General features: G+C 60.3%; 4 protein-coding genes across 4 annotated transcripts in view; 2 read left to right on the top strand and 2 right to left on the bottom strand.

Moving 5' to 3' along the window:
- The window catches only part of SCAMP4 (secretory carrier membrane protein 4), a 20,564-nt gene extending 20,332 nt beyond the window's left edge, over positions 1-232 (bottom strand). Inside the window, exon 1 of the mRNA XM_041467138.1 lies at positions 142-232. The gene's annotated coding sequence lies outside the window, so the exon portion shown is untranslated. The remainder of the gene's footprint in view (positions 1-141) is intronic.
- Positions 233-2,858: 2,626 nt separating this feature from the next.
- On the bottom strand, positions 2,859-19,016 carry LOC121353362 (nuclear receptor ROR-beta-like). The gene is made up of 10 exons (XM_041467137.1): positions 18,827-19,016; positions 11,337-11,422; positions 11,106-11,247; positions 10,311-10,724; positions 9,734-9,855; positions 9,079-9,211; positions 7,932-8,039; positions 7,494-7,604; positions 6,850-6,962; positions 2,859-6,299 (listed from the first exon to the last, which is right to left on the bottom strand). The coding sequence occupies exons 1-10, from the start codon at positions 18,831-18,833 to the stop codon at positions 6,138-6,140; spliced, it is 1,398 nt and encodes a 465-aa protein (XP_041323071.1). The 5' UTR covers positions 18,834-19,016; the 3' UTR covers positions 2,859-6,137.
- Positions 19,017-36,191: 17,175 nt separating this feature from the next.
- Positions 36,192-45,507, top strand: LOC121353361 (AN1-type zinc finger protein 5-like). The gene is made up of 6 exons (XM_041467136.1): positions 36,192-36,606; positions 37,657-37,830; positions 38,849-38,942; positions 39,737-39,855; positions 41,271-41,381; positions 43,085-45,507. The coding sequence occupies exons 2-6, from the start codon at positions 37,680-37,682 to the stop codon at positions 43,231-43,233; spliced, it is 624 nt and encodes a 207-aa protein (XP_041323070.1). The 5' UTR covers positions 36,192-36,606; positions 37,657-37,679; the 3' UTR covers positions 43,234-45,507.
- Positions 45,508-47,875: 2,368 nt separating this feature from the next.
- On the top strand, positions 47,876-54,729 carry ABHD17A (abhydrolase domain containing 17A, depalmitoylase). Its single transcript, XM_041467147.1, has 5 exons — positions 47,876-47,961; positions 49,659-50,157; positions 51,760-51,954; positions 52,769-52,948; positions 53,789-54,729. Exons 2-5 carry the CDS (start codon positions 49,853-49,855, stop codon positions 54,012-54,014), a joined length of 906 nt encoding a protein of 301 aa, XP_041323081.1. The 5' UTR covers positions 47,876-47,961; positions 49,659-49,852; the 3' UTR covers positions 54,015-54,729.
- Positions 54,730-60,653: the final 5,924 nt, after the last annotated feature.

Genomic DNA, 60,653 nt, shown 5'->3' on the forward strand with positions numbered 1-60,653 from the left:
CCCCCCGACCCTCAGCTCCCTCTCCCGGCCCCCGGCTCCCCCCAGACGCGCTTCTCCTCCCCGACCCCCCTCTCCCCCATCCCTCAGCCCGTGTCGCCCCCGGCCCGCCCGCTGCCCCCGGCCCGATCCCCCCGCGCCCACCTCAGCGAGCGCCCGGTCCCGCTCCCCCCGGGTCGCCGCGGGGCGTGCCGGGAAACAGAGTCCCGCCAGTCACCGCCGCCGCTGCGCGCTCCGCGCTGTAAACTACAATTCCCAGAGTGCCTCGCGGCGCGCACCCACCGCTATCATGTGAGGGACTGGGCGGAGGGGAGGGGCGGTGGCGCGGGACGGCAGCCGGGAGGGACAGAATTGTCTGAGGTACCGGGACCGCGCCCGCCCGGGGGAGCTGCTGAGGGGGCCGGGACATGGCCGGGAGAGCGGGGACGTTCACCGGGCAGAGAGAGGGCTGCAGGGGAGCTCAGAGCCCCTGCAGAGCCTGGAGGGGCTCCAGGAGAGCTGCAGAGGGACTGGGGCCAAGGCCTGGAGGGACAGGACCCAGGGAATGGCTGCCACTGCCAGAGGGCAGGGCTGGATGGGATCTTGGGCAGGAATTGTTCCCTGTGAGGGTGGGCAGGCCCTGGCACAGGGTGCCCAGAGCAGCTGTGGCTGCCCCTGGATCCCTGGCAGTGCCCAAGGCCAGGCTGGGCAGAGCTTGGAGCAGCCTGGGACAGTGGGAGGTGTCCCTGCCGTGGCAGGGGTGGCACTGGGTGGGCTTTGGGGTCCCTTCCCACCCGAACCATTTTGTGATTCTGGTACAGCTCGGTCCTGAGAGCACAGAAGAAATTAAAGTTTTTCCAATCCAAAATCTTGAAGGATTCATTTTCAGTCTCACTCTCTGCAAAAATTTAAAATCACTCTTTCCAACATTATTAGTTGTTTGTGGGGGTTTTTTACTTTACTTTTTTTTTTTTTAACTTTTTTTACTTCATAAAACAGACTTTATTTTTGTTCCTGTATGTTTTGTGCAATATACATCTATGTACCCACAGAACACACCTCAGTAAAAAGGTTGTCACCCATACATTATGTTACTTTATAGTTAATGTAATGAAAATTTCCAACAACAGTTTTGTCCTTAAATTAGTATTTCTTCCTCCCCCTGCCCTCCCTTCTTAAGCTGCCTGGTCTAAAAGAGGAATTTTATTTTGTTTCTTTAATTTTTTTTTCTGGTCCCTTCCAGCCTGAGCACTTCTGGAGCTCCTTAAGTCCTTATTTTCACCACATTAGACTCCTTAATATAGCAGGGATCCCTCTGCAAGGTCCCAGCTCTGCAAATCCTATTAATTCGGGTGTATCAAACCCCAGCTGGCCTTTCAAAGCCATTTCCAAGCGCTGGGGCCGTGCTTTCTGTCCCTGCCAGCTCCAGCAGTGTCAGGCTCATCCCTCCTTGCTGAGAATGCTGAGACCTCTGTGAAAACCTGCCCGGAACTCTCCCCAAAGCACGCCGAGCTGCCCTGGAATCCCTCCGGATCCTCGCCACGCAGGGCAGATTTTGGGTGTGAACCAGCAGAGGTCACTCGGCCCCAGTAAATCCAGTGCTGCAGGACCAGTGAAACAGGGAGCGCTACTGGGGCGGCCACCCCAAACTCCTGTCCCTGTCCCGTGGGATCCTGTCCCTCCTGAGCCCGGGCTGCAGAATTCCCAGCTTCTCCCCTGCAGCCATTTTCCCTGAACATTTTATTTTTGTTATTTTTTTTTGTTTGTTTGTTTTTTGTTTAAAGAGCAGCTCTTCACACGTGATTTTTAAATGGATTTGCCACGCTTTAACTTATTATTTTATTTTATTTTATTTTCCCGAAATACACCAAAGAAACAGGATTTTATTTTTTTTTGGGGGGGTGGGGTGGAATTTTTAAAAATAACAAAAAACATAATAAAAATAATTTTAAAATAATATGAAAACAAATATTTTTTAAAATGAAAGCCAAAATGTCAGTGTGCAGCAAGCCAAGGGTCTGGAGCTCCCACATGGGACACAGCAGTTCCCTGGACACCCCAGGAACCCCAAAGTGGGTGATGGCCTTTCCCAACATCTCCACAAGCGGTGCCCTGCTTTGCCCAGGGTTTATCCCGCAATATCTGAACCCCAGATGGGTGGGAAGGAGGAGGAGGAGGAGGAGCTGTGTTGTCCCCTGGGATGGCCGAGGGCAGCAGTGGGAGCTGGCATTGTCTGACCCTGCTGCTCCAAGGATCCCTTTTTGTTGTTTCCCTGTGCCCCACAGCTCCTGGGCAGCCCAGCTGTGTGCAGGGGACACAGCCGTGACCTGCAGGGGACACAGCCCCGACCTGGGAATGGACACCCAGGTGAGGCTCACAGGGGAAGCAGAAGGAAACGAGGATGTGGCTTCACACCCAGTGATCCCTTTGACCTGTGTGCACCCCGAGCAGAGATTCGGACAGTGGGAGGTGTCCCTGCCATGGCAGGGGTGGCACTGGGTGGGCTTTGAGGTCCCTTCCAACCCAAATAATTCTGGGATTCTGATACAGCTCAGTCTTTAACCCATGGAAGAAATTAAAGCTTTTCCATCACTTTGAGGGATTCACTTCCACTCTCATTCTTTGCTAAAATATAAAATCATTATTTCCAACATTATATATATATGTATTTTTTTTTACCTTGTGAAACAGACTTTATTTTTCTTCCTGTAAATTTTGTGCAATATACATCTATGTACCCACAGAACACACCTCAGTAAAAAGGTTGTCATCCATACATTATATTACTTTTTATTTAATGTTATGAAAAATTCCAACAACAGTTTTTGTCCTTAAATAAACGTTTCTCCCTCCCCTGCCCTCCCTTCCTAAGCTGACTGGTCTGAAAGAGGAAATTTTATTTAGTTATTTTCTTTTCTTTAAAAAAATAGAAATTACAATCTTACAAGACAGAACATTCAATGAGAACAGAAGCATTTTCCTAAATCTAAAAAGTAAAACATTTCCATAAAACCTGTTGGTATCTACAGGTAGGTGTGTGTGGAGGGGTGGTCAATGGAAATAAAAGGTTTTCCATTTCTTCCTTTCATTCATAGAGATAAAAAATAACATAAAGCCGACTGAAACTTTATATATTTTTCTCTTTTCCACCAACATTCACAAGAATATATATTATATATATTTTTGATCCATCTTTATACACAGTGTGAGGGTTCTGTGGGTGGAAATGGACACTCAGCTAAACTGCCAGAGCAGACAAACAAACACTAAATTAATCTGGTCTGGAAAGGAGCCATGGCTGCCCAGGGCTGTTGGAAAGGAACATCCCGTGCTGGGATGGGAACGTCTCCAGAGCACCAGAGCCACGGGGGGCTCGGGGCTCCCGGGCCCCCTCCCCCCTGGCCACAGGGGAGAGGGAAATCTCCCTTTTTCGGGCATTTCTGCCCAGGCTTTGTCGTTCGCCCTTTCCCTGCGAGCTCCAAGCTCTGGGTGGCCCAGCAGGGGTGAGGAACCTTGGCACAGCCCTGGCAAGCCCCAGGCAGGGGCTGCCATCCCTTGCCATCCCTTTCCACCCCTTGCCATCCCTTTCCACGCGTGGCACCCGTCCCAGGCCAGGAATCACTGAATCGACACCCAATCACTTTATCCCCTCCCAAAAAATCATCTAATCAAGTCGGTTCCTCTAAAGAGAACTGAAAAGTGCAGGTTCCTGCAGTTTGGCAGGTCGAGTTACACGTGTTTAATACTTCCAGTCTTCCCTAGGTTCCCACGGGGGGGCTCTTATTGCTCAGAATAATCCAGAATCTCTCCCCATGGGCTGGACGCTGTGATGTTCCCAAATTAAGGTGCTTTCCTGGGTTCTTTGCCGGATGAAATGAAGTCGGTGGCGTTGACCATTGGTGTGTGTTGGGTTGTCTGACAAATACTGAGGGCAAAAAGAAGGGTGTGTGCTTTTTTTTTTTTTTTAATTTCTGTTTTTCCCCAAACGTTCCCAAACCCCCACGGGCTGTTCCCTCCGAGCGCAGTCACCTTCTGGGGCCGCTTTTCCCGGGAAGTGAACGGTGCTGTCGGAAATGATGCTTCCAAAAAAAAAAAAAAAGGCACAACCCTCTGGACGTAAAAGGCAGCACTGACTTCTCTCTTCTGTCCAAGCTTTGGAGAGGGCAGGAGAGGAGCCGGGCACATCCCCACGCCGTGGACGCTGCGCTGGACAGCGACGCATTGGCACTGGACGTGGCGTGGGGCCGTGGGAGGGCCGGCAGCCTTTTCCCAGAGACCTGGCTCCAGCGGAGAGGGGACCGAGGCTGGCAGGCTCCAATCTACTCCCAGAAGCAGTTGGGATGTGGTCAGCAAAGCCAGGGAGCTCAGGGCTGCGCGTGGCAGCTGCCGGGGAGGAACGCGGTCCCAAATTCCCTCTGCCTTGGAGCGGAGCAGAAATCCCATCAGCTTCCTGGGGAGTCTTCCCTCGTCAAGGTTAGTCCATGGTCTTCCCTAGGAGGTCTTTTTACAAAAGCAGGAATATCCTTCATGTTGCTAGAAAAGCTGCTTGTTTAGTTTGAAGGGTGCAGTTATGGATCCAAAGGTTTTGGCTCCTGCTCGGGGATGGTCCGAGCTGCCCGAGGATGGGGTTGGGTGCACAAGGAATCAGCACAAAGCAGGAAAGGGGTTTGGGATTTTAGCCCTTTGTCAGCAGAAACTGGGGCTGCCTCGGAGCAGATTTTTCCCTTGTAGGTTTTTGGCATTTGCTGCAATGGGAGCAGGAGCAGGGATGGAAAAATCCATCTGCAGAGCCACAGAGTCTCTCAAGCATCCCCTGCTGCCGTGGCCTGGAACAGCATCATCCCACCAATCCTTCCTTCATCGCCTTTTGAGCCTCCCAAGAGGAGCAGCAGGTCCCTAACACCACATTCCTTCCAACCAGCCTTACTCCTTGAAGGGAATAAGGACCTTTCACTTCCCCTTGGCTCCAACAGGCAGTTTCTCCCCCTAAAAAGCTCCTAAATCCTGCTAACTCAAGAGCAACTCCCAAAATAACAGTTCTAGGGAGCTCCTTGAGGGGAAAGCCTGGGTCCAACTCAACCTGCAGCCACATCTGGGCTCCTGTGTGTGGTGTGGGAAAGGGGAACCTGGGAATGGGACCAGCTGTGGGCTGGGTGGAGAAAAGGTCACAAACCCTGCTCTGGGTGCTGAACCATGGGGCAGTTTGAATGGGATTGATAAGAGAACTACACACAACAGCAGCACCCAGAGAGCCACCACTGCTGCGGCCACCACGGGGACAGGGACAGCCATGGGCCCCTCCAGTGGCCACGGGTGCCTCTGGGGTGGGATGGCCAGGATTTGGGCTCTGGCTGAAGTCCCACAGGCCTGCAAAAGCTTTTGGGATGCACAGAGGTGGCACGAGGCAGACGAACCTGCTGAACCAGCTCCACAAAGTCAGGTGGTCACCCAGCTGGACAAGGAACTGGCTGGGAATTTGGGAAAATGCTGTGATGCAGGGCATGGAGACCCTGCACAATTTTTGCCCTGCTACACTGGGCATCTTTTCCCTCAAACCAGCTTCCCCCACAGGAAAATCCTGTGCTGAATCCCCCACCAGCCACAGGCAGACCTTTCTTGGCCAAGCTCCCGGGGTTCCGCTGCACCCGTGGGAGATGAAATAAAGCAAAGGCTCTGTCCTTTCCCTCTCCTCAGCTGCAGCCCCAACCCGACCCGGCCGAGTCAGCATCGCCCCTTCTTTATCCCATGCCTGATGTTCGGGTTAAAAAACCACAATAAAATAAAAATAATAATTAAAAAACAAAGAAATAAAAATGGGAGGTGGAGAGTGCAGCCGGGACAGCGGGAAGGGCACTCCCTCCTCCCGTGTCACCGGGAGCAGCCGGTCCCTCACCACTGCCAGGAGCATCTCCTCTCCCAAGCAGAGATTTCACATTCATTTCACTGGTATGGCAAAGTCCATTTGCTTTTTCCTTCAAGGTGCTTTACATTCAAGAGCTATTGCAATCCACAGCGAGGAGACGGGGCCAGGGAGGCGCCGCAGCCCCCCTCGGGGTTCTCTTGCCTTTGATTATTTGATTTAAATAAATTGCCCCAAACCTCTGAAGTGCAGTTTGTCTCCAAATTTTGGGGAACTCGAAGGGGGCCGCTGGCTCCTGGCCTTAGCTCTCCCGGGGGTCGCTGTACTGAAGCTCCGAGTTGAAAACCTCCTTATAGAGGGGGGGGAAGTTCATGGCAGTCTCCGGGTGCAGGAGACGGAAAAATTCCAGCTTGTCCAAGTGCAGGTTGCAAATGGTCTTCATCAAGGGCAGCTTGGAAACCATCTGCAGGGAGAGAAGGAGCTGGTGACCACGGGGATGCTGGCTGTGGTGGCCCTGATGCTGCTGTTCCCCCTCTCCTGGGGACAAGCAGGGGGGTTTGGGGATCACTTGGTGTCCCCTGCGCTGCTGTTCCCCCTTCCCTGGGCACAGGGGGTGGGTTTGGGGATCACTGGCTTTGCCTGACACTGGGGCATCAGCAGAGTGCCCAGACTGCCACCAGCCTGGCAGCAACCTGGCCTCACCCCCAAACCCACATCTTTCCACGGGGGTCTCCTCCTAACCCCAGCTCTGTACAGGTCAAAACATTCCCAAAATGGCTCCTTTTACCTAAAAAAACCCACTTCCTGATGTACTGCCAGGTTCAGCAGCACAGTGCTGCCTCTGCCTGCACCACAATGGGGATTCACAGCCCTTGGAAGTAAAAATTCTCCTTCTCTGACAGGTTTGGGGTCTCTCTCTCCAAAATGCCCGTGTGGTTCGTGAGCTCTGGCACAGCCCTGTCCCCCAGCTCAGACACCCCCTGCAGCCCTGCCCGGGTTTCCTGTGCCACTACCTTCGAGAGCTTGTCCTCAGCGGAGTGTTTCTTCTGGATCTCGTGCTGCAGGGCCACGTAGATCTTGTCCTGGAGCTTTTGCACCTTCTTGGACTCGGTCAGCCATGGGCGGTCTGCGGGAGAGGAAGGACAGAGTCACCCCTTGCTGGATTAAGTTCTTTTCTGACTTACAGATGGGGCAACAGAGAGGCGTTTTAAGAACTTTTATTTTATTTTTAGTCCTATGTAAGGGTGAGACAATATATATGTTCTAATTCTATCACAATTAGAAGCTAACTATTAGAATGCTGTAACTATTAGAGGCTAATCCAGTTCCCACAACCACAGGACCAGTCACCACAGGGGCAGAGCCACCACAGGGTCTCTCCTAAGCACAGGGCAGTTGCCCCTGGCTTTTTTAGCCCTCCCTGCTCTCCAGGATGGTTTTGGGGTTACTTGGCTCCTCTCTCTGCTCCCCACCCCACCCTGGGTGACACTGTTCCTCTTCCCACCAAGGAAATTTGACAGATGCATTTTGTCCACCTTTAGATGCATTTTCCCCCCAAGTTCCTTTCCCAGGAATAACTGAAATCATCCACCAAGGAAGGTTTTTATGGGGTCAGCTCTCCCCACAGGACACCCCCAGACGTGGGGCCCCCCAGTACCTGGGGAGAGCAGGACAGCAGCAGTGAAGAGGGCGAGCTCCTCGTCCGACAGCTGCAGGCGGCACAGGGTCCTCCCCAGCTCGAAGACAGCACCGATGAGGTCGTCACAGCCTGAGCAGGGGACAGCAGGGACACGTCACTGTCACTGTCACCGCTCTGCCCACCCACCAGCAGAGCCCAGTGGCACCTGGGGCTTGGAAAGGTTTTGGGAGAGGAGATGGATGGAGGGGGGTCCTGGGCACTCACCTGGCAAATTCCAGCCTTGACTGGGTTCCAGACAGGGACAGGGACAGGGAGGGAGAGGGAAAACAGAGGATAGGGGAGGAGGAGGAGGAGAAAGTGGGAGAAAGAGGGAGGAGAAGAAGGGAGGAGAAGGGAGGAGAAGAGAGGAGAAGGGAGGAGAAGGGAGGAGAAGGGAGGGCCAGCTCAAGCCCTTACCGAGAGATTTGAACACCTGCATCCCACCGAACTTGCCCTCGAAGAGGATGGTGTTGTTCAAGGGGTTGAAGGCGCGGATCATGCGGATCAGGAGCACCTCGAGGCAACCTGATGTAGGCAGAGAGAGCGCAGACGAGGGCAGGGCAGGGCAGGGTGGGGAAGGTCAGGGGGGTTTCCATCACCCCAGGACCAAATGTAAGAAAGAGGAAAGCCCCCAGTGCACGTTTGAGGTCCAGATTGTTCATTCCCGAGAGAAGAATGGGTATTTCAACAAATCCAGTTTGGGTTTTTGGGATTGGTTGGGTTTTTTTAGGTGTCCAATTGTGACCACAATATTTCACCAAAGGGAAATATTATCCAGTCATTCGCAGCCAGGCACAAAGAGACCGAGGTCGTGGTGGAGCACCGAGAGAGAGGAAAGGGTGAAAACAAAATAAATAAAAAGAAAATGGAAGGAAGAAATGAAAGAATGAGTTAAACTCCAGCGCGTCAGGCACAGCCAGCTCTGGCTTTGGGGTACAGCATCCCGCTGGGACGTTGGCACGTGTCCCCAGGGCTGGGTGCTAATCTCAGCTCCCCAGCTCTGACAGATTAGAAACTATGAGGTTTTCCCAGTGTTTTGGGGATTTTGCACATTCAGCTCCCTGGCCTGGGCACGGCATTGCCAGCTTGGGCAGATGGAAGGGTGGGGGACGTGGGTGTGTGCTGCCATCATCCTCCTCTTCCCAGTCTCTTGCTGGGAGAAGAGGCCAATCCTTCTCTCTCAATCCTCCCTGCTCCTGTTTGAGTTTGGCACCCCTTCTCCCAGAGGAAAACCTTCTGTTCTCATTTCCATCCCAGTTTCTGGGTGACATTTGGATGAAGCCTCTGCCCAAGGCAGCCACTCCCCACGTGCCCCCCTTCACCATCACCCTTAGACGTGACCTTCAGCTCCTTCCAGCCCAGCACCTGCTCCCCCAGCACTGGGAGAACTGGGGCAGCCGGGAGGGGACCCCACAAGGAAAGCACCAGCCAAGAGAAAAGATGGGATTTGCCTCTGGCCCCACGGCTGCCGCTCAGGAGAGGTGTTGGGGGTGGGAGGGGGACAGTGGGGACACGAAGGGGGGTGTCAGGGATGCAAGGGGGGCGGTGGGGCTCCCCCCCTTACCGGCTTTCAGGAGGATGATCTGGTCGTTCTGGCAGAGCTCCATGAAGCCGTCGATGCGCTTGGCGAACTCCACCACGTACTGGATGGCGTTGGAGATCTGCAGCGAGCACTGCTGCCACATGGCCTCGCAGCTCTGTGCCACAGCGGGGACACTCAGGCTGTGCTGGCACCCCAGCACCCCAGCTCTGTCACCCCCAGGGCAGGGACAAAACCCCAGTGCTGTGCCATCCACAGGGGACACAGGGGACACTCAGGCTGTGCTGGCACCCCAGCACCCCAGCTCTGTCACCCCCAGGGCAGGGATGAGTCCCCAGTGCTGTGCCATCCACAGTGGACACTCAGGGTGTATTGGCACCCCAGCACCCCAGCTCTGTGACCCCCAGGGCAGGGATGAGACCCCAATGCTGTGCCACCCGCAGGGGACACTCTCAAAGAGTCTGGCACCCCAGCACCCCAGCTCTGTGACCCCCAGGGCAGGGATGAGTCCCCAGTGCTGTGCCATCCATGGGGGATGGTGGCATTAGGACACCTGGGGTGTGAGCTTTGACAGCAAATTCCCAATCTGGGCAGCTCCCAAAGCACTGACAGACCTTCCTCACCCAGCATAGCCCAGGGGACACTGGCTGTGCCAGGGGGCTGTGCCAGTGGCACTCACCTTGCTCTGCAGGGCACGGACCTCCTCAGGGGAGTAGAGGCTCCACGCCAGGCGCTTGAGCTCCTCCGTTGTGTACTGGCACGTCTCCAGGTGCGACTTCACCACGTTCTGGGCCACCCGGTCTGCAGGGTGGGGACAGCAGGCAGTGAGACCTGGGGACCCCAACCCTGTCCTCACCAATGGGGCTGGAGGGGTGATGGGGCTCTCACACTGTGTCACGGGGGTGTGAGGACAGATGGGGCAGCAGGAGCTGAGCCTGAAGCAAGCAGGGATGTGCCACATGACCTTGGGTGTGCTGAGCTCCATCAGGGAGCCTTGGGGCTGCTCCAAGAGCTGAGGCTGGGCTCATCTTTGAGTCCCAGAATCCCAGAATGGTTTGGGTTGGAAGGTTAAATTCCATCCATTTATTCATCTTAAATCTCATTCCAACCCCCTGCCATGGGCAGAGACACCCTCCCCTAGAGCAGGTGTGTGTCCCCAGAGCTGGGGGTGTCCTGCAAGGTGCTGGGGTGACCTCAGGCACCATCCTCGGGGCCACACACCCCCCATGCTTGCCCTGCACTGCACCGGTGCTCACCGATCTCCAGGACAGAGATGTCAGGGGGCAGCTGGGCCCCCTCCAGCGCCCCGTGTGCCAGCAGCGCCGGCTCCAGCATCAGCTCGTAGATGGACTCCTGCTTGATGAGCGTGGCATCAGCCACGTCCAGGCTGGACTGGTCAGGCGAGGGCTGCGCCGAGGCCAGCAGGTCCAGGTTGTAGTAGGTGCTGCTGCCGTCGGGGGTCAGGGGGAAGTCGAAGAGGAGCCCGTCGGACAGCGTGGAGATGTCGTCCAGGTCCGAGAGGCCGCTGCTGACGCTCGTGGTGTAGACGCGGCTCAGGGGCTCGGGCTCGTCCTTGGTGCCGCCGCTCTGCTCCTGGCTCTGCTGGTGCTTCTGCACCTCGGCGTAGAGGCTGTCCCGCTGCTTCTTGGACATGCGGCCGAACTTCACCGCTGCCCCAGGGGAGAGGCGGTGTCAGGGCAGCTTCGCCCCCTGGGCAAAGCCACGACAGCCCAACGCCCTGGCTCCCGGGGGAGAGCCCGGTCTGGGGGTCTCTGAGCCCCCAGCGGGGCTGGCACCCCACTGGATGCACCCCCCCCCCCCCCCCCCCCCCCAACCCCGGGCATCCCCCCCCCCCCCCCCGTCCCAGACCAACCCTGGGTCAAACCAAACAGAACCAGTTTCGATTTTCCCGCGGAAAACACAAAAGCATTTCTTGCTCCCCAAACCCTCCTCGCACCATGCTGGCCCTGGGGGGAGCAGCTTCATCCTGAGTGCCTGACTCGCTCCGAGGAGGAGCAGGTGGCCCCTGGGGACCCCGGGGCACCACTCACCGTCGCGGGACATGCCCAGTGCCAGGCATTTCTGCAGGCGGCAGTGCTGGCAGCGGTTGCGGTTGGTGCGGTCGATCAGGCAGTTCCTCTGCCGGGAGCAGGAGTAGCTGGCATTGTTCTGCTGGCTCCTCCGAAAGAAACCCTGCCCGGGATGGGACGGGAGGAGTTGGGAAAGCGCCCGGCTGGAAGCAGGGCCGCCCCCCCTACCGCAGCCGGCCTCCCCGGGCTCACCTTGCAGCCTTCGCAGGTGATGACACCGTAGTGGATCCCTGAGGATTTGTCTCCGCAGATCTTGCACGGGATCACCTCGATTTGGGCTGCGGTGGGTGGGGAAAGAGGGGAAACCGCGGGCGTTAATGATGGTCACTGCTGAGAGGGAGGAGGGAGGTGGCCCCCGGCCACGACAGCCGTGGGCTGGCTCAGCGCTTGGGGAAACTGAGGCACGAGAGCTGGACCCAGCGACAGCTCAGCCCTTCCCACAGATGCCACAAGGATTCTTGCACCTCAGAGAGGTCCCTAAAAGGTTCACACAGGGCATGGGGTATCCCCATTCCCCAGCAGCAAGAGCCAGGGTAGGAAAGCCCTTGGATCTGGGAGAGCACAGAACGTTTCTGCCCCAGCCTGCCCAGGACCCTGTTTTGGAATCACTCCCCTTATTTTTCAACTGATGTGTGCACCAGGACAGGGACAGCCTCGGCCCAGGGACCATCCGCATCCCTGCAGCTGCAGATGCTCTGCTGCTGGATGTCTGGCCCAAGCAGAGGGTCTGGGCCCCCCCGCACCCCCCCAGCAGCTCCTTTGAAACCCAGGACCGATATAGCCATCCCCAGCTCAAGGTCCCGGCCCCCTCCCCCCCACAAATCCGCTTCCCTCCCCGCTTCTGCTTCGCTGGCACTGAGCTGCTAATAGGCTTCGTCCTCCTCATTTTCCAGCTGCCCCAGATCTGGGCTGGCTCTGCCCTCCCGACCCACGCGGGGGGGATGCACGGCACCTCCGGGGCTCGTACGTGCCTCCCGGCATCTCTGCACCCTCTAATCCCCGCCCCAGCCCCCGCAGCCCCGGCCGGGCTCAGCCTGGCGGCGCTCTCGAGGGTGCTGGGCAGCCACCGCCGCGCCAAAATAACCCCCACGGCCAGATTATGGTTATTTCCAATCCCCTGGGCCTGTGCAAATCCCTGCTTGGGTAATTCCCTTCTGCCTCTCCTCTCCCCTGGGAGCCATCGGCGGCTCTGGTGGAGAGATGTGTTCTGCAGGGCCACCTCTGTGAGTGACAATCCCAGTGCTCGGCCAGTGCCACCTGTGCCCCAGCACCTGGCGGGGTCCTGGCGTCCCTTGCTGCTTGTGGGAGGCTGGGATGGGGCACTGAAGCCTCACTGGGCAGAGGGGCAGCCGAGGTGCCATCGGTCCCCCAGGGATGCCATTGATCCCCCAGGGATGCTCAGTCCCCCAGGATGGCCTTGGTCCCTCCTAGGGATGCTCTCTGTCCCTCAGGGGAGCCATTGGTACACCCAGGGATGCTCAATATCCCAGGGATGCTATTGGTACCCCCAGGGATGCTCAGTATCCCAGGGATGCTATTGGTACCCCCAGGGATGCTATTGGTACCCCCCCCCGGCGATGCCACCACAGTATCCCCTGGGGCAGGTTTGCTCTCGGCAGCTCTGGGGAAGGACTCACTCCCAATCCAGGTGTAAGTGGAGGAACAGATCCCTCCTGAATCCTTTGGCTCACTGATTAACCTAATGCCCCACATGCACCAGGTGGTTTTGGGGCTTACCCCTCCTCCCCCAGACTGCTGAGCTGGGCTTCTCCCAGGGCTGTGTCTTGTCCCCCGACTCGAGGGAGTCGCATCCCATCCCTGCCCCTCCCCACATCCTCTGCCTACGCCTCTGCCGTGGTTCTGAGCCTGGGAGAGCAGAGCTGGTTTCCCCGCGGTGGGCAGGGCAGGGATGTCCAGGGCATCCTCACATCCCCCGCAGCTGCACCAACACCGCAGCCCCAGCACCACCCCTTTCGCAGGGGCATGGAGGCACCAGGAGGGCCACGCGTGGCCACCCCCAAATCACCACCCAGCTCCGATGACCAAGACACCCCCAATTCCCTGGATCCCTCTGCCATCTTCCCCCACGCTGCCGGACCGCAGGGACCGCTCCCCTCCCCACCACCGTGCCCCGAGCCCTGTCCCGGGATGGCACCGAGGTGGTGGCATGGCGGGGGGCACAGGGAAGGGGTGCCACCCCCGGCAGGAAGCGGCGTCGGCTCGTTATGCAACGTTAATTGCAGCCGCCGGCAGCGCGGGTGATGCATCGCGCCCGCCGCGCCCTCACGCCCGCGGCCGATACTCCGGTACCCGGAATTACCGGCACCGGCAAACACCGGGGCTGAGCGCGGCCCGGGACCGCCGGCAGCCCCCGGCAGAGCCCAGCGACGCCAGCCCAAAAACCCCAACGATCCCAAAGGCTTCGTGTAATGCCGGGGGCCAAATCCCGCCTGCCCAGAGCCCCCGGGCTGGAGCTGAGGGTGATGGAGATGGTGCTGTCCTGGCCAAGGACAAGCCCTGACCACCCGCCGTGTGCCCGCAGCCTTTTGGGGCTCTAATTATCATCCTGCTAATTAGCCGGCCGTGCCCGCCACTGGCACCTGACCCGCTCTAAGACGCTCGCCCCAAATAACTGACGTGGAGATACGGCCGTAACCTGGCGATGGCAATTACAGCCCGGCACGGTTAATTGCTGCTCTGATTGTAAACCCGGCTGAATCACCGAGTCGGCTCCATCAGTGTCCCCTCGTGCCGCAGCCATGGACCCCCGAGGCGGCCCGACCACCCCCCCATCTCCCCTGCGACCCCCACACACACTCCTGGGGCAAATCCCCAGGATTTGGGGTACAGGAAGGAATGTGGGTGGGGGTGCAGTGGCCACAGCAGCTCTGACATCCCCCAAATCTCACTGAGATCAGGGAAAACATATCAGTAGACCCCAAATCCCGGATATTCCTCCACCACCACCACCACCCACCCCCGTGCCTCAGTTTCCCCACCAGAGAATTGAGCATCTCCTCCAACCGTGCCACCACCGGCCACACTGCGAACAGGGAGGGACATTTGGGGGGGGTGAACCTTTTCCCCTCTGGGGGAGGCAGCAAGGAACCTCCACCCCGGGGCCGATGGGGCTAAAACAGAGATCAGGATAAAAGAAACAACGAAAGGGTTAAAAAAAATAAGTAATAATGATCTCCAGCCGGCAATTAAAATGTCCCGGCGGTGGTATTTGCTCTCCTCCCACTGTAAACACTTCTTGCCCAACTCCCGGCCCGCTGCCACCGGCCGGCCCTTATGTAAGTGGCCCTGTGGCACGGTGCGGCCACGGGCCCCGGCCGTGGCGGGGCGATGGCCCCCGGAGCGGCGGCTGCGCTGCCCCGCGCTCGGAGCCATCCTGTCCCACTGACACACTTTCTGCCCGTGGCCACGCGCGCTTGTGTAACCACGGCCGTTAACCCTTCCGGGCCCGCGGCCGCTCCCGGGCCGGGCTGGTGCTCAGGGCGGCACCCCGACCTCCCGCCACCGGGAGCGGGGATTTTGGGGTGATACGTCCAGCTGGGGGCACCCATCTGTCACCCTGAGCTGCAGCTCCAGGTGAGGGATACAGGTGTGTCCCTGCACAGCGCCCAGGTCGCCTGTCACCCCCCAGACCTGGCTGTGTGTGTCCCCTCCAGCCCAGCACCGCTCACCCCAGCCCGTGCTGGAGGCTCCGGTGGTTTCGGCAGAGCCAGAACCGCCCTCCCCGGAGCAGGAATCGGCCGGCACACCCTCCCCTCCATCGCCTCCGCCCCAAGGGCGGGCATCTCTTGCACCCCAAAACAAAACAAGGCAGGACGCAGCCACGGGGGGGCCGGACCCTTCCTCTGTGGCGCAGGGAGGATGGTGGCCCCATCCTCCTCCTCCTCCTCCTGTCCCTCCCCTCGGCCGTATGATCTCACTGCTTTGAGGGAATCACCCCAAAACCCTCAGCACCCCATTAACCTTGGGGTGTGCTGTGACCCCACTGCTGCTGGAGAATTTTTGGAGCTGTTTCCCCCTCCCCATCAGCATAACTGGGTGCCCCTGGCTGGGGGGTGAGGACTCCTGGGAGGGGTTTGTTTTGGGATGCACTGGCAGATCCCTGCAAGTCCCCCAGGGTGAGCCTGCACAGCCGTCATCCCACAGGGACAGAATATGGCCACCCCTTCCTCCCCTGGGGGCCACATGAGGCCATGGTGTCCCTGCTGGAGGTAGTGGGGCAGCACCCCAGCTCTGAGTATTTCAGAGGTGGCTCCGTGCCTCTGGGGCCATCCCTGCCCCAAATACCCCCCGGTGCTTCCCCAGTGCCCTGGCTCATTACCCAGTGAATCTGCTGGGAGAGCAGCTCCGTGCCCCATTGCTCTGCCAGGCTCCATCGATGCTGCAGGATGGGCACCCCTGGTAATTGGCAGCAGCCCTGCAGCCCCCCGGATCCCCCAGCCCCAGCCAGGGCACCGGGGTGCTCCAGTGCTTCACCTCCACCACCTCTCCCCTTCCAGGGGGACTCAGCATCCCCCTGGTGCAGCCAGAGCAGGGAGAGGGGGATGAGTCCAGGCTGCACAGGGACCCACAGGGACACGCAGGGACCCACAGGGATTTGCAGGGACCTAAAATATCACCCCATTTCCCATTCCTGCCCTAAAACCCAGCTCTTCACCTTTATCCCCTGCAGCAACCTCCAGCCCCAGGAGTGACTGCGCTTCCCCACAGCCACCATCCACAGTTTTGCTGTTGGGGCAGGAATAAACAAGGAAATAAAGGGAGTTATCACCCCTTTATATCTGCTGTTGGCTTTGCTATTAAACAGCCTCCAGTGCTGCAGTGCCTCGGGCTCTCCCAGCACCCCGGCACTTCAGCCGTGGCTGCCAAAAAATCCCATCCCCATCCATGCCCCCGGGGAACGCCAAACAAGCCAGGCCCATGCTGGGTGTTCTCAGCCCCGGCTCCAGGCACAGGGACACCGAGGCCAAGTGGGCAGTAGGGAAAATTTAGATGACACAATCATGGCCCGTGCCGGGCTGGGATTCTGGAGGGGGAACTGCTTTCCTAAGTGATTAGCAAAGATTTCCTGGAAACTTTGGGCCAGAACAGCGCTCAGTTGTTCTCACCCTGCCCTGGGGCAACCCCTGGCCACCTTCCTTTGCAGGCACGCGAACGGAGGTTTTGCATTCTCCCCAGTCCCCAGCAAAGCGCTGTTTTTCCCTGTCCCGTGGTGCAGTGCCCCCAACAGGGAAGTCGCAGCGCCGGGTGGGCGATGTGGCTCCCCCGGGGCCGCCGGGCTCCTGCCCGGGCCGCTCCGGTTCAGCAGCTCCGGTTCAGCAGCTCCCGTGCCACGCAGCACCGTGCCAAGGCCAGCCCCGCCGGCGCAGGACGCAGCCCTTTGCACTTTGCCTGCTGCAGAAGGGTGGCAAAGGTGAGGCAGCGGGGAGGGGGACCTGCAGCCCGGGGTGGGGACAAACCGGGCTGCGGTGGGAGAACCCCTCCGGCACTGCTGCTAAACCGGGGGGAATTATCTCCCTGGGGCTAAAAAAAGGCAGGAGAGCAGCTCTGCTCACCACATCCGATAAACCGGGCTGATTTAGACATTAGCAGCTCTTTAAATAGCCGCCGCGAGTTCAAAGTTAAACGTGACAGGCAGCAGGGACAGGGACGTTGGGCTGGGGACAGGGACCGCCGGCCCCCACCGCTGCTCTCCCCTCCTGGTGCTGACTCTCCCTGGGGTTATCAGCGTGGGGGATCCCAAATCCCGTCTGGACTTCTCAGGACCCTATAAAGCCAGCGGACAGCTTTCTCCTCCAGGCTGGTTTTTTGGGGAGCGGCAGGCACTGCCATCCCCGCGCTCCGGTACCGGGGCCGGGCGCGGCCGTCGTGCGGGAGGGCCGGTGGGTGCCGGCCGCCCTCGGCCGCGCCAGCGTGTGCACGCCGCCGAAACGGGCAGGGAAGCTCCTCCTCCGCACTCTCTGATTTTTCCAATGACAGATCTAGGTCACTAGGACAAGTCGCAAAGGCTGCCGAGCCACCGCACGCTCCTCGCCACGCTGCTTGCAAAACAAGTGAGCAGGAGGGCTGGAAATCGTATAGGATTATACAAGGCAAAGCCTCTTCCCCGGCCCCGGCGCAGCCGCGGCGCAGGGAAGGACAGGAGCGAGGAGCTGCTGTGGCCCCCGGGGAAATGGGGCAGAGCGGTGGCGGTTTTGGGAAGGAAAATGGAGATTGAATCAATTTGGCGTCGCCATGCGGCATTTGGGCTTCGAGAGGGATGAGGACGCGGGACTGCGGGAAAAACGCCCGACTGGGGGGAACTGTGGGATATCAGGAGGGCTCGGCCCCAAATTAGGGTCAACACCAGCAATTCATGCGGGGAAAGGAAAAATATTTTTTAAAAAGGAAAAGTTCGCCCAGTTGCTAATTAAACCGGTGCTGGCTGTGCAAGTGCTACGTAAGAGCCAGGCGTGATCGCAATTAGGCAGGCGTTAATGCTTCCCTCCGTCCTAATAAAGGTGAAAACCCAGGATGTCGAGGGGCAGGAAGGGGATGTGGGGGGCTCGCCTCGCCCTCCTCACCCACCCGGCCCCACTGTTACACAAGAGTGCGGCGAGGGCAGAGCTGCAGCACCCGCGGTGCGGGGAGGAAACAGGATTTGAGGAGCTCGGGATGAACGTCTTGGTACCCACACCCCAAAATGAGCCTAAAGACCTGCACCCCCAAAACACTCCTACGGAGGGGCACGAGGGAGTCCTGGCAAGGCAAAGGGCTCAGGGAAGGCAGGGCATGATGGAAAAATGATTTAAAGGAGGATGAAAATCCCAGCCCAGCACGCTGGGAACAGAGCTGAGTCTGGCCACCACTGCGTCACCATCACCAGGCCCCGCTGGATTGTCCTGCTGGAGCCTTCCTCCCTCCATCCTCCTCCTCCCCACCGCCTGCTAGGCAAAGCAGAGGGGTGAAAAGTAGGAATTGCCTTTGGTAATGGGTTAAACCAAGCAGGTGCTGGCACAACTCACCCCTGCCCTGGAAAAGGGGCACCCAAAATTGCACCTGATCCCTTGCCCGTTCCTGCAGAAGCCTCCCAAACTGCCCCCCACACCGTGAGGAAGGGAAAAAGGGGGGAAAAACTACAATAAATCCAGCCCTGGTGGGAGCAACATATTGAAGAGGAGATTAAGGGGTTTAGTGCGGGAAAAAGCTTAAGAGTGCGTCTAAGCCGGCGTCGGAAAGCAAAGCAAAATAAACAAGAATTTTATTCCTAACGAAGGGGGAGCTGGAGGAGGCAGAGCGGCCCCGGCGGGGCTGGTGCGGGTTCCCCCCTTATTTCCCTCGGCGGGGCTTGTGCGGGTCCCCCCTTGTCCCGTTCCAGCGAGGCTGATGCGGGTCCCCCCGTGTCCCCAGTGGGGCTGCTGCGGGGTCCTTCCCATCCCTTCCGCGGGGCTCATACGGCTCCCCTCGCGCCCCTCCAGCAAAGTTGATGAGGGTCCCCCCTTGTCACTGTCCGGGCTGACACCGAGTCCCCCCGTCCCCCACCGGCGGGGTTCCCCCGTGTCCCCGTCCGGGCTGGCGTCGGGTCCTCCCCGTCCCCCTCCGCCAGGCTGGCGCGGGTCTCCCCGATCCACACCGGGACCAAGTTCTGCCGCTGCCCCCCGCAGCCCCCAGCCTCCCGGACCCACCTCGCATCGTGTCCGCCGCGGTCAGGGCGCCGGGGGGCGCATGGGGCGGCGCGGGGGTCCGGAGCGGCGCGGGGCGCGGCGGGGAGCGGCGGCACCGGGAGGCACCGGGCGGCACCGGGAAGCACCGGGCGGCACCGGGCGGCTCTGGCACCTGCCCCTCCGCCGCGCCGTGACCCACTTCTGCCCGAGCATGCGGCCGTTCACATGACGAGCCCGCCCCGCCCCCCCCAATCGGTTTCACTTCCAGCCCCACCTCCTGCCCTTCGTCCTCCTCCTCCTCCTGCTCCATCCCTATCCCCGCCGCTCCGCCGCCCGGTGCTCGGCGCTGCGCGGGCGCTGCCGACGCCTGCCCGGGACCGGGGTCTGCGCGACCCCCGCCCGGCCGTGGCGGCTCGGAGCTGCCCCCGGGGCTGCCCGCCCCCGGGAGGGACGTGCCGGTGCCCGTCCTGCCCCGGCTCGCCCAGGCACGGGGCCGGCTGCGTGTCCCGCTGAATCACTGCTGCCTTGCTTCACTTCGCTCCCGTGCAGCCCCGCTGTCCCCGCCAGGGACCCCGCTCGGCGCGGGGACCACAAAAAAACCCCCGGCAGGACACGACAGGACAGGACAGGGCGGGGGACCTCTGCAGAAGGGGCAGCCCCTGGCACCGGGGGGGTGTGGGGAGCACGGGGACCCCCGTGCGGCTGCCCAGTGTGCCCATGCCAGGGTGCAGATGCTGAGGTCTGGGGGCACATCCCACCTAGGAGCCCTGCGGGTCGGGAATGGCACAGTGGAAGTAGTGGGAAGCTTTGAAGGTGGCAGGGAGGCATTCCCACCCCGTCCTTCATGCTGAGATAGGCACAGGTGGTTTTGGGGCCCGGGGTTGTACCCTGGATAAGGGACACTGCCTAAGACATGCAAAGAGATGGTGGCTCTGGACCACACAAGGCAGCCTCGCCGTGCACAGCCCAAGGTGTTGGCACGGGACAAAGTCCCCTGGCTGGGGTTTGTGGTGCACCAGGTCACCAGAGTCCTCCCTGGTGCCACATCACAAGGGTGGAGGCACTTGGTCCTGGCAATGCTGGGCCAGTGCTCAGGTGCCAGGGTCAGTGCTCAGCAGTGCCCTGAGATGCCTGGGGACAGTGGCACTGGCCTGGAGACCTGATGTGTGTGGAGAAGGCATCTGCCATAGGCATGAGAACTGCTCCCACTGCAGACACGGATCTGGCATCCACCATGGCCAGGGACCTGGCATCACCACAGGCATGGATGTAGCATCTGCCACCAGCATGAGTGTGGCATCTGCCATGAGCATGGCATCCAGTCATGGTCACAAACATGGCACAGCCACATCAGCCATGGACGTGGACAGAACATCCACCAGAGGCACAGATGCAGCCACCATCACCATCATTGCACATGGCAACACTGCCTCCTCCCTGGATGGCCTCCTGCCCTCGCAGCTGGGCCCTGAGGGGACACCTCAGCCTCTCAGCGCTCAATCAAACAATTTTAATGGCAGCTGAAGGGGGAAATTTCAGCCCACATCCATCCCAAACGCTGGGCTGAGCCGGGGCTGCAGAGCTGCCAATGGGCCGCTGGCAGAGGGGCTCCCCTGATGTTCCTGGAGCTGTCCCCCTGCTCGGGCACAGGCAGGTGGCAGTGGCCGAGGGACGCTGGGGCTGAGCCGTGGTGGCACTCTGTGTGCTCCCACCCCTGCGCCGAGAACCGCCCGGCTCTGCTCCGGCGCGGGAGCGGCTGCGGCGGGGAGGGGGCCGGGGCCGGGGGCGGAGGGGCCGAGCGCGCTCCAGTGCTGCTGTCTGACATGATTTTGCTGATGGCGATTGGGAACGGGTTCGCTGCTCTCGCAGGCCGGATTCGCTCCTTCCTCCCGGCTTTCCTGCCTGCTCCGCATGGATGGGCACGCAGACGGGACGAGGGGCGACGTCTCGCCTCGCTCTTCGCAGGCTCTGCTTCCAGCGCGGCTCCTGCGAGCGCGGCCCCGGATGGAGGCAGAGCTCCCACCCCGGCGCGCATCCCGAGCGGCCCCGGCCGGGGGCAGCCCCCGCGCGGCGAGGCCGCTGCCGTCCCCCGGGGTCACGGGAGCTGCCCGAAGCAGGTCACCCTCATTAGCCCCATTTCAGATGGGGAAACTGAGAGCGGGAGCAGCGCAGTGACTCCTCGTGGCACGCAGGGTCCGGCCCCGGGGACTCGCCCCTCCCAAAAGGCGGTCGCCGATTGCGGCTGTTGGGACAGTCGCGGCTGAATCGCGCCAGAGCGAGAGCGAAAATACACCCCGAGTGCTCAGCGCAACCCAAAAGTATGAGGTTACATAAGCGGCACCACACCTGCCGTGAGCAACGCGGGACCCACGCAGCCATCCACGCACCCGCTCCCGCCGCCGGCCCTTTAACCCTTCGTGTGCTGCGTCTGCTCTGGCACCGACAGGTTCGGGAACGGCCCGGGGAAAGGCCCAGGGGAGAAGGAGATGCTGCAGGGTTACCTGAGCATGTGCTGGGTGCTGCAGATCTGGGATTCAGCCCCACGGTTTTAGGGCAACAAGGGTGGAGGTGGAGAGGCTCTACCAGAGCAGGATCCCTTTTCCTCATGATAGGGTCTCACCCCATGGACCTGGCTGGGTTTAAATTGGGGTCCTGGTCCCAGGAAAGCCAGAGGGAGGTGGATGCAGCTCACTGCTGGCTGAGCCCCTGGAGTAACATTTGTTCTTATGAGAGAAGTGGCCTTGACCAGGGCTGTTTCAGCTGTGGCAGCAGTGGAGGTCACAGTAGGTCCCCTAAACCCCCTCTCCCCCTCCCCACGCAGTGACAGGAGCTGGTGCAGCTCCTTTCAGCTGCTTGGTGCAGAGACCCTCACCCCAGCATCTCCTGGTGCTGCTCCTGGTGATGGGAACAGTGGGGCTGGAGGGCCAGAGCTGCCTTTGGTTCCTGCGTGGTGCCAGGCCCAGACTCTGTGCCAGGAGCTGCACCCACCGGGACAATGCTGGGGGACAGGTCCAGCGGGGCTGGATTCAGCCCAGCCCAGGTGGCACCAGTGGCAAAGGAAGGAAATGGCCATCAGGAGGGGATAAGGACCCAAAACCTGACACTTGCAGCACTTCTCCTCCTGCCCCAGCCTCGCTGCCAAATCTTTGTGATCAGGGCCAGGGCAGACGGTGGGGCCATGCCAACCTGTGGCAGCACTGAAGTGGCCACCGCTGGCACGGCTGTGCCACCAGGATCAGCCCAGCCGGCCCCCGGCTGGCCCGGAGGTGAGCAGGAATTCCGGATGACACCATCGCGCCTTAATCACTGTTTGCTCTCCCTCGGGCCCCGCCCAGCGAGAGGGGAACCTTCTGCCAGCATCGCCCGTCCCACACCCAGAACCCCTCACCCAGAGCCCCTCACCCAGCTCGGGGACCACCGCCAGGGCTGGGCCAGCAGCCCCGAGCTGGGCGAGCCCCGGCTGGGCCAGCCAGAACCCGCGGTGTCCCTGCCGTGGGCTCCCTGCCAGGGGCACTGCCAGGCGCCTGCCGTGACTCAGTTTCCCATCTGGAATGGCTGACCTGCCCGGCAGGGAGTGGGTCACGGGGTGAACCCACTGACAGGGGCCACAGCACTGGTGTCCCCACATGTCATCCTCAGGTGGGGGATGTGCCCCACGACAGCCCCCAGCCCCAACACTGGGCAGAGTCCTGTCCCCCAGTGCCTGGGCTGGATGGGGGTCCTGTCCCTCAATCCCTGGAATGGATGGGGGTCCTGTCCCCCAGCCCCAGGGCTGGATAAGAGTCCTGTCCCCCAGCCCCATGGCTGGATGAGGGTCCTGTCCCTCAATCCCATGGCTGGATGAGAGTCCTGTCCCTCAATCCCATGGCTGGATGAGAGTCCTGTCCCCCAGCCCCAGGGCAGGATGAGGGTCCTGTCCCTCAATCCCTGAGCTGGATGAGGGCCCAGCCATGTCCCCCATATCAGGCTGGGGGCAGGGGCAGCAGCGGGGGCCGGGAGAGCTGCAGGAGAACTGCAGCACTTGCAGCCCCTGAGTGTCCCCCAGCTGTGGGGGTGATGCAAGGGGGCACCCCCTGCTCTGGGGCTGGGTCCCACTGCTTTGTCCTCTCCACGGTGCCAGTGCCAGCCTTCCTCCCCACCCTGCTGCTGAAGTGCCTCAGTGGTGCAGGATGAGGGTCCCTCAGCTGTGCCAAAGCAAACAGGGCAGTGCCCTCAGACCACGGGGACGAGATGTGGCTTTGCCAGCTGTGCCAGTCCTGGCAGCCAGTGGGATCAGGCATGGTGCTGGGCACGTGGCCCCGCTGCAGTGCTGTGAGTCACTGCACCTCGCTGCTGCTTATGCAAAGGCTGGCACGGGCACGGCCTGTGGTGTGGGGCTCTGGGGCCATGGGGTAATGGGGCCATGGAAAATGGCTGTGGTGTGGGGCCATGGGGTCACGGGGTGGTGGTGTGGGGCTGTGGGGCCGTGGGGCTGTGGGTGCAGGGTGGGTGTCGTTCAGACACACTGTGAGTGCAAAGCAGAGCATAGCGAGGGGGGAAACTGAGGCAGCAGTGGGGCGCACCCCTGAGTCCTGCAGTCCGTGCAGGGCTGTCCCTGTCACCGCCCGAGGCCGGGAGCAGGGGGCAGCAGGGCCAGGTGTAACCGGAGCCCCTGGGCTGGCCTGACTCGCTCACGGCTCACGTAACGCCTGCCCAGTGCTTATGCAATAGCTGCTGCCATGTGGCTCTAAGGGACACCAAACGCCGGGCAATTACCCGGCCCCTAATCAGCAGCGACGCAGGATAACGAGGCTAATTGGAGCCATCGCCAGCAGAGCTGCCGGGGGAGGAACATTCAGTCTCCCCCCGCACCCCGAGGGGTGTCCCAAGCAATTAGTGACTGCTGAGCCTTCGTTAGGGGCTGGGGGGATGGAGAACTATGGCCAGGCTGGATCCCACTGTGCTCTGGGCAGAGGCTGTGGTGTCCACTGGAGTGGAGCATGGCATCTCCATCCCTTCCTGCATCCCCACCCTTGCCTGCATCCCTGTCCCTGCCTGCATCCCCACCCCTGTTTGCATCCCTGTCCCTGTTTCCATCCCCATCCTGCATGCCCATCCCTTCCTACATCCCCATCCCTGTCTGCATCCATGTCCTTACCTTCATCCCCATCCGTCTACTTCTCCTTCCTTCTGCACCCCATATCTTTCTCCATCCCTGTCCCTGTCTCCATCCCTGTCTCCATCCCCGTCCCTGTCTCCATCTTGCCCTCCTGTGGCTCACTGATGCTCCAAGTAGGTCACTGGGCCGTGGTGTTGGGTGACTGTGGGTGGCTGCAGCACCCACCCTGGGGGGCTTTGCTCCCTTTGCCCCTGGGTGCCCTGGCCCCAGGCCCAGCCCACCCCCTGCTCACCCCCCTGGGCTCTGTGGTCCCCAGGGAGGGGGCAAAGGCAGCACCTCCCTGGCCCAGGCTGCAGAGCCCTGACTCACCTCACTGCACAAATGATGCCCAAACTGGCACTTGAAGGACGGTCCTGCCCCCCCAACGCTGTCCCCTCCCTCCCTGGAGCCCCAGGGGCTCAGCCCAGCAGCGTGGGGTGCAGGGGCTCCCCGGGCAGCTCCCCCTGGCACTCGCCCCCGGCTCAGGCGGCGCAGCCTCAGCTTGGCACCGTCCCGGCACCGCGCGGCGCTGCCGAATCTCCAGCGTAATAATTAGGAGATAAACAGGAAAGAGGAAAGGGGCAGATTTCATATTCCGCCCCGATCCCTCCGGGACAGATAAAAGCGGAGTGGGGGGACTCAAGGGGGCTTTTTTCCCACTTGTTTCTGCTGAATCAAACATTTTTCCTCCTGCTTAGAAGATTTCCTGACTCCCCCCGTTCCCCCCGCTCCCGCCTTAATGAGGTTTTGCTGTAAAAGTCTCCGAGCCTCAACCATGGCCTTGAGTTAATCTCCAGGCACCTTCAAAGCTGGGTTGTTCCTGGCCCCCCCCCAGCCCCTCCTTCACCTCCATCTTTTTGAACTTCCCAGCCACAAAATTGCTGAGTTTCATGTGATGCTGCTTCTCCCGCACCCGGCGGCGAGCACGGGGGTCCTGGGGCAGATGGGGGCACTTGGCAGTGACACGGTCCCTAGGGCTGGGGCAGGGATGTGGGATGGTCCCTCCAGGTGGAAAAGCCACCTGCCTTTGAGGGGAATCTCCAGTCTGGGGTGAAAAGGGTATATTTGGAGATTTTATTTTGCCCCCATATTGGAATACTGTGGAAATACTGGAAAAGACAGCACGTGGCTCAAGGCCACCAAGATGGTGGCCCTGTCTTTATCACCAATAGTGAGGCTCTGGGGGCTGGTGGCACTGGGGCATCACCCTGTGGGGCAGGCAGGGGATGTGGCACGATGTGGTGGCAGGTGCCAGGAGCATTCCCCCTCCAGGGCTCCGCTGGGGATGGCTGTGGGACCCCGGGCTGGGGCTGGCAGCAGGAAATTGGTGCTGGTCAAGGCCTGGTCCTGGCTGCCCACTCAGGGCTCTGCCACAGGAAGCAGTTGCTCCCTGGGGAAGGGGCTTGGAAGCTACACAGCCCTTGGTGGCATCCCTGCTACCAGGACAGACCCTGGTCCTCAGAGCACCCATCCATCCCTACTGGGGGGCTCTGTGCACCCCACCCTGCCTATCACCTGTGTGGGTGCCCAGCCCTGAGCACAGCGGGTCCAAAACCCTGGCAATGGGAGAAGCAGGAGTGAAGCTGACAGCACCTGGGCTGCTTGAGTGTGGGGTGCTGCCCTGTCCCACCCGTGCTGAGCCATCGGGCACTGCCAGGCTCCCTCCTCCTGCCCCCGGTGCCCTGGGCTGCCTGTGGTGCCCGTACCTGGGCGTCCTGTTCCAGAGCCGATCTGGAGGCTTGAGTGCAAGTTAATCCCAGCAATCCCTTAATTCCAGGGACCGAAATAGGAAAGATCAGTAGGTCAGTGGGAAAAGCTCTTGGCCAAAGTTAACATGTTAATGCAGAGAGAAGGTGAGGTAAAGAGCAGGGAAGAGGAAAGTGCCCAGAAATCTGCTGCTGGCCCTCCCCGTGCCCGGGCTCTGGTCACTCTACATCCCGCTGCTTTGGGGATGCCAAGCACCCCTGGCCCAGGAGGGCTGGGCAGCTCCCATCTGGTGCAATTTTGGGAAGGAAGGAGGGTTTTTCCCTTCCCACCAAACAGCCCAAGCCCAGCAGTCCATCCTGGGGGCGATCCCGGTGCATTCAGCCCCGCTCTGCCGAGGCCGGGGCCGCGCGTTAGCGCCTGCACCGCTGAGCTCCTAATTAGGGCTTGGCAGGCGCCCGCCCTGGCCCCGTAAGCACCTTTTTGGCTGCTGCTCTGGAAAAAGCTGTGCCAGAGGGCTTAGCTTTTAATACAGCCAAGGCCCAGGTGAGCCACCCACCGCTGGCCAGCACTGATGGGCCGGTGCCAACCCTGGCTGAGGGGCTCAGCTCTGGTTATGGGTGCCAGCTCCAGCTGTGGCCTCACCTGGTGACCCCACACAGGACCCCCAGCCCTGCAGTGCCAGGGCTGCTGCTGCTGCATCCCAGCTGGAACCTCCCAGGGCCTTTCCCTGCATCCCCAGCCGTTTTCCCTTGGGGTTGGGTGCTTTTGGGCAATAATATCGCTATGGGAGCAGTTTCCTTAAATCCATCTTTGTTACCACAAGCAGCTTAGCACCAGAAACTCTCTTCCTCTCTGCTCTTTTAATACGATCCCAGCTTAGCAAAGCCCTGAGCTTAGCCACTGCCCCTGCAGTGCAAGTGAGGAGAGGAGAATTAAATAATATGAAAGGAGAAAACAAAGGGCTCTGCTTGATTTGAGCAGCTGGAGGGGGGGTGGCAGCAACCCAGCCCTGCCTCGGGAGAACCTCTGGGGTTACCTGAGGAGGGGGATGCTCGGTGGGGTGATACAGGGTGAGGCCCCTCTGGGATGCCTCATTTTTACAGGTCAGTGGGTCAGGGATGCTCTGGTGCTCTCAGCCATTGCTCCTGCTGACAGATCCCAAGGGAGACAAGGTGCCTCAAATACCTCGCTATGCTTCCTTGTGGCAAATATCCCCATTTTCTAGAGATTTTCCATCTTGGGCTCTGCCAGAACCAGTGAACAGCTTGGGAGAACTCAGTGCCCTTTTCAGGGGCAGCATCACAGCAGGACATGGGCCTTCCCCACATTTCCCACCCCACCAGACCGGGATGGTGCTCCCTGGCTGTCGGGCAGACCCTGCTCTCGCCATGGGCTGGGGGTTCCTGCTCATCCCTGGCTCCCAGCTGGCCGGGCTGGCTCCCATGGCTGCCACCGTGGCTCACCTTGGACTCCGCTCCCGGCACAGCCCAGCGCCCGCCTGGGTTGCTGGGGAGACGGGCTGGTTTATTTACCATCGGGTCTGCGATAAGGAGTGTGAAAGGAGAGGAGGAGCACATGGTGTCCAATGTGCCTGACCCACTTTTCCATCGCCCGGGCGCTGCTCGCCCTCGGCGATTGGATTGCAGCGGCTGCGGAGCCGCCGGGGCTCGGGGCGTCCGTCCGTCCGTCCGTCCGTCCGTCCTTCCTTCCCTGCGAGCCCCGGGTGGGCTGGGGACGGAGGAGAAGCATCCCCGGGCTCCGGGAGTGGACGGGGATGGAGCCCCGCGTGGGAGCTCCCCGGGGCCGCTCCCCGGCCCGTGCTGGCCCCCGGCGCTGGCACAGTGGCCCAGATCTGCCATTCCGCATGGCTTCCCCGGCTGTCCCCGGGGCCGGGCCCGCCGGGCCGCCCGCTCGCTCGGCGCCTCGTCCGCCCGCCCGCTAATCCGACATGACTCTTCCATTAGAGACGAGATGCCGGCAAAGAGCTTTTCGGTGTAGGAATTAACTCCTTCTCCCACCCCGCAGCTCCCTGACCTGGAGCGTGGGCTCCGGCTGCGTTGCCTGTGTGGCCTGGGGTCTGTGGGATGAGGGGGGTCCCCCCGTTGTCACCCCCAGCCTGGTGGTGGCTGGTTCCCCTGGGGACCTGGCCAAGCCCTTATGTGTGCATCTCCCATCCTCCTCCGGCGAGAATGCGGGATGCCAGCAGAGACCTGACACTGAGGTGGCAGAGGGGACAGAGAGGGGCACCCCCCGGGTGGCAGGAGGGGCCCCAGCCCGGTCCCTGTCCCTGGCTGCAGCACAGCTGCTTCCCTTATCGATCTTCTCTTGTTGTTAATTATCGGCTCCAATCGAGCCTGATCAGAGCCACGGCTCCCTGTTGTGGTTTTGGCCATTCCTCCCCTGCCCCGAGGTGCTGGGGGTGCTGGGGAGCAGATGGGCCCCAAAGGGGAACTTGGGGAGCGGGGGCAGGTGGGATTTGGGGTGCATCCCTGGCTAGGGGGTGCTCCCTAAGCAGGGGGACCTGGGACACAGTGGGGACTGAAGGAGGGGAAGAGCCCAAGCCAGGAGGCAGCACATGGACCCCTGAATGGCCCAAATATCCCAGAGCAGAGGTGCCAGGGTCTCACATGTGGCACTGGGGGACAGCAAGGGTGGCTCTGGTAGAAAAGGAGGTGAAAAGAGTGCAGGGTTCACTCTCCAGGAGCAACCACTGCCCCAAGGATAGCCCCCTTCCCACACTGGGCCAGAGCTGTCCCTCATGTCCCTGTACCCCAGGAGCCATTCAGGGAAGGTGACAGCAGTCCCCAGTCCCCAGCTCCAAGGACAGAAGGGAAGCAAAGCTGATCCTGCCTGGTGCTGAGCTCAGGGGAAGCACCCACACTCTGCCTCCTTGTGCTGCTCCATTGCATGAAGAGAAGGATGGGCACTTGTGTCCCCTGGCCAGCCTTCCCATCTGTGTGCTCAGGGCTGGGGTCTGTCCCTGGATGGAGTCAGGAGTCCACTGATATCCTGTTCTCTTGCCTGAGGTCCTGGAAAATACCCTAGACAGAGGGCTCATGCCCAGGATACAGAGGGGGAACTGAGGCACAAGTGAGGAGGGGACATGCACCACGATGAGCTCTGCAGAGGTGGTGGCTCTGCTGGAACCAGGAGGGTGCTTGAGCCCTGTCCCTGCCATGGTGGGCTCTGCTGCCCTTGGGGCTCCAGCTGAGGGGACTTCAGAGGCAGCCACCCCCCAGCAGCCCCCCAGAGCTGCTGCAGAGCAGGCAGGGAGTGCTCAGGAAGGGCTACAGCCAAGGGGGCTGGAGAGGGCTGGGGAGGGGCTGCTCTCCCCTGATGTTGTCACCATCACCTCCCCTCCACTGCAGTGTCACTGGGGACCTTTTGCTATCCTGGGCTGGCTCGGTTTGGGTCAGGATCCTGTGTTAAGGCTGGCTGTGAGCAACTGGCTCACAGAGGGGATGTCCCAATCGAGAGCTGACCTGGATCCCAGCCACCTGTGTGACCATCACCTCCCATGCCTCTACATGGCCCTGGGACAAGGGTCTCTAGCAAGGAAACAGCCCTGCAGCAACCAGAAAGGACAGGCCTGGGGACAGCTGCTGTCCCTGTATGAAGAGAAGGATGGGCACTTGTGTCCCCTGGCCAGCCTTCCCATCTGTGTGCTCAGGGCTGGGGTCTGTCCCTGGATGGAGTCAGGAGTCCACTGATATCCTGTTCTCTTGCCTGAGGTCCTGGAAAATACCCTAGACAGAGGGCTCATGCCCAGGATACAGAGGGGGAACTGAGGCACAAGTGAGGAGGGGACATGCACCACGATGAGCTCTGCAGAGGTGGTGGCTCTGCTGGAACCAGGAGGGTGCTTGAGCCCTGTCCCTGCCATGGTGGGCTCTGCTGCCCTTGGGGCTCCAGCTGAGGGGACTTCAGAGGCAGCCACCCCCCAGCAGCCCCCCAGAGCTGCTGCAGAGCAGGCAGGGAGTGCTCAGGAAGGGCTACAGCCAAGGGGGCTGGAGAGGGCTGGGGAGGGGCTGCTCTCCCCTGATGTTGTCACCATCACCTCCCCTCCACTGCAGTGTCACTGGGGACCTTTTGCTATCCTGGGCTGGCTCGGTTTGGGTCAGGATCCTGTGTAAGGCTGGCTGTGAGCACCTGGCTTACCGAGGGGATGTCCCAATCGAGAGCTGACCTGGATCCCAGCCACCTGTGTGACCATCACCTCCCATGCCTCTACATGGCCCTGGGACAAGGGTCTCTAGCAAGGAAACAGCCCTGCAGCAACCAGAAAGGACAGGCCTGGGGACAGCTGCTGTCCCTGTCCCTCGTAGTGACAACAGGACAGCCCAGCTCAGGGTGGGCACTTGGGGCCCCTCTGTGGTGCTGTGAGACTCAGTTTCAGAGGTCACCCTGGAGACCTGGGGTCTTCTGATCCCCCCAGAGAAGATAGATGCCCAAAAGGACGTGACCTCTCCTCCCAGCCTGGGCAGGGGTCAAAACGTGCATTGATTATTTCTGAGGGACTCTTTGGCTGCAGATGAGGGTGTCATCACTCTTCCTCCATGCCAGATAGCTCAGACTCCATGGCAGGGTGGGGCTGCAGTGGCAGTGCAGGAAACCATCCCCAAAATCCCAGTGCAGAACCCCCCATGAAATATTCAGGCTGCTCTGCACAATTCCCACCTTGCTGCCGTCGAAAGCACCATGAATATTGCAGGTGGGCATTAAAGTTTCAGGGCTGCCATGTTTCAGGACACTGTCACCACGGGAAGTCCCTCCGCCGGGACGTGTCACACCTTCGCCAGGCTCCAGTGACCTCTTTCTCTCTGGTTTACCCCAAAAACTGGTGGTGGTGATGGGTTAGGTCCTTGAGGTGCTACAAGAGCAAACCAACACGAAGCTCCTCACTGTGTCCCTGGAATGGATTGGCACAGTTCAGGGAAGAGTTGCAGGAGGTCCTGCAGGACTGGGAAAAGCAGAGGTCGTGGTCACCCCACCCCAAGGCTCAGCCATGGTCCCCACTGCCCAGACAGCAGTGTGGCCCCACTCCTTCCCACTTCCAGGCAGAGAAGGATGCCCTGAGCATCTCAGAGGGTTTTATCCTCCATGTCATGAGCTTTCCAGGTCAGTCCCCATCAGAAGGGACCATTCCTTTCTCATCCGCCTGCTCTCATAACTTGGCTCTTCCCGTGTTTATATAACAGCGACGTCTCCTGTGGACTGGGGAGAGAATTGGCTGGGGAGAAATAATGAGGATAATTCAAGTCATTTGGGAAGACGAGGTTTTCGAGGTGCCCAGCGTCTTCCACCTTTTACATGTTGTCTCTAATCATCCGCAATCTCGGATGGCCATTGATGGAGCTCGTTGCTGTGGCGACGGATGAATAGCCCTGGGATTGTACCATGCCAAAAAAGTGCTGTCCTTTCCATCAAAACAACAACAACAACAAAAATATCATTTTGTTCAGGAAATTAAGCAGTTTGCAACCAAATAGCAGAGCCTGAAAAGGCTCCTGCGTCCGTCCCTTCCTCCCGGCTCCCACGGCTGTGTTGGGTTTGTCAGGAACATGCCCAGCACCCTGGAGGGTCCTTTGTGTGCACCAGACAAGGAGAAGGTGGTAATTGCAAGGGGGTTTCTAACCCACTGAGCCTTTTAAAAGGATTTGATGCCCCCCTACACCTCTGTGCTCGGCCAGATGTGTGTCACACAGGCAGGGAGCGCGGGGCCGGGGGCTGGCGCAGCACTAGGTTAATGTGTTAGCTGTGCATGGCTGGCATCCAGGGGACAGGGAGGTGTGGGTGACCAGTGACCAGGCAGCGTGTCGGGGCTCAGTTCCTGCTTGTTCCCCAGGGAAGCAGCAATTCTCAGTGGTGAGAGCCAGCATGGAGCTCCTGAGATGCTGAGAAGTGTGGCCAAGGAGACACAGACAAGGAGCACAGGGCTCCTGCCATTGCCAGCCTCTGTGGTTTTCCATATAAATTTCCTCTCAGGCAATAGGACTAGAGCTCAGTTTGCCTTTCTCCCCAGATGCTTGGGAAGCATCTCCTGGGCTGGCTGCTGGAGATGCTGCTCTCAAGCTGTGCCACTGGATGTGGGTAGTACAGCCCTTGGGGACAAGGCTGCCAGGCTGGGAGGGGGAGGCTTTGGGGTCTCCCCAACAGGGATTGACCCTGGCTGTGGTGTGACCTCTCCCAGTACTGGAACCACACCACATGTCTCAAGCTGTTCGCTGGGGGTGTTTGTATAACCCCAGACTGGCTTAGGGTTGGGAGGGACCTTAAAGCCCATCCAGTGCCACCCCCTGCCAAGGCAGGGACACCTTCCCATGTCCCAGGCTGCTCCAAGCCCTGTCCAACCTGGCTTTGGACATTTCCAGGGATCCAGGAGCAGCCACAGCTGCTCTGGGCACCCTGTGCCAGGGCCACTGGGTCACTGTGCTGTGACACAGAGTATCCCCTACATGTAACCCTCGTTACTGCTCTGGGCTGCATTTTGAGCCGGAGGACTGGTCCCTGCTGGCATCTTTGGTGCTCCCAAACACCACGCACCAGTCGTGGAATCAACCTGGAATATGCTGAGTGAGAAAAGACTAATCAGGACCCTCAGCCCAGCCCCTGTCCCTGCACAGCCACCCCAACAAGCCCACCCTGAGCACCCCTGGCAGCGCTGTCCAAACGCTCCTGCAGCTCTGGCAGCCTTGGGGCCGGGACCATTCCCTGGGCAGCCTGGGCAGTGCCAGCACCCTCGGGGGCAAGAACCTTTCCCTGAGCTCCATGCCAAGCCCTGGCACAGCTCCAGCCCTTCCTGGCCTCCTGTCCCTGTCCCAGAGCAGAGCTCAGCCCCTGCCCCTCTGCCTCCCCTGGGGAGGAGCTGCAGCCCCCGAGGAGCCTCCCCTCAGTCTCCTGTGCTCCAACTGAACAAACCGATTGACAGGGATGGTGTAATTCGGAGCTGTGTGACTCCAACATCCATCCTGCAACAGCGTAAGAAGCCAAAACCATGCGTAGGGCGAGTGCCCAGCTGGCAGCCTGGGAGAGCCCTGGGGTGCAGCAGGGTCGGAGCCAGGCCCCTGCTTTGGGGCGGCGGGAAGGTGGAGGGAGAAGGAGGGATGGGCACATGGAGAGAGAACATTTTAGACGACCTGAGGAGGAGAAATGCTCCAAGTTCCCGCAGCTCCAGCCCCTCGTCGGGCGAGAGCTCCGGGCAGTGCTTTGCCAGCCGTCCCCAGCGCCCTCCACCCTCCCTGGGCTCAGCCAGAGCCAGATGGAGGCACATCCTGGCTGCACGGAGAGCGAGGCGGTGAAGCGGGCTGGGGAGATTAACTCCACGGGGAAAACAAGCTCAGCAGACGCCGCGGAGCTCAGGACCCGTGCGTGTGTGTATGTGTGTGTGTGAGCACACGCGTGTGCCCCGAGCACACAGGACACACACGTACAGAGGGAACGAGGCGCTCGGATGTGTTTGTGCATTTCTGTGTGTTCGACAGAGCCGCTGAGCCCGCGCCTCGCCTCGGAGGGGCAGCCGGGTATTGGTGATGTGGCCTCATCCTTTAATTGCTCTGCTTTGATAACAGTGATAATTGGCTGGAAATCGATACTGTTTTGCTCCTGTTTTTCCCATCCTGTCTCACCCAGCCTCCCCTCCCTTCCCGGACGCCGTCGTGCTCTCTTTAGTGGGTGACATTTAAAGGCTCTGCCACAGCCATTAGATAACCCAGGCAGAGAAGATGCTGTGGAGAGGGCTGATGCCGGCAGGGATGGGGCCAGCTCCCTTCTCCTCTCCCACGGCTCAAGGACAGATGGACACGATGCTCCAGCAACACGTCCTGGTGCTGTGGGAGCCACAGGGGTGGGGGGACCAGTGGACCTGGGGGTGAGGGGAGGGTGAAGAGGGAGAGCAACAAACCCAGGCTGTGTCAGCCAGGAACTCCCTCCGGCTTTAGCTCTGAAAATTGTGCCAGAACATCACGCGAAAATGTGTATTAATATCACACTGCCCAGCCTGCCCTGCTCTGCATGCCCCCTGTGCCTCCCCAGAAGGGTGTCCCCAGCTCCTGCCATGCTGCCCCAGACACAGATAGGATCTCAGAGTCCCCACGGTCAGGGACCTCCTGATCCCCTTGCAACTCCACCTGCCTCTGCACTCCACCTGCCCACCCGGGGCTGCTGGGGCTTTGTCCCCCCAGAAGGTGCCCTGATCCCCAAAGCTGAAGGGCCTGGGGAGCAGGACAGCAGCACCAGAAGGTGCATGGGGAGCCCCAGGAGCCAGGGGCACACTGGGCTGGAGCTGGCAGCCCCAAGGCTCCTGGTCTGCAAGAGCCAAGGGACCCTCATTAGCCAAGGGAGCCTTGTAAGCTGAGTGACCCTCATGAACAAATCAGGGTCCAGGGACACCCTCTGCAGGGCTGGCTGGAGCTTGGGGCTGGCAGTGAGTGAGGGATGCCTGGGAGGCTGCAGGTGCATGAGTTTCCTGTGCCCTCACCTTCCCTGGGCACCTCTATGCCCACCCCACCCCAGTAACCTGTGCACACATCTTCCCTGGTAACTCCTGCACACACCTGCCCAGGGTACCTGTGTATTCACTATCGCCATGGACCTGTGTGCCCACCTCCAGGAGAACCTGCATGCCCACCTTCTGTGGGTATCTGTGCACTCACCATGCTGGGTATCTGTGCTTTCACCTTCCCCAGATAGCTGTGCACCCACCATCTCTGGGTACCTCTGTGCTCACCACCTCTGGATACCTGTGTGCTCACCATCCCTGGATACCTGTGTGCTCACCATCCCTGTGTACCTGTGTGCTCACCATCCCTGGATACCTGTGTGCTCACCATCCCTGTGTACCTGTGTGCTCACCATCCCTGTGTACCTGTGCACCCACCGTCCCTGGATACCTACCTACTGTCTGTGGGTACCTGTGCACTCACCATCCCTGGGTACCTGTGTAACCACCTTCCCCAGGTACCCGCACCCACCATCCCGGTGCCCCCACCCTCTGTACCCTCGCCCTCTGTACCCCCCCCCTCTGTACCCTCCCCCTCTGTACCCTCACCCTCTCCGGTACCCGCGCCCACGTCCGTGGGTTCCTGGTGCCACCTGGTGGCCGCGCTGCCGGCCCGGGGTGGGTGTCACTGAACTGTCCCAACTTGTCCCCGCAGTGATCTTTGCGCTGCCCCAAAGGCTCCCCCAAGGCCCCCCAGAGCGGAGCCCGGCCCGCGCCTCTCTTCAAAGCGAAGCCGGGCCGAACCCCGCGGCCCGGCCCGCCGGAGCTCAGGGCACGGCTCTTGGTGCCGCTTTGGGCAGGGAGGTGCCGGGGAGACTCCCTGGCCGCGGCTTCCCGGGGGTTTTGCTGCTCGGTGCTCCGCAGCCCCAGCAGAGCTGGGAGCGGGAGTTTTCTCCTGCGGGGTCTGTCCTCATGGCAGTGGCACTGGGGAGGGCTGGACCCCCGGCAGGGGCTTGGAGGAGAGTCCTGGAGCCCGGCACGGACACACGGGCTGGGAGGGGAGTCCTGCACGCGGGGTTGGGCACACGAGCTCAGAAGGGAATCGGCCCCATGACCAGCTGGGCCACCTGAGCCAAGCTTTGACTGAATAAACCCCCACATCCTCCAGGGCTTGGTGAAGAGCGGCAGGAACAGTTTGCAGCTGGGAATCCCTTCCAGCCGGAGGCCCCTGGAGCATCCTACCACCCACACTATGGATGGTTTATGGCCCCAGACCCCAGAGCTGGGGGTCCCAGCCCCTCTCCTGCCGCTGGGGCAGAGCTGGCTGCATCCCGCCCCTATGGATGGGGTGTGAGCAGAGCGCTGTCCCCACTCTTCCCCAGCAGTTACAGCCATGTCCCCAGTCCCCTGCCCTACAGCTGAAGCCCCCGCAGTGTCCCAGCCTCTACAGCCATGCAATATCTGTGTCCCAGCCCCTATAGCTCGAGGGACAAGGATCTCACCCCCCTTCTCACAGCCTGGGTCTGATTGCTACCCAGGTTCCCAGACCCTTTTATCTGCAGGGGAGCTGGCTGTGTCCCACCCCATACACCCACATGAGGGTCGCAGCCCCTCAGCTGTAGATGGGGCCCATCTATAACCCCGGCCCTGCAGCCAAGGGGTCAGAGCTCCCTCCCCTATAGTCAGGGCACACGCACACCGCAGTCCCTGTAACCAGGGGGTCACAGCCCTCGCCTCTGCTGCTGAAGCACACCTGTACCCCAGCCCCTGCCCTATGCCCCAGTCCCTATGGCTCACAGCCCTCCCCGCTATTCCCGGAACCCACCCACACTCCTGTTCTCACAGCCGGGGGGTCACAGCCCCCTCCCCTATTGCACACCCACACCCCAGCCCCCTCCCCTACACCCCCGCCCGTGTTCCCGGGGGTGTCACAGCCCCCTGCCCTCTCCCCGGCTCGTCCCAGGCCTCGCGTCCCCCCCGTCCCGTCCCCCCCGTCCCGGGCCCTCCCCGGGGGAGGCGCTCGGGGCCCGCGCCCGCCATGTTTCCCGGCAGCGCTCCCTGCCCGCCGCCCGCCTGAGCCTCCCGGGCCGGCCCGGCCCGGCCCCTCTCCCCGGCCGGACGGGGGTCCCGGCCGCCCCGGGCCTCCCGGGCACGGTGGGGGCCGCGGCTCGGCCCGTCCGCCCGGCTGGGCCGTGCGGCGCTCGGGGAGGGCTGAGCCCGCGGCCCCTTCTGTCTGCAGGGACTCGATCGACAGCAGCTCCCGAAGGTTTGTCCGTGTGGCAGCGGGCGCCAGCCGGGACCCCCGAGGGATCCGCGGCTACCGGGGCTGCCCTGGCTGCGAGTGCCTGAGGAGAGGCCGGTTCGGGCCGGTTCGGGTCCCGGTGTGGCGATGGGAGTGCTGGTCTGAGCTCTGCGAGGGACCCCCGGGTGCGGAGCTGAAACCCGCATCCCCCAGCTGAGGACGAGGAGGGATAAACCAGAGGTGATCCGGTTCCGTCCCACGGGAGCGCTCCTGGCAGGGTAATGATTTCGTGTTTGTCTTGTTTATTCCCTCGGTGAAGCAAGTTTTGTAGGAGCAGAAAGGGAAGCGGCAAGGCTGGCTGGGAGGTCGTGGGTGCTTCGGGCACCCCACAAAGGCAGCACTGCTGGGAGCTCCTGGTACCAATGCCGTGGCTTTGTGCCCGAGCTGGAGCCACCCGCACCCACCATGGTCCTGCCACATCCTCTCCCCTTGTTCTGTGTCAAGAGTTGGACTGGCTGCAGCCACGTTGTCCGCACACATTGGAATTGTGTGTGGTTTTTGTTTGTGCCTCATGGTTCTCATTTGGAGCACTGTGGTGGGTTTGGCCCTGTAAATGCTACACCGTGTGTGGCTGGAAGGGGCTGGTTCCTGGTTTTGGAGGTAACTGCATGTGTTCCAGAGAGACATTATTAAGATTAAACTTAAAATTAGGTTTCAGCGTGTCAGTTGTTTTTCCTGGGAAGGTGATCTGGAGTCGCATCTTACTGCTGGAAAGAAAACCTTATCCTTATTTCCAGCCTAACCATGCTAATGTTCCCCTTACCCACGTATGTCAGAGCAGAGCGTCAGTGGGTTCTTTCTGCATCGCTTGCGTCATCTTCCTGAGAATTAAAAAACTAAACCAGGCTCGAAATGAAAACCAAAATGTGACTGACTGGGCCTGCACTGGGCGTGTGAGGTGTGGGTGTTCACTGGGGGCATCAGTGGTGCTGTGGGTGCTCATTTGGTACCGGTGGAGAGCGGATTGTTGGGGTCTGACGTGCTCGTGTGTCACCGGGAGTTTAGGGAGCCTCGTGGTGCAGCAGGGAGAGCTGGGAGCCAGTTCCTGTTGCTTTTCCAGTCTGGCTCTGGGTGGCTTAGGGCCCCAGGACACTGATTTTAGGAGCCCCGAGTGCTCCAGGGTCTGGGGCCTGGTGTGGTTGTGCACGTGCAGGAACCGGGCTCTCCTGGGATCCTTTGTGCTCCTTCCTGATCAGCTGCAGCACACAATGCCTGAGTGCTCTGGCCCTCACAGCTGTTCCGGGTTTATTTCTGATTCCTGGCTGCAGCTCGGTGCCTCGGAGGGGCGAGGATGGCTCAGGAGACGAACCAGACGCAGGTGCCTCTGCTGTGTACCACGGGCTGCGGGTTCTATGGCAGCCCCCGGACCAACGGCATGTGCTCCGTGTGCTATAAGGAGTTCCTGCAGAGGCAGCAGAGCAGCGACCGGATAAGCCCTCCAGGTAGAGGATTTTTTCCTGAAAATCTCTTAAATGTGTGTCTGGATCCAAGCTGTGTTCAGCGTGGTGCTGGTGCCTGGCCACCAGCAGATTTACCCCCTCATAGAAAAATCGTCTTTGCCTTTCCATGATACCCAAGGCTCTAAATCAAGGACCCAAGCCCTGAAGCACTTCTGTTCCCTGTCAGGAGGGGCACTTGCTTTCTTCCCAGTCTCACCAGTTTGTGGAGCCCCATCCCAGGCAGCACCTTCTAGTAAACTGTAGAATTTCACATGTGCTAATGGTGATCCCAGCTTTCAGCTATTTCCTGCTCCCTGATTAGGTGCTGACTGCTGGGAACCATGACAAAGCCCTACAATGAAGTTTTATTTGGTCTATTTGTATAATATTCTTATCATAACAGTGTGATATCTAAAAGCCATGACTTACAAGGTTTGTTTCCTGCAGTTGGGATGGGAGCAGGGGAAGGATGCTCTCTGCATTGTGAGCAGGGATTTCTTCTGCTGGGGGTTTGTGCAGATGCCACATGTACAGACTGGGAAATGCCTCTGAGAGTTCTTCCACAGTTTATTCCTGGGGGTCATGGAATTCATCATGGCTTCCCTTGAGTCACCCACACAAAATATGCTCAGGAACATGACTTTTCCTGACAAAGGCTTTTCCTAAGACCCAGCTTAGATCCTCAGCTGACACAAACCCATATGTGTCTGTTGAAGCCTGTTCCTTTCAGCAGGTGAGGATCTGGTTCTTACACCTTGGACAAGTTACAAAGTGGCATTGGGTTCAAGATCCAGACAACTATGGTGTCCCACAGAGTCCCATGCACAAATTTGGAGAGGAGAGTGTAGGAACAGGGATATGGGAGTGATCCCAACAGGGGTGTGCCCTCCCAGCTCCAGTAGGGAACAGGAGTGTAAAGCCTGCTGGAAGTGCTCGTTCTGCTTTCTCCTTGACTGTCAAGCACCTGAGGAACTTGCTGATACTTCCCAGAGACTTGACCACGCCTGCTCTTGTCTCGTAGCACCCACTGGTCCCAGCAGCAGCCCCATGGCTTCTGAGGCCATCGCAGGACAGCACCCAGAGGGAGACTCCACAGCTGAGGATGCAAAAGCCAGGTAGGGGCAGAGTCTGGAGGGGAGGGGATCTAAACCCTGCTAAAATCCAGCTCTGGGACACAGGGGACAGGCTGTCATCCTTTATATGTCTGTAAACAGGCTGGGTCAAACTTTGTGTTGTGACTCTGGTTTATCTGGAAGATTGAGATGCCCCTCAATCTGCTGCTGTTGATGTCTGATGAGTAGAGTGAGGTATCAGAGGGTTGGTAGTAAATTAAGTGACATCTTGGTTCTCCTGCCGCCAGTGCACCTTTTCTGTCTCTGTTCAACTGTTCAGTTTCTGCTCAGTCCCAAGCAGTGGGATTTTTGGGGTTTTCCTGTGCAGGGCCAAGAGTTGGACTTGGAAGGATCACGAGGATCATCAGCTCAGAATGTCGTGTGATTCTAAGTGAAAGCACCTGTTGGTGACCCAGTCTGGAAGCTGTGACAGCAGGATTAGAGACCTTGGGCCTGTTTGATGGGGAGGAGGACAGAGCTGCACTGAGCTCTACCATCACATTACAGCCCTGACTCATAACTGTGTTTCCCTGGACTTGTTTGGATAGGCTCTTGCCTTGGCTTTGAGATATAATTGGGTGCAAAAGGAAACTGAGATCATCACAGATTCATTCCATTTATGTCTATAAAGAACTTTGATCCCCAATCTCAAGGGGAATTGACCTGCTGTGCTCCTGACCTACTTTTGAATATAAGGAAATAAACTTTACGGGCTGAAGGTCTCTCCCACATAACAGTCCATCAAATGAAAATACTTGTGTTTTCTCTTTTTGTTTGTGTGCTGCACATGCTCCCAGCGCTCAGACTCCTGTGACCCATCAGATGACGGCCATGAGCATATCCAGAGAGGAAACCAGCAACGAGACAGAGGAATTCAGCAAGACAGATGAAGCCTCATCAGCTTCTTCCTCATCAGGTGGGGTGGTTTGTTTGTCCTTTGCACAGGTCTGAGTGACACTGAGCTCAGGAGTCCATTGGAGCAGCAGGGACAGCTGCTGACCCCGGGGTGTGTCCCCTCCCGGCAGTAAAGACACGCCTGAGAGCTGAGGAGGAAACTTGTTTTGGTGACAGGGAGGAGAGCAAATGCTGTGCTCGAGGGCAGGCTGATAGAGATTGCTCTGTGGGCTGAGTGGCTGCCAGCCCTCGAGTGGCTGGCAGGAGGATAATCTTCCATGACGCCTCTCCCAGCGAATGGCAGCGAGCCCGGAGCGTCCCACAGCCTGACGCGGCTGCTGCTGGCGGCACTCCCCTGCCAGCTCCCGAGGGGGAGGAAGGGAGATGGATCCATCCGAGGCTTGGAGAGAGGTGGCTCCTTTGTGACAGTGCCTGGGGGTAGTGGAGGCCTGTTGTTGTCACCCCGTGTGATGGGGGAACGCGTCCCTCGGGGGGTGTTACACAGCGAGTGCCCTGACGTGATGGAGGAGCAGCAGAGTTGTTGCCCAGTGTGGCACATCTTCTAGCTGATGCCATAAGCAGGTGATCTGCATGCAGACACCCTCCTTTGCTCAGCTGACAGCTTGCTTGCATTGAAAGCTAAAAAAACCCAGGAGCAGTTGGTTGCTAAAAAGCCAGGTTCTAGTCACCACACATGGCTGGGCATTTTGGGTTAGGTAATCTCTTGCCTGCAAGCCCAGGAGGCAATTTACAACAGGCAGGTGAGAGACTGTTAAAAAGAGGCTTGGGAGAGCCTGCCCCTTTCATCTGCCTGTGTAGTTTTTAGGAGGCTGTTTAGGGTCAGCTCCACAAAGCTGTCTCTGTTTTGTCTCCTCAGAGCAGCCTGCACCACAGGTGCTCCAAGGAGCAGTTGGAGCTCCTCCCTCCTGTTGACTTCTCTAACCTGCTTAGGTACTGGAGGAAATCCTGCTAAGCATCAGTGACCTTTAACAATCTGGCTTTGAAAGCTCAGTTTTCCCTTTGGTAGATTAGAGGCAGTGATGGATATCTGTGTAAAGCATTCTAAGACCTACATTTGGGGAACACTTACATAAGAGTCAGCAAAAATAATTAGTAGTACTTACAAGGGGTTAACTTTTTTTCTCCCTGTGAAGATTAACTGTGGGCTCAGCTGACAGCTGTGTTGCTGTACAGCAGCTGAGCTGTAGTGACTATCCAGTCACTGTCCAGTGGCCACTTCAGCTTTGGATTTAAGGCATTTGAAACCGAGAGAAAGCTGTGAGGTGGAGATCTCGGTGGAACAAGGCAAATCTCAGTCTGGGGTATGTCAGCCAGGGCAGCGTGCACATGGAGAGTCATCAGAGCCTCAAGCAGCTCCTGTAATAAAATGTGTTTGATTTATCAAGGAGGGCAGCAAAACTCTTGGTTCTGTTTCAGGTACCCTGCTTGAGATATCCCAGAACACAGCTGAGGGCAAGACGGCTTCGGAAAAACCAAAACCGAAGAAGAATCGCTGCTTCACCTGCCGGAAGAAGATTGGGCTGACTGGTAAGTGCCTGGCTCTGGGAAAGCTTCCCTGTGCCCTAAGCAGTCCAGAGTGAGAGCCCTGTGAGCACAGTGCTGTGGTGCTGCTGGGTTTGGAGGGTCAGAGCCAGGAGGTTCCCCCCAAATCCATCCTGGAGCTGTGGTGCTGTGAGAGAGGAGGGAAGAGAGCTCTGACCTGCAACAGCACTGGCTGAGGCAGCAGCCTGAGGAACATCCCACCCACTGCCAGGGTCCTGGCAGCCCTTGGGAGCAGGATTGGATGCAGCAGCACCTCTTGGTTGTTCCTGCTTCTTGGCAGAAGCTGCTGTAGAGGAAGGCAGAGCTCGCTGTGGATCGGAATCCGCTCCCGGCCAGGTCTGTGGTGAAGCTTTCATAACAGTGACATGAACTGAGCTAGACCCAAATGGAAAATCCCTCTCCAAGACTCATCCCATTTGTTAATGCTGCCTGATTTCCACTCTTAGCTTCCTGAGAGCAGGATGGCTCTCAGCATGCAGCCTGTAAAGCTGGAGAGAGAAGTGCTGGGATGGTGTCAGGGCATTGCTATCAGTGGGGAAACAGCTTCTGGAAAGTGAAGCAATTAATTTGACTGTGGTTTGTTAATAAAAACATCATTCCCCTAAATTATCTCTGGCATTTAGTGCTTCTCTGGAAAAAAGTTAACTCTGGAGCTGTGCAGGTCATATTGTTCTGGCAGAGCACTTGCTTCTGTAGCCTGCTTGGGGCATCCAGCAGCCAGGGTCTGGCTGTTTGCATGGATATGAGAAGCTTTGGCCAAGTCTAGACTGGAAAGTTTGAACCTGAGCCTGCCTGGAAATCCATGGGCACTGTCCTAGAATAGGGCTAAGTTTATAAACCTGGATCTGGGCTGGGTGCTTCATGCCTAGCCTTCAGGTTGCAGAGAGGATTGTTTTCTTACCACTATGAGTGTTCCCTTACGAGGTTTAAACTATGAGAAGTTCTCTTCTTTAGGATTCAACTTACAGAGAACTCCTGTGAATTCAGGGCATTTAGGATAAAATGAGTTTTCTCAACCAGGAGTAAACTTGCACCTTGGAGCAAGGCGTTTGTGGGCTTTACAGCCTGTAGTTGGAAAAACATGAAGGGACAGAGCATTATTCCCTGCCAGCAGGAGTTCCCTGCTTCCTCCCTGCCTTGCTTTCCCAGTGTGCTGTGTTAATGGTAGCACTCTGAGCATTGTCTCTGAGTGAAGTGATTTAACTGGGAATTTTGAAGTCTAAGTAGCTCAGACATGATCCTAAGGTGGTGACAGCTCTGCTGCTTGCTGCTGGTCAGTCCAGCTGCTGCTGTGTGACCCTGGGGAGCTGGACTGTCTTGGAGGGCTCAGCTCCAGCTCGGGCTGCCTGGGGAGCCTGGTCTGGATTAGCAATCTGGCACTCTGCAGTGCCTGGCATGTCCTTTGTCCCCAGGGAGCATGGACAGCAGCTGCTCTGGGAGCGTTTCCCACCATGTGACAGCTGGGGCTGCCCAAAGCACACAGAGCTCCTGAGCCAGAGGAAAGCAAAGAGCCACCCGTGGTCTTCCCCAAATGAAGAGTCCCTTTGGCCTGTGGGGAACATCAGGCCCCCCTCCCTTGCCCCTCTCTCTGCATTGGTGGCATTTCCTGGTGTGGCAGGAAGGAGCCGCCTTCCTGCCCAGCTGGATGGGGCCTGATGAGGCTTTGTCCCTGCTCTTCCTCCCCTCAGGCTTCGACTGCCGCTGCGGGAACCTGTTCTGTGCCATTCACCGGTACTCTGACATGCACGCCTGCCCCTACGACTACAAGGCAGAAGCTGCCGAGAAGATCCGCAAGGAAAACCCCATCGTCATCGCCGAGAAGATACAGAAGTTGTGAAGGGGTTCGAGCAGCTCGAACTGCAGCCAGGCTGCCTGGTGCTCCTCCCCTTCCTCCCAGCCTTCCTCTTCCTCCTCCCAACCCCTGCCGCGGTGCGAGGGTGACTCCGGCAGCGCACACAACCCGGCACCTGGACATGGGGCATCCTCGCGCCTCTGGCAGTCAGTTGGTGTTCCTTCTCTCCCTTCCTGCCTGTCTGACAGCCACAGCTCAGCTGATGTGTTCTCAACCAGCTTCTCAAAGGAACAGGGACCGTCCTGCCCCGCTGCTCTGGCTCTAAGACCTTCGCACTCGCCTCTTGCCGGGCACTTTGTGTGGCGTGAGCGGCCGGGCTCTGCTGAGCAGCCTTTCCCTTCCCGGCGGCTCCGAGTCCTGCAAACCACCCAGGACTGGTGGCCGCAGTCCCCGAGCAGCCGCTGGACTCTTCCCTCTGCCTGTAATCCCGGGAGCTGGGGGATCCTGGCAGCCAGGCTGCCGTCTGCTCCCCGGGAGGTGTTTGCTCTCTGATGCAGAAAAGTTGATTCTGTAGTTCCAGCACCCCAGACCCCTCTCCCCACCCTCTGTTGACGCTGTTGGAGAAGCACCAAGGGGGTTGAGCAGTGATGCTGGCACAGGGAAGATATTTTGTGGCTTGAAGTGACGTGGGCAGGGCAGGACCTTCCAGGAGGTTCTGCTTGCTGCCTTGTGCCTCTCTCCACAGGGAGGGAGCCAGGGACACCCCTGCTCCAGCCTCCTGCTTCAGCACCCCTGGATAACCCCGGCTGCTTTCCCAGCAAGGTGTGTCCCCCTCAGTGCTGCCTGTGCCTGCTCTCCTCTCTCCCCTCTTTCCTCTCCCCTTTCTTCTCTCCCTTCTCTCCTCTCTCCTTGCCTTCTGCCTTACACGAGTCGCTCTCATCAGGGTTGTGCACAAAGCTCAGGTCCCCACACCTCTGCTTCTGGACCTGTCCCTGCATCCAGGCGACAGTGGGGTCCCCTCCTCCCATGTGGCCATGCTGGTATTGGGGAGAGCTCGGGGAACCCACCCAGCTGCCCTCCTCTGCCTCCCCCCTCCCTGTGGGATGAGAGGCAGGGCCAGGTCCCCAGGAGATGCTCTGCAAGCCAGACAGAGGGAACTGGGGCACAGGGAAAGTCACGAGGAGGGTCCCACGGTGCCCAGAAGTCCAGGTGGGGGCTCAGAAATGCCCATGGAGAGACCCAGGGAGCAAGGAGAGGTGCTTGGAGGGCTCTTGGCTCACTGTGAGACTCAGAATTCCCTGAGGTGCTGGAAGGCCCAGGGAGGGCTCTGGGGTGCAAGGGAAGGCAGAAGGAGAGCTTTGGGGTACAGTGAACATGCTCAGAGGCCTCAAGCACCCCAAAAGCCACTTGGAAGGCTCTGGGGGTGCACACACTCACACAGGAAGGGAGGTGTAGGAAAAACCAAATGCCACTCAGCACCACTCCAGAAGGAGCACTTGGAGGGCTCTTTGGGAGGACCCAGGGATCGGGGATGCAGCACAAGACAGGCAGAGGCTCCTGGGGCACAGCCACAGCCTCTCCCATGCCCAGGGGATTCCTGGGAACATCAGGAGTGGGGCTGTGGCCAACGGGCTCTGCCTCTCAAGCAGAGAAACCCAGATGTGTCCCGTGAGACAAGCAGCAGCCTCTGTCCCACTCTGCTGGCCATCCCACGCTTTGGAAGCATTTCCCTCAGTGTCAGCAGAGCTGCAGGGCCCAGCTGGGGGAAATCACAGCAGCTCCTTCCTTCCAAGGACTTTTCCTGCCCTGCTTGTGGCAGTTCTGCCCAGGGGCTGGTGGGGGATCCCTCTGGGTGTTTGGTTTCTGCAGTCTGCTCCAGCCAAAGCAGTGTGTTCTCTGTGCCAGCTGCCATCCTGTGCTGCTACCAGCAGCATCTGAACCTCCCAAACTGCTGCAAACCCCCCCTCCAGCACAGAGAGGAGTGAGGCTGCCTCTCACCAGCCTTTTCCTCAGGTTTTTCCTTCTGGATAACACTGACATCATGTCTGGAGCACGCAAGTGGCTGCACCCCTGGACACACCTGGGCCATCAGTGCAGAGCTGGTGCGCCCGGCTGGCTTTGCCACTGAGCTTTTGGCTGAGGATGATCCCTCACCCTCGGGGGATGCAGGAATTGCAGCCACCAGCGCCCAGGAAGTGCAGCAGCTCCCATGGATCCCTTGGGAAAGCCCACAGCCACCTGCTTCTCCAGCACTGCCCTTTTCCCTGTTCTCCCTCCCTGTCCATGAGTGTAAATACAACACAGTCTAGTTTGCTTGGATGCTGTGGGTGCTCTGTTTCAGGCAGGGATGTCTGTGGGGCTTGGCTTGGCTCTTTTGGGGTGGCTGTGGGGCTCAGTGCCTGAGTTTCCCTGTGGGTGATCATTGACAGTACCTGGTGCTGCTTGGGGATCAGAGCACCCCAGACCTGCACCCCCAGATCTCAAATCCACCAGGGGCTGGGCTGGATGATCTTCAGAGGTCACTTCAACCCTGACAAGTCTGGGATTTTGCCTTCTGCCTGAGCAGGAAGCCCTGGCTGGGTTTGAGGGGCTCTGAGGTTCTCCTGGTTCCCTCTTGTCTGCTGTCACCCCCTTGGGGCAGGAAAGGGCAAAAGGAAAAGCCTTCCCTCTCGCCATATCCATGTGGGGCATTCGGGCAGTGTGTGGCACCAGGACTGACTTCAGCAAGGCTTTGGATGCTGCCTCCCGTGACAGCTCTGTAGGTAGACACGGGAAATGTGGGAAGATGGACTGGGGGGAGGGCCTGGCTGAAGGCAGAGCTCCGAGGGGCCTGGTAGGCACAGCAGAGTCCACCTGTGCTCAGCGCTGTCCCCAGGGGTCGGTACCTCCAGCCCTGTGCAGTTCGGGTAGCAAAACCCTGCCCGAGGGACAGAACGGGTCCTGATCAGGTTTCACCGTGATTCGGACCAGGGTGGGGGTGACTGCTTCAACTGAAGGCCGTGCTGCCATCCAGAGGGACCTTGAGGGGCTGGCTGAGAGCTGGGTGGGGGCAAACCTAAGGGGGTTCAACAAGGGCAGGTGTAGGATCCTGCACCCGGGGAGGAACAACCCAGCACGGGCTGGGGGTGACCCCGCTGGAGAGCAGCTCTGCAGAGAAGCACCTGGGGGTCCTGGTGGATGACAAACCGTCCCTGAGCCAGCAGAGTGTCCTGGGGCCAGGGGGACCCTGGGGGGCATCAGAGGAATGTGGCCAGCAGGGCAGGGAGGGATCCTGCCCCTCTACTTGGGGGGGCATGTCTGGGCTGCTGTGTCCAGGTCTGGGACAAGAAGGACAAGGAGCTACTGGGGAGAGTCCAGTGGAGGCCCCAGAGATGATTTGGGGTCTGGAGCGTCTCTCTGATGAGGAGAGACCATGGGAGCTGGGCTTGGTTAATCCAGGGAAGACTTGAGAGTGTTGCATGTTTGGTTTTTCTTTTAAAAGACTATAAAATGAGACAGTTTAAAGTCATAAAAACTCAGAAGTTACATTCGAGAGTACAACGATATGGAGAACAGCCAGGTTTCCATCGATACAAACCAAACCCAGCTCCAGAGCCGTGACAAATGCCCGTTCATTGAGTCCAGCTGACTTTGGGTGTCGCAGTGCTCAGGCAGAGCACCCAAGTGCCCGTTGAACTCCTCCACTCGCTGCTCGCGGGTTTTCCAAGCTGTCTTCAGGATCCGCTCCATTTGCTGCTTCTCCTGCATCTTCTCCAAGGCCACCTGCGCCGGGGTGTGATTGTCCAGCCCGCGCTTCTCCTGCTCCTGCTCCTTGCTGCCCGTGATCTGCTCCGGGCTCTGGGCTTTGTCTTTCTCCTTCTCCCGCTTGCCCCCAGGGCGCCCCCGCTGCCCTTCAGCCGCAGGGGACAGGGGACCGCGCTCCGTGATTTTCCTCAAACTTACAGATTTTTGTCAAATTTTATACAGTCCCAAACCCATCGGTTTAATGTTCATTGGTCCCTCGCCTCTGATGTTAATTAGGTGTTCACTCCTGATTTGCATTTCCTTGCCAGCCTTTTCCAGGTGTCTCCAGCCGTGCCAGGGGGCAGGTCTGGAGCAGAAGTTCGCTGATGTTTCGCCAATGGCCCTTGATGGCCTTTATCTCTCGTGTATCTCGTGCTGCTCTCGGCCTGCAGAGATACCGAACTCATCATTGTTCCTGGTGGAACAATGCTTTAGAAAGAAACTTCCGTTCCCTTCCCCCGGGGCAAATGAGAACAAACGTGGCTAAAGTTAAGAAATAAAAATTTTAAACTCGGCATATTTTCCAACAAGAGGCGATCTCACCAATCCACCTAAACATCTCCAACGTGAGTGCCAGACTCCTTCCAGTGGTGCAGTGGCCATAAACTGAACTAAACCACAATAAGTCCCACCTCAACGTGAGGAAGAGCTCATTTACACTGAGGGTGGCAGAGCACTGAGCAGCTGCCCAGGGAGGCGGTAAAGTCTCTCTCTCCGGAGACATTCCAAGCCCACCTGCTCCAGGTGACCAAGGTCGGGCTGGACGATCTCCAGGTCCCTTCCAACCCCATTTGGGATTTTGGGATCCAGGGACCGAGGAGAGGCCGCACCGCGTCCCCGCCATGAGGCGGCCGCGCTGTTCCCATGGCAACGGGCGCTGGACGATGGCGTCACTTCCGGCCGGGGCGGGGCCAGCGCCGCCCCCGCCTGGGAGGCCGCAACGGCCGCGGGGCCTCGGGCAGCGGCGAGCGGGGCCGGGAGGATGTGCAGGTACCGGGCGGGCACGGGCCCACGGGCCGGGGGCGGCCTGCAGGCAGCGGGGCGGGCACGGTGTGGTGGTGGGGGTCCCACAGCGCGGTCAGAGGGAGGAGAGGCCCCGGCACGCGGGGGAGGCCGCGCTGGTCCGTGGGGGGGGGACACAGTGGTCAGTGTGGGGGGGATATAGTGGTCAGTGTCGGTTTGGGAGGTGGGGTCAGTGAGGGTGTGGGACCCCCCCAGCGGGCAGTGGGAGGGGGGAGGCCGGGCAGGATGTGTGAGACCCCCCAGCAGGCGGGAGAGGCTCCCGGTGGGGGCAGGGGAGAGCCACGCGGGCCAGTGTGGGCTCATGGGCACCCCTCAGTAGTCGGGGGGCTCTCGGGGAGGTCAGTGCGGGGGTCGGGTCCAGGGGGGCTGTGGGGGACACGCACACAGTGATCGGGAGGGGTCCCACTGCTCAGTGTGTGTTTGGGGGGGGTCCCTCAGCGATCAGTCAGGGGATTGGGGCCCACAGCAGTCGGGGGGGCCCCACACGGGTCAGTGTGGGGAGGTCTCCATGCTTGGCTGCAAGGTGGGAGGGCCACAGTGGACAGCGAGGGGAAGAGCTCACTGCTCAGGGGTGGGGGTGGGTTGGGGTGAGGGGTCACTGCTGGGGGAGGCACTGGAGGGAAATGTGTGTGCGGGGTGGGGGTCCCGTGCTGCCAGGGGAGGGGGGAGCACCCACCAGTCAGTGGTGGGGGCCCCACAGAGGTCAGTACAGCAGGGATCCCCCTCGGTGGGTGGGGGGTCGGTGTGTGTGCGGTGGGTCGCGCCCCCACAGCAGGCGTGGGGCGAGGGCAGGGGCCGGGCAGGGCCGGCCACCCACGACGGGCTGTCCCCAGCTGGTGCCTGGCTTTGTCCCAGCGTGTGCAAGACACACGACACGAGTGTGGCTCGAGGTGTAAGTGGCCCGTAGTGCCACCTCCCCGTGTGGACCCCACGCGGGTGCGCGGCCCCCGGACGTCCCGTTCTGCCCCGGGAGTGCTGGTCCCGGCGGCACACGGGGTGCCAGCCCTGGGAGGGACACGGCTGCCACGTGCCGGGTGTCACACCGGCCCTGGCCCTGCTGTGGATGGTCACCGGCCCGAGGGGGCTCCCGTCGGGGCACGGGGCATCCCTTCGCTCCCAGTATTTTGGCATATTTCAGTGCCAAATCCCAGCTTCAGTGCCATATCCCTCTTCCACCCTTTCCTCCCCTTTCCCAGGCCTTCGGAAGCAGATGGAGCGAATTCCTCGGGGTGTGGGCTGGTTTGACATTCCTCAGCTCAAGCCTGTGCCCAAACTTGCAGAAAATAGTTGCCTTTTTTTTTTTTTCCTTCTTTTTTTTTTTCGCTTTCTCTCTTTCCTCTCCCCTTTCCCCTTTTTCCTCGGGAGCTCAGCACTCCCGAACGCCTGTGCCGGCACCTAGGTGGCCCCGGGGGAGCCGTGTCCTTTGTCCCATCAGCTTGTGGCTGCCGTGGGGGTGGCGTGTGTGGGATCTGCGCTTGTCCTCGCCCCCTCCGCGTGGGCTGCCCGCGGGGGCTGGCGAATGTGGCAGGAGCTTGGATGTCGGGGGGGCTGCGTGTGCTCGGAGGTGCTCGAGGGGGTGGGGGGGACACTGCGGGGAGCACGTTTGTGTTCAGACGTGGGTCACGGAGGGGACAGAGCCCTCAGAGCCCCCGCCCTGCCCGCAGGCCCCCGCAGCCGCCGGACGGACAGATGGACACGGCAGCCCCGCCGCACGCCCCGGCCCGCGCTGCACGGCCGGCGCCAGGCGTGCCCAGGGCCAGCTGAGGACGGGGCGTCTCCGGGCCCGGCGTCGTTGCCGGCCTCTGTCCGATTCGGATCCTCCCTCGCTCCGGGCGCGGCCGCCTCCCCTCCCGCCGTCATGAACGGGCTGTCGATCAGCCAACTCTGCTGCCTCTTCTGCTGCCCGCCCTGCCCCAGCCGCATCGCGGCCAAGCTGGCCTTCCTGCCCCCGGAGCCCACCTACGCCATGGTGCCCGAGCCTGAGCCCGTGGGCAGCACGGGCTCCCTGCGGGGCGCCGCGGGCCGCTGGAAGCTGCACTTGAAGGAGAGGGCGGATTTCCAGTACTCCCAGCGGGAGCTGGACAACATCGAGGTGTTCGTCACCAAGAGCAGCCGGGGCAACCGCGTCGGCTGCATGTACGTCCGCTGCGTGCCCGGCGCCAGGTGAGTCACCGCGGGTGTGCCAGCTGGGGCTCTGCTGGGCTGCCCCGGGGCCGCCCTGGGGGCTGCTGTCCCCTCTTGCCCCTCGGCTGAGCCTCGCTGGAGGAGCTGGCTCTGCCGCGGGGATTTGGAGGCGTCCGGTGGGACGGGCGAGCCGGGCTCCCAGGACCGGTCTGGCTTGTGGCTGCCCTGGGAGTGGGGTTAAAGCAGGAGAAGAGGCAAAGCCAGAGGCTGCGGGGCTGTGGGGATTCCCCAGGCTGTCTCACAGTGCCCGGGTGTCACAGCAGTGATGCAATGCTGTAGTTGTTTGCACAGAGCTTGGTGCTCAGGGGGCACTGGCGTGGCTGCACCACCTGCTTCTCCCCGTGCCCAGCCCTGTGGTGACCATGGGATGGGCAACTGCCTGTGCCAACAGGAGAGCCTGGCTTAGTCAAATTCACAGGGACATTTGATTCCTGTAGGAAATGAGTGACAAGAGTGAAAGCCAGGAGGGATTTGGTCACTCCTGTGGGTCTGTGGACTGACACCCTGGAGTGTCAGATGGAGAGCCCATCCTGCTGCCAGTGCCTGGGCAGGAGGGGACCTGGCAGCTCTTCCCTGAGCAGTGGCACAGTTTGGGGGTTCAGGTGCAGAGGGAGGCCAGGTCACCCCAGCTGACCCCTTTCCTGTGTCCTCCCAGGAACAACAGGTCCTCAAAGACCAGCATGCCAGGCTGCAGGGCTGGAGGGGAGAACCTGGGCTGGGGGGCCCATCCTGCTGCCAGTGCCTGGGCAGGAGGAGACAGGAGGGGACCTGGCAACTGCTCCCTGAGCAGTGGCACAGTTTGCAGGTTCAGGTGCAGAGGGAGGCCAGGTCACCCCAGCTGACCCCTTTCCTGTGTCCTCCCAGGAACAACAGGTCCTCAAAGACCAGCATGCCAGGCTGCAGGGCTGGAGGGGAGAACCTGGGCTGGGGGGAACCAGGCCTGCCAAACTGTGGGGTATCAGGTGATGCTGGCTGTCTGACCTCCCCCAGTCCATCCTGTCACTGACTTCCAGCTGGGGCTCCCTGGGCATCCAGGCCAGGATTGGAGGCTCAGCCTGGCCACAGACCCCTCAGACCAGCTGCAGGGGCTCAGCAGGGAGTAGGTCCTGCTCTCTCCCTCTGGCAGAAGGGAGCCAAGCTCTCATCAATCTGCTATTAGTGTTAATTTTTATGATTAACATTGTTTTTCCCCTTATGGTGGAAATTTCTTGTGCCTTGTCACTCCCACAATTCACTTCTCTCTCAGCATCTGGTGTCTTGCCAGGCTCAGGAGAGAAAAAACCCGCTGTCAGAATTCTTACTTGAAATCCCCATTGGGCAAACGGCCCCAAATCCTGAGCTTTTTACCAAAAATAGACTCAAAACCTTGAACAGAATCATCATCCTGCCTTCAAGCTGCCTGTTCCTGCTGGGATCGAGCCCCTGGCTCTGGCAGCAGAAGGGTCTGGGTGTCCCTGGGGGTGTCACAAGGACCTCCCTTGGTGGCTAGAGGGGTTTTGTTGCTGGCCTCGGGGGATTTCCGTGCTGGAGCTCCAGCACGGCAGCAGAGCCCAGGATTAACGTTCCGTGCCCGTGTCCCAGGTACACGGTGCTCTTCTCCCATGGCAACGCCGTGGACCTGGGGCAGATGAGCAGCTTCTACATCGGGCTGGGCACCCGCATCAACTGCAACATCTTCTCCTACGACTACTCTGGCTACGGCGTGAGCACGGGCAAGCCTTCGGAGCGCAACCTCTACTCCGACATCGACGCCGCATGGCAGGCGCTGCGCACACGGTGAGCAGGGCAGGGAGCACGGCCCTGCTGGCCTCAGGAAAACCCGGAGCTCCGGCAGGCTGGAAAACAGGAAATCTCCCAGAAGGGGAACCCTGGGCCGCTTGAGACAGGAAGGGGTGGTTGGAAAACTGTAGAAGGAGCAGCTGGGGGATCCAAGGGGCAGGGATGCTGCGGGGCACGACCTTGGCACAAGCTGTGCTTCCTGTCTCACTGTGCAAGGCTCAGCTCTGGTTCCCCTGCCAGGCTTGGGGTGCAGCCCCATGCCAGGCTCAGCTCTGGTTCCCCTGCCATGCTTGGGGTGCAGTCCTGTGCCAGGCTCAGTTCTGGTTCTCCTGCCATGCTTGGGGTGCAGTCCTGTGCCAGGCTCAGCTCTGGTTCCTGTGCTAGGCTCAGCTCTGGTTCTCCTGCCAGACTTGGGGTGCAGCCCTGTGCCAGGCTCAGCTCTGGTTCTCCTGCCAGGCTTGGGGTGCAGCCCTGTGCCAGGCCCTGCCTCTTTTTCCTCGGGTCTGGCTCACGGTGTGACCCAGAGCTGGGGCTGCCCCACATGGCTGCAGACGCTATAACCCTGACCTGGTGAGGGAAAGCCTTGGCATCCCCCAGAACTCAGCTGGCAGCTCAGCCCTGGCTGCTCCCTGGTCCTTCAGGAGCGCAGGGAGCTGCTCTGGGCCCAGCCATGAGGAGCTGGGGCAAGATCAGGTGGACAGACTCCAGACCCTGCCAGGAACCTTGTGGGTGCAGTGACCGGCACAGAGTAACCCTGAGCTGTATCTCCTGGTGATGTGCCTGGCCACTGAGCTGCCCTGTCCTGTGCCAGGTACGGGATCAGCCCGGAGAACATCATCCTGTATGGACAGAGCATTGGCACGGTGCCCACGGTTGACCTGGCCTCCCGCTACGAGTGCGCGGCCATCGTGCTGCACTCCCCGCTCACCTCCGGCATGCGCGTCGCCTTCCCCGACACCAAGAAGACCTATTGGTTCGATGCCTTCCCCAAGTGAGTGCCCAGGGCAGAGGGCTTGGGGGGTTTGGAGGGGCAGTGCCCAGAGCAGCTCTGGTCACAGCCAGGGGACATGTGGCACGTGGGACATTTTTTGTGATAGGTTTAAATATCCCCTTTGGCATCTTCTTGCCCTGTGTTTGGTTCCCTCTGGGAGTTGTAGCCCGCCCTGGGGTCGCCGTGCCCCCTCCTGAGGGCTGTGCCATGTGTGTACCCTATTCCCCTGTGGCATCACTTCCTGGCCACCTTGTCCCAGTGATTTTGGCCACCAGCTTTGGGACTGTGCTGCTGGCCCCTTGTCAGCTGTCACAAGCCCTGGGACTCCTCTGTCACCCAGGAGTAATTCCGTGGGGATTTTCCAGCTCTGCAAATGGCAGGAGGGGTGCTGAGAGGATGAGCTTTTCCTTTGCCTCTCCCTTGCAGCCAGGCCCGTGGGGCCCAGGGGACAGTCCTGAGCTGTAAGCTGTGGCTGGGAGCCACCAGCCCACGCTCTGCATCCTGATGGCCTCACGTGGCCTTTGGGACGGGCTGGGACTGGCCGTGCTTCCCTTCCTCAGAGCCCAGCAGGGAAGGGCTGTCCTGCAGCAGTTCTCACCAGCCCTGCTGAGGTCCCACGGGGATGTTGTCACTGCTGTCTGCTCCTTGTCTGTCACACTGGGGCAGATCTTTTCCTTGGCAGAAGCTCTGTGTCCCTCCCTGTCCCTGTGCTCTGCCATGATCAAAGAGCATTTCCTGGTCCCTGTCCCAGGGGATATTTTGGGGGCAGGAGGAGTGGAAATGTCTCATTCCCTGTGCTTACCCCCTCTCTCCTCTCTTCCCCACCCACCCTTTTGGCAGCATCGAGAAGATCTCCAAAATCACCTCTCCTGTCCTCATCATCCACGGTACGGAGGACGAAGTCATCGACTTCTCCCACGGCCTGGCGCTCTTTGAGCGCTGCCCCAAGGCCGTGGAGCCGCTGTGGGTGGACGGGGCCGGGCACAATGACATTGAACTCTACAGCCAGTACCTCGAGCGCCTTCGGAAATTCATCTCCCAGGAGCTGGCCAGCCAACGCAACTAGCCAGGGGACAGGCAGGGGGGTTCTGCTTGTTTCTCCAGTTCTCCCAGTAGCTCTCCCTGGTCCCTGCTGCTGGAGCTGTAGCGAGTTTGCTCAGCTCGGCTCCAGGCTCAGGAGAGGGCGGGATGCCCTGGAATGGACAGTGTTTGCTCTCGGACATGAGCACAGCTCTCCTCCCTGCTGGTGCCAGCCCTGGCGCTGCTGGCACCACCGGCCTGGCTGGCCAGAGACGGCAGCTCCCTCCTTGCCCCTTCCCAGAGACATGAGCCCACCCTCCGATGGTGGATCCTTGGCTTCAGACATGTCCTCGTCTCCTCTCCCAAACCGGCAAAGTCCCGAGCCCCTCCCGGCCGCTCTGCTGCTCTGACCATAGCAATAAGGCGAGTTGGAGAGGGGCTGGGGCCCCGGCCCCTCCCGGTGTCCCTGTGGGTGGGACACAGGAGGTGGCAGTTCCTGCTCTCCACGGAGCTTTCCCGGGGCCAGCGCTGGTGGTGCCCGGTGTTCACCCCGCGGCTGGGGCAGAGCCGTGTCCCCACGGGGACTATGGGGATGCATGGAGGAGGTGCCCCCTGCCCCACACCTCCTCCAGTCTGGCGCTGCTCAGCCTTCCCAGAGCACTCCTGGTGCTCAGGTCACCCCTGGAAAACCTCCGGACCACTCGCCCGGGGAGTGGGGCGAGGGAAGCAGGCAGCAAATAAAGAGCAGAGGTTTAACGTTTCACCTGTGTGTGCCCTTTCCCTGGCTACCCCTGGGGGCTCCTGACCCAGCCCCAGCATGTCTGGCCCCTTCACCCTTCCCCCTGTTCAGCACCTTCCCTAGATTGCCCTTGGCCAGATCCCCAGTGCTTGTCACCCTCCCCCAAGGTGTCAGTGGGAGCAGGGAAGATGTCCTCAGCCCCTGGGACCAGGCTGCAAAGGTCTGTGTGTCCAGTGGGACTTGGGGACAACAGGAACCCATTCCCCTGTCCCGTGTCACTAGGGGGTCCGTGGGATCATGGGTGCAGAGGTGGAGGATGGCCTCAGCCTTCCAGGAGCTGTAGGGGGCTGGGTGTGCCACAGGAAGGGGGACACCCCCATGGCCTGCTCTGTACCAGGCCAGCACAGTGAGGGACACAGGCTGGTTCTGGGGTCCCTGCGATGGTCCTGGGGAGAGCAAACTTCATTTTTGACCTGCTCCATGCCCAGTTCTGACCAGAGCTGTGTGGGGACCTCAGTGATTCTGGGGGTGCACTGGCCATGGGAGCAGGTGCAGGGGTGTCCCATGGAGTCCTCCCACCAGCACACGGGAAATTTGCCCCAGGGAAAGGCATAGGCTCAGGCTGGTGATTTTTGGGACGGTACCTGCTCTTACACCCCAGGAAGAGCTGCTTGTCTGTGTGTTTTCCTGCCCCTGGGACATCCCTGGCCCCAGCCCAAACAGCAAAACACTGCTCTGCCCTTTCCCCTCCCTGTCCCTGTCCTCCCGGTGTCCTGTCCCCGACATGAGGCCCTGGGGCCCGCCAGGCTCATGTGAGGAGGGATTTAATCTCCTTAGGGGCTCAGGGCCAGGCAGGGGGGCCTGCTGCACCCCCACGCTCTGAGCACTCCAATGCACCTATTGTTTGGGGCTGGGAGCTGGGGGTGGGGGGCATGGGACCCCCTGCTCCCCACACATCCCTCCTTTCCCCCACTTTCCCCCAGGAGCAGAGCAGCGTGTTCCAGAAGAGGAGGGATGACCCTTCCTTGGTGCTGGGGCTGTGCAGGAGCTGGAAGAGGCTCTGGAGGGGCTCACTCATTTCCAGGGGGATTTTGCGGTCCAGGAGCTGGGATGTTTGGCTTCTCCCTGCACAATCCCCCACTCCTTCCTTCCCCATCCCTCTGCCAGCAGTGGCCAGGTGGTTTGGGAGCCTTGGGCTCACACGTGTGTGGGAAGCCAAAGCCACCCAGCCCAGCTCCCCCTGGCCCCACTGTCCCAAGTCTCCCTAATCCTGGCACAGAGACATTCTGTGTGCACCCAGGGTATTTTTATCCTCTTACTGCTGCCTGTTTCCTGTCCAGCTGCGGATGCTTCAGGCCAGCTCTGCCTCGCCAGCAGGGTGGCTCAGAGCTCGTTGGGTTTGGGGGGATGTTGAGGTGGCTCGAGGTTGTTTTTCCTGTGTCTCAGTTTAAAACAAAGGCAAAAGGTCAGGAAAGTTCAGCCTGGTCCCCAAAGTCTAGAGCCGGGTCTGGAGTATGGGAGTCCATGGAGATGGGTATTGCTGGGTGCCACCTCCATGGTGGGGAGCCCTGACTGGGATCAGGGATAGGGCTTTGGGTCTGGATCTGGCCCAGGATGGAGGCTCCATCCTTACTCAGCAGCTGGAGCGAGGAGGGACAGAGGAGCACTCACCCCTACGAGGGCTGCAGGGGCCTCAGAGGGTGTGGGCTGGGGGTCCTGGGCACAGGAACCCCCACCTGGGGCCAAACTGGGCCATGAGCCACTGGGACAGCACTTCTGTCCCCTCTGGGATCACATTTCTGTCCCCTTTGAGACAGCACCTCTGTCACCTCTGGGATCCTACTTCTGTCCCCTTTGGGACAGCACTTCTGTCCCCTCTGGGATCACACTTCTGTCCCCTCCACTGGTGCTGCAGTTTGGGGTGAAGGAAGGGCACTGGCTGGGGGACAGGGCTGGACGGTTTCGGTACCTGGATGGGGACTCTGCCGTGTCCTTTCCCTGGAGGGGACAGGCAGAGCCAAGGCCTTGAGCGTCCCCAGAGTCCCTCCTGCAGCCAGAGCAGAGCAGGGTAAGGGCAAGTTTGAAGCCCCCAGCCAGGGGGGCACAGGGGCCCAGGCTGGGCATGGGGGACGTCGGGTGTCCAGCCAAGAGGGGTTTAAGTCTCATTTGGGGCATAAATGAGGCTTTTGATGGCCGGGGCCTGCGTGCCACAGTCATGAGACCTCGTTCAGAGGCCGAGCTCAGTCATGAGATCCAGGAAACTGAATTAAAGCATCTTAAGGAGCTTTTTTCCAAGCTCTGCTCTGGTTTTCCACGTGCTTGTCATATGAACAAAGACGGTATAAAAGGGCAGAGGGGAAGGATCCCATCGGTGGTCGGGCTGGGAGAAGGGACGGCGTTGGGAGAGGATGCCGGGGTGAGGGGCACAGCACGGTGCTGGCTGAGGCAGAGGGAAGAGACAGGAAAGGACAGGAGACAGGAGACTGTGTTGGCTCTGCTGAGTGAGGTGGAGGCCTTGGAGACAGCAGGGACAGTGGGGACAGGTGTGAGGGCAGACCTGGGGGAGCAGAGCTCCTGTCCCCCCTCCCTGAGCAGCGCAGAGCTGTGAGAGCCCGACGAGCCCGCGGCTGCACCCGACACCGGCGGCACCTCCCTGGTGAGACACGGGCAGGGGGGCAGGGGGGACACCACAGCCCTGGGGACACCACAGCCCCGGGACACCCACAGCCCCGGGACACCACAGCCCTGGGACACCCACAGCCCTGGGACACTCACAGCCCTGGGGACACCACAGCCCTGGGACACCCACAGCCCTGGGGACATCAGAGCCCTGGGGACATCACAGCCCTGGGACACCCACAGCCCTGGGACACCCACAGCCCTGGGGACACCACAGCCCTGGGGACACCACAGCCCTGGGACACCCACAGCCCTGGGGACATCACAGCCCTGGGGACACCACAGCCCTGGGGACACCCACAGCCCTGGGACACCCTGAGAGTGCACCCACAACCTTGGGGGGCACCCAGAACTCATGAGTGGCACCCAGAACCCGGGGGGCACCCAGCCCTGCCCTGCTGGCTGGGGCTGGGGACAGGAGTGGCAGGTGGTGGCTCCTGAGGGTCCCTGAGCTGGGCTAGGACCCTGGGCCTGGGTGGGAATCCATGGGATGGCCCCACCCTGCTCTGCCTGTGCACACAGCACACACGTGTGCATGCACAGGTGTGCACACACACAGGAGTGTGCACAGCCCTGCTGAGACCTGCACACACACACAGGAGGCGTCCACAGACACACGGACCTGCACACACACAGATGTGCACTCACACACACAGATGTGCACTCACATACACAGTCTCACACACACAGATGTGCACTCACACTCACACAGATGTGCACTCACAGATGTACACAACACACATGCACAGTCACACACACACAGATGTGCACACACACACAGATGTGCACTCACACACAGATGTGCACTCACACTCACACAGATGTGCACACACACAGATGTACACAACACACATGCACAGTCACACACACACAGATGTGCACACACACACAGATGTGCACACACCCCTGAGCAGCCCCATGCCCCCTCTGCCCCCTCTGCTCACCCTCGGGTTCCGCAGCAGTCCCTGCACCACCGGCCCCACTGCACCTCACCCCCGCCCTTCCCAAACCACCCCCAGGGACCGCAGCCCTGCCAGGGCTGTGCCTTGCACCAGGGAGACCCTCGGGCTGCTTTTCACCTCCTGGAGATGTGGGGCAGCCTGAGAATCTCCAGCTGCCTCTGACCCCCAGCTCCCCTGGCTCCATGGGATCCCCAGGATGCCATAGGGTCCCTCAGCTCCTGGGATCACCCCAGACCCCCGGATCCCTCAGCTGCTCGGGATTCCCCAGCTCCCCAGAATCCCCCAGCTCCCCGGGATCCTCCAGCTCCCCTTGCTGTCCCCTCACGTCTCTCCTCTGTCCGCAGGAGCTCTCGCAGGAGTGCGGGGCCGGGCCCGCTGCCCCCTGTGAGCTTCCCTTTGTCATCCTATGCCTGAGCGTTCCTGGAGGCTGGGACGGCCAAGGGAGGCCCACGGGCTGCCACAGCCCCGCGGTGACAGTGCCCGGACAGCACCCGTGGGACCCGCAGCCGGGCTGGGACACCCTGCAGCACAGAAGTGTCCCTTGGGGGGCCACAGCATTGCCGTGGGGCGCTGGGAGCTGCCCCTTCGTGTCAAAGCAATGTCTTGTAGGGGCCAGAGCATCCCCTTAGGAACATCCTGGGGGATGAAAATCCCATAGTGGGATCAGAATGTCCTGGAGGAGAGGTTGGGATGCACCCCCTTCGTGTGCCAGGAGCGTCTGTGGGGAGCTGGAGCATCCCCTAGGGAAGGGAAAGCATCCCTTTGGGGTGCCAGAAGAACATGGGGAGCTGGAAACACCCCTGGGGAGCTGGAGCATCCCCCAGGGTGGCTGGTACCCCGTGGGCTGGGGCTGGAGCTGGGGGTGGGCAGGGGGAGGCAGCAGCCAGGCCATTGCCCAGGATGTGGATGGGATTATGGGGTGTCACAGAGAGCCCCTGACTGGGAAGGAACTCCTGGGGGAACACGGACTGTGGGGTGTCAAATGCAGGGTGGTACCAGGATGAGGTACTGGGGGTACTGGGAACAATGTCACCATGCTGGTCAGCCCATCCCTGGGAAGATGTGACCCCATGTGGGGAAAGCCCTGTTCTCCCAGCTCTGTTCCCTCCTCCATCTTCACAACCCCCACCCGGCCCCTCGTGCTGAGGCTGGAAAAGTTCCCACGTGGATGCAGAGAAAATCTCCCCCACGGGGAGCAGAAACTCCTCCTGGGTGCTCGGATGGAGTGATGCAGAGCAAGGAGCAGGGAGTGAGGGTCTGTGGGGGGAGGCTCTGGTCACACCAGCGTCTGGTTTCCACTTTTTTGGGTTCTTCTCCCAAAACTCGAGCCCATTCACCCAGCTGGGGGTGGATGGCAGGGCAGGGATCAGCTGGGGGGGCAGGGCTGGAGGGTGGGGATGAGATTCCAGGGGACCCCCAGCCCCAGGCTGGATGTGACCTCTGCTCTGGGAAGTGACCCAGGAGCAGCCCTGGCAGCCCTGGAGCTGCTCCTGGATGGGTGGGGGACACCCAGCAAGGTGTGAGGTCACCCTGGCACCAGGGCAGCCCCTGTGTCCCCAGCACAGTGTGTGAGTCCCTGTCACAGGGGACAGGTCCCTGTGTCACTGTCACCTAGCACAGTGTGTCACCCTGTGTGCCCCAGCACAGTGTGGTGTCTCTCTGTCACTGGGGACAGGTCCCTGTGTCACCCTGTGTCCCCCAGCACAGTGTGGTGTGTCCCTGTCGCAGGGGACAGGTCCCTGTGTCACCCTGTGTCCCCCAGCACAGTGTGGTGTGTCCCTGTCGCAGGGGACAGGTCCCTGTGTCGTTGTCACTCAGCACAGTGTGGTGTGTCCCTGTCACAGGGGACAGGTCCCTGTGTCACTGTCACCTAGCACAGTGTGTCACCCTGTGTGCCCCAGCACAGTGTGGTGTCTCTCTGTCACTGGGGACAGGTCCCTGTGTCACCCTGTGTCCCCCAGCACAGTGTGGTGTGTCCCTGTCGCAGGGGACAGGTCCCTGTGTCACCCTGTGTCCCCCAGCACAGTGTGGTGTGTCCCTGTCACTGGGGACAGGTCCCTGTGTCACCCTGTGTCCCCCAGCACAGTGTGGTGTGTCCCTGTCGCAGGGGACAGGTCCCTGTGTCACCCTGTGTCCCCCAGCACAGTGTGGTGTGTCCCTGTCACTGGGGACAGGTCCCTGTGTCCCCCAGCAGCAGGAAGGGCTGTGCCAGGGGTGACCCTGGCTCCGATGCAGTGACACCTCCCTGCCTGGCCCTCCTGGGGAGGCGAGGCCAAACCCCTGTCCCCCTTGTCCCTGCAGAGGT

This window comes from Pyrgilauda ruficollis, unplaced genomic scaffold (assembly GCF_017590135.1).
Source record: "Pyrgilauda ruficollis isolate IOZ18807 unplaced genomic scaffold, ASM1759013v1 scaffold200, whole genome shotgun sequence".
Classification (NCBI taxonomy): Eukaryota; Metazoa; Chordata; class Aves; order Passeriformes; family Passeridae; genus Pyrgilauda; species Pyrgilauda ruficollis.

What these genes read in the sequence shown, in the direction of transcription:
- LOC121353361 (XM_041467136.1), top strand. Translation starts at nt 37,680, where the DNA reads ATGGCTCAGGAGACGAACCAGACGCAGGTGCCTCTGCTGTGTACCACG. An exon ending in CGACCGGATAAGCCCTCCAG is followed by an intron (nt 37,831 to 38,848) that starts GTAGAGGATTTT and finishes CTTGTCTCGTAG; the next exon opens with CACCCACTGGTCCCAGCAGC. An exon ending in GCTGAGGATGCAAAAGCCAG is followed by an intron (nt 38,943 to 39,736) that starts GTAGGGGCAGAG and finishes ACATGCTCCCAG; the next exon opens with CGCTCAGACTCCTGTGACCC.
- LOC121353362 (XM_041467137.1), bottom strand. An exon ending in TCACCTGCGAAGGCTGCAAG is followed by an intron (nt 11,248 to 11,336) that starts GTGAGCCCGGGG and finishes CATCCCGGGCAG; the next exon opens with GGTTTCTTTCGGAGGAGCCA. An exon ending in GATCATCCTCCTGAAAGCCG is followed by an intron (nt 8,040 to 9,078) that starts GTAAGGGGGGGA and finishes TGCCTACATCAG; the next exon opens with GTTGCCTCGAGGTGCTCCTG.
- ABHD17A (XM_041467147.1), top strand. Translation starts at nt 49,853, where the DNA reads ATGAACGGGCTGTCGATCAGCCAACTCTGCTGCCTCTTCTGCTGCCCG. An exon ending in TGGCAGGCGCTGCGCACACG is followed by an intron (nt 51,955 to 52,768) that starts GTGAGCAGGGCA and finishes GTCCTGTGCCAG; the next exon opens with GTACGGGATCAGCCCGGAGA. An exon ending in TGGTTCGATGCCTTCCCCAA is followed by an intron (nt 52,949 to 53,788) that starts GTGAGTGCCCAG and finishes CCCTTTTGGCAG; the next exon opens with CATCGAGAAGATCTCCAAAA.